Consider the following 70540-nt stretch of genomic DNA (forward strand, 5'->3'; position numbering starts at 1 on the left):
ATATCCACAGGCACTTGAATCACAACTAGGCTTTGCCTCTCCAAATCATACTCGAGAATAATATAGGAACCCACAACAAGACGCTAGTAAAGGGAATTTCCGACCAGCACAGCCGTCATGCCCAACAAAGACATGGTGTAATAGGAATAAAGATTCCTATATTCCTTGGAAGGAATCGATGTAGTGATGATATTACCCCATAAGCCAGTCTCTGAGGAGTAAACGCAGACAATGGCTCGTGTATGTTGATCATCGGCCTCTAACAAGACCACCTGGAAGTGGTGGTCCTCGTCGGCTGCACGAAGCACCGCCCCCTAGATCGGGTTTGCAATCACCTTGAACCAATGGGGAATGGCAATGCGGTGCTGGTTACCGGTGATGGGATCCCACACAATGAATTGCCTCTTCCATCTGTGGGAGATGAGCACGAGGCCATGGCAGTAGCCGATGAGACAACAGTAGTGGCTGCTGTCGAGCTCCAAGGAGAAGCGCACGGCGGGGATACGATCGGGGGCATCCATGGCAGGTGTGTAGGAGATGCCTTTCGGGTCGTGGGTGAAGCAACCGATGAGGGGAGGACTGTGGCGGTGGTGGCGGCGGAAGCGGCGGACGAAGCCGGGGTCGGAGACGAGGAGGAGCCAGCGCTTGCAGACGGCGAATGCGCGGGGGAGTGAGGAAGGCTGCGGGGGGAGGCGGAGGAGGATCTCCGAGAGGAGGTCATCGTCTTCCAACGGCCCAGCCACCGGCAAGGGGGCACAGCGGCGGCCTAGTGAACTGCAGGATATGTTAACACTGGCCCAGTGCAAGCGATGAAGCCAACACGTTTTTCTCTGGACAAAAGCCTGAGATAATTCAATACGGAGCCTGGACATGAGGTGAACAGTAATAAAATAAATAAAGTAAAAATAGCAGAAAATTTTAACTTTTTGGTTATCTAAGATGTTCAAATGCGTGATGTTCATGCAAAATTTCAGGGCGTTTGAACATTCAAGGAGCTCGTGAAAAGTCAAAACTGGTTGCAAACAGTGATATTTTCAAAAGTTTCTCACACACCCAAAGGTTTTATTCATGTAAACAGAACAACAATTATTATTTGACTTAAATGAATAACCGTATTGCAATAAACATGATCCAATCATATTCATGCTTAACGCAAACACCAAATAACATTTATTTTGGTCTAACACTAATCTCGAAGGTAGAGGGTGTGTGCGATGGTGATCTTATCAACCTTGGAATCACTTCCAACACACACCGTCGCCTCGCCCTTAACTAGTCTCTATTCATTTTGCAACTCCTGTTTTGAGTTACTAGTCTTAGCAACTGAACCGGTATCAAATACCCCGGGGTTACTATGAACACTAGTAAAGTACACATCAATAACATGTATATCACATATACCTTTGTTCACTTTGCCATTGAAAAAACTTATCAAGCATCTTGCTTTGATCAACTCATCAAAACGTATATTCCAACTCCGAGCTACTTGCACCAGTCCATAGATGGATCGCTGGAGCTTGCACATTTTGTTAGCACCTTTAGGACTGAAAAAACCTTCTTGTTGCATCATATACAACTCTTCTTTAATAAATCCATTAAAGAATGCAGTTTTTACATCCATTTGCCAGATTTCATAAAATGCGGCAATTGCTAACATGATTCGGACAGACTTTAAGCATCGATACGAGTGAGAAAATCTCATTGTAGTCAACACCTTGAACTTGTGAAAAAACTTTTTGGACAATTCTAGCTTTGTAGATAGTAACACTACTATCAGTGTCCGTCTTCCTCTTGAAGATCCATTTATTATCAATGGCTTGCCGATCATCGGGCAAGTCCACCAAAGTCCATACTTAGTTCTCATACATGGACCCCATCTCAGATTTCATGGCCTCAAGCCATTTTGCGGAATCTGTGCTCATCATCGCTTCCTCATAGTTCGTAGGTTCGTCATAGTCTAGTAACATGACGTCCAGAACAGGATTACCGTACCACTCTGGTGCGGAACGTATTATGTTTGACCTACGAGGTTCGGTAGTAATTTGATCTAAAGTTTCATGATCATCATCATTAGCTTCCTCACTAATTGGTGTAGGCATCACTGGAACAGATTTCTGTGATGAACTACTTTCAAATTCGAGATAAGGTACAACTACCTCATTAAGTTCTATTTTCCTCCCACTCACTTCTTTCGAGAGAAACTCCTTCTCTAGAAAGAATCCATTCTTAGCAATGAATATCTTGCCTTCGGATCCATGATAGAAGGTGTACCCAACAGTTTCCTTTGGGTATCTTATGAAGACACATTTCTCCGATTTGGGTCCGAGCTTATCAGGTTGAAGCTTTTTCACATAAGCATCACAACCCCAAACTTTAAGAAAAACGATAGCTTAGACACTAGTAGAAAAAGGGTCAAACGTGAAGCACATTAGTGCCGGTTTGTATTTGAGCCGGCACTAATGTATACATTAGTGCCGGTTCCAACGGCTAGCCGGGCCGCTTTCATTAGTACTAGTTCATGGCGAACCTTTAGCACCGGTTCGTGCCACGAACCGGTACTAATGAGAGTGGTGGCAGGATGTTGTCAGACTGGGGCCCCTCCAGCCCCTTTAGTACCGGTTCTTGGCACGAACCGGTACTAAAGGTCGTCCTACATAAACCCTTCGTCCACCCGAGCTTGCTCTGTTCTTCCCCTTTCCCCTCTCCTCTCTCTGTTCTTCCCCTCTTCCTCTCGAGCTCATCACACATTTTTCCCAAAATTTGTCAAGATTTGAGGGCCCCCATCCATTCAAATGATCACAAAGGTTAGCAACTTTGTCCTTTCATCTCTCATTGCTAGATTAGCTCTTGCAATGCTTTATATAGTGATTAATTTGTGAGTTTAGTAATTTGGGAGGATATATATATATATATGTGCTAGTATTTGATTTATATGCAATGTGAGGTCAAAAATAATACTTAGTTTGCATATGTAGGTGTGGTTTACTTAGTGCCTTCTAAATCTCCGTCGTAACCACCGTCGATCGCCCGCACCGTCCCGTCGCCGGCACCACCTTGTGGTGAGCCTCTTGTTCATGAAATTTTATATAAAAATTGATGTTTTTGTGATTTGGATATATAGTTACTCGTATAATTATCTTACCCGTACGTTGTTTGTTATACATATAGTGCCATGGTTTTGATATCCGTCCCCATCGGCCCTCGTCCTTGTTATGATTCAGATGTGGTATATATATTCTCTTTTAAAACTAGTTGCATTTGGTGTTTATGACAAATTATGCCCATCAAGTTGACATAGAAATTTTTTCTAGGAGGTATGTGAACCGGAAATTCCAACCGACCCTATTGTCGAGAGGTTAAATTTAGTTGAAAGAGAAAACGAGTACTTGAAAGAAAAATTGAAAAGAATTGAGGGGGAGAAGATGGAATTGGAGTTGCATGTTGCCGATGTCGTCGATGATCACAAGATCAAGATGGAGAAAATGCGCTTGAAGATTAGAAAGATTAGAAAATATGCCATCGATAGTGAGGCTTGGTATCATTATGCTGTTGGATCCATTGTTACCTTAGTTGCGATCTTGATCGCATTTGTTGTTGCATTTAAATGCTTTAGCTAGAGAGTTATTTGTTTGTTGCATTTAAGTGTTGTATGAACTTTATGTATGAACTTGTATTAATCTGGTCTATTCGGTGTTGTGTAATGAAGATGAGCCTGCAATGGATGTACGATGACCGATGCTCTCCCCAGTTCGTTAAGGGCGTGCATACTTTTCTGCTTGCGGCTGAGGCAAACAAGCGGGCGGATGGTTTTATGCCTTGTCCATGTGCTGGCTGTAAGAATGGTCACAATTACTCTACGTCAAGAACCATTCACGTCCACCTGTTTAAGTCCGGTTTCATGCCCCACTATAGTGTTTGGACCAAGCACGGAGATAGAGGGGTTATGATGGAAGACAATGAAGAAGAAGCGGACGATGACAGCTATCCTGGCCATGGGTTCCCTGAATACGATGATACAACAATGGGGGAAGAAGCTGAGCCGGTAATGCGAGAAGAAGCTGAGCCGGCAATGCGGGAAGAAGCTGAAGAAGAGGCATCAGATGAGCCCGTTGATGATCTAGGTCGGGCCATTGCCGATGCAAAGAGAAACTGCGCAAGTGATTTGGAGAAGAAGAAGTTGCAACGCATGTTAGAGGATCACAAAAAAATGTTGTACCCGAATTGCGTAGGTGACAAGAAAAAGCTGGGTACCACACTGGAATTGCTGCAATGGAAGGCAGAGAATGGTGTATCTGACAAGGGTTTTGGAAAGTTGCTGGTAATAATAAAGGATATGCTTCCAAAGGACAATGAATTGCCCGAGAGTATGTACGAAGCAAAGAAGGCTGTCTGCCCTCTAGGGTTAGAGGTGCAGAAGATACATGCATGCCCTAATGATTGCATCCTCTACCGCGGTGAGTATGAGGATTTGAACGCTTGCCCGGTATGTGGTGCATTGCGCTATAAGATCAGCCGCGATGACCCTGGTGATGTCGAGGGCGAGCACCCCAGGAAGAAGATTCCTGCCAAGGTGATGTGGTATGCTCATATAATACCATGGTTGAAACGTTTGTTCCAAAACAAAGAGCATGCCAAGGCGATGCGATGGCACAGAGAAGACCGTAAGAAAGACGGAAAGTTGAGAGTACCCGCTGACGGGTCGCAGTGGAGAAAAATCGAAAGAAAGTACGGGAAGGAGATTGCAGATGACGCAAGGAGCGTATGGTTTGGTCTAAGCGCAGATAGCATTAATCCTTTTGGGGAGCAGAGCAGCAACCATAGCACCTGGCCTGTGACTCTATGTTTGTATAACCTTCCTCCTTGGTTGTGCATGAAGCGGAAGTTCATTATGATGCCAGTGCTCATCCAAGGCCCTAAGCAACCCGGCAACGACATTGATGTGTACCTAAGGCCATTAGTTGAAGAACTCTTACAACTGTGGAATGGAACAGGTGTACGTGTGTGGGATGAGCACATGGGGGAAGAATTTGACCTAAAGGCATTACTGTTCGTGACCATCAATGATTGGCCTGCTCTCAGTAACCTTTCAGGACAGACAAACAAGGGATACCGCGCATGCACGCACTATTTGGACGATACCGACAATATATATTTGTCTAATTGTAAGAAGAATGTGTACCTGGGACATCGTCGATTTCTTCCGAGCAGGCATCCCGTAAGAAAGAAAGGCAAGGATTTCAAAGGTGAGGCGGATCACCGGACGAAGCCTCGCCACCGTACTGGTGCTGATGTACATGATATGGTCAAGGATTTGAAGGTGGTCTTTGGAAAGGGTCCTGGTGGACAACCTGTTCTGAATGACGCTGACGGACGCGCACCCATGTGGAAGAAGAAATCTATATTTTGGGACCTGCCCTATTGGAAAGACCTAGAGGTCCGCTCCGCAATCGACGTGATGCATGTGACAAAGAATCTTTGTGTGACACTGCTTGGCTTCTTGGGCGTGTATGGGAAGACAAAAGATACATCTGAGGCACGAGAGGACCAGCAACGTATGCACGGAAAAGATGGCATACATTAGGGTCATGCAAGCTACGCTCTTACCAAAGAAGAGAAGGAAATCTTCTTTGAATGCCTTCTCAGTATTAAGGTACCGTCTGGCTTCTCGTCGAATATAAAGGGAATAATAAACATGGCAGAGAAAAAGTTCCAGAACCTAAAGTCTCATGACTGCCACGTGATTATGACGCAACTGCTTCCGGTTGCATTGAGGGGGCTTCTACCGGAAAACGTTTGATTAGCCATTGTGAAGCTATGTGCATTTCTCAATGCAATCTCTCAGAAGGTAATCGATCCAGAAATCATACCAAGGTTAGAGAATGATTTGGTGCAATGTCTTGTCAGTTTTGAGTTGGTGTTCCCACCATCCTTCTTCAACATCATGACGCACGTCCTAGTTCACCTATGCGAAGAGATTAACGTTTTGGGTCCTGTATTTCTACACAATATGTTCCCCTTTGAGAGGTTCATGGGAGTCTTAAAGAAATATGTTCATAACCGTGCTAGGCCAGAAGGAAGCATCCCCAAGGGCCGTCAAAATGAGGAGGTCATTGAGTTTTGTATTGACTATATTCCTGACCTTAAGCCGATTGGTGTTCCTGAATCGCGGCATAAGGGCAGACTAGATGGAAAAGGCACGCTAGGAGGGAACAAATAATATGTATGGACGGACATTCTCTCACTGAAACACACTACATAGTTCTACAGAATTCCGCCTTGGTGGCTCCGTATATGGATGAACACAAGAATTTGCTACGCTCCAAACACCCAGAGCGGTCTGATGACTGGATTACACGTGAACAAACCAAGAGTTTCGCCAGATGGTTGCAGACACGTACCATGCATGACACCTCTATTGAAGATGACCTGTACTTGCTGTCCCAGTTACCATCTTCGAATATAATGACTTTCAAAGGGTACGAGATAAATGGCAATACATTTTACACGATCGCCCAAGATAAGAAGAGCACCAACCAAAACAGTGGTGTCCGCTTTGATGCAGAAACCAAGACGGGAAAGGAAACATATTATGGTTATATACAGGACATATGGGAACTTGACTATCGACGTGGTTTGAAGGTCCCTTTGTTTCGATGCAAATGGGTCAATATGACACCAGGCGGGGTAACGGAAGACCCGCAGTACGGAATGACAACAGTGGATCTCAACAATCTTGCATATGCAGACGAACCATTCGTCCTAGCCAATGATGTGGCAGAGGTTTTCTATGTGAAGGACATGTCTACCAAGCCAAGAAAAAGAAAACATAAGGAAGCGAATGCATCGTACGATGAGCCAAAGTGGCACATAGTTCTTTCTAGGAAGAGAAACACCGTGGGAGTGGATGACAAGACAGGCAAGTCAGAAGATTATGAAAAGTTTGATGAAATTGCTCCATTCACAGTGAATATTGACCCGAGCATCCCGTTAAATGATGAAAATTTTCCATGGTTACGGCGCAAAGGGACACACGCGAAGAAAAAGTTTCACACCCAAAGATCTGGGATGTGATCGGCTTCACTATCATCACTTTCTTCTGTGTTTCACACCTAGAAGGGAATCTCTGTAATAGTTAGGGTAGTTAATTATGTGTTTTGGCATTTGAAACGCGAAGAAATTTTATGTGCAAACAAATTCTTTCATGCCTTTACTGATTTTTAAAGTTAAGTTATTCACAAACTAGTGATTCACACTAATTTCAAATAATTCAAAATTTAAACTATTCAAATTTGAAAACTACGGGAACTAACAGAAAGTTTGTAATTTTTTGTACCTAAAGCAAAAATATTCACAAAGAAACTCTAAATACACAAAAAAACAACTCAAAAATAAATAAAGCAAAAAAAATAGAAAAAAGCCCGCCTACTAGGCCAGAGCGGCCTGCATACGACTAGAAAGCCAACCTGTTGTTGGGCCAGGATGCAGGCCCGCAAAGGCCCAGTAGGCCAACAGGGCAGCACAAAACATGTAGGCCCAGTAGGCCTGCTTTGGAGAGGAGCTCGAGAGAGCTACCGCACGGGGGTTTATAAACCATTGCGGTCACCCCTCGGCTAGCGAGGTGGGACTAAACTTGCACACCGCACCTGCGCCAGCGCACCCCCTTTAGTACCGGTTCGTGGCACCAACCGGTACTAAAGGGGGGCCTTTAGTACCGGTTGGAGCCACCAACCGGTACTAAAGGGGGTGCGGTTCCCGCCGCTTGGCCTGGCCAAAACAGGCCTTTAGTACCGGTTGGTGGCTCCAACCGGTACTAAAGGTGCCTGCTATATATACAACACTTACGAAAATTTCATTCTCCCTCTGTTTCTTCCTCTGTTTCCCCATTGAAGCACCGCCCGCGCGCCCCGATCGATCGACGCCGTCGCCGTCGCCGCCCCCGTCCCCGCCCCCGTCGCCGTCGCCGCCCCCGTCCCCGTCGCCGCCCTCGTCTCCGTCGCCGCCCCGGGCCCGTCCCCGTCGCGCCGTCCCTGCGTCGCCGCCCCCGCGTCACGCCCCGGCCCGTCGCCGCCCCCGGCCGTCGCCTCGCCGTCGCCGTCGCCCCACTGTGAGCTCTCCCCCTCTAACCCCTCTCCCTCGCCCCCGGCGGCCACCATGGACGCTGCCCCTCCCCGAGCCCATACACACACACAAGCATGATGAACACACACACACACACACACGTACATATGTATGAATTAATGCATGTATATATTAGTATATACGTATTTTGTATGTTTAATTAGTTTAGATGTTTTAGATTATTATTTTTTCACTAGTATATATGTATGAATGCATGTTAGATGGATATAATTAGTGTTTAATTAGTATGGGAATTTTTTATATAATGTTGTTTTTCAGTTTTTTAATGGATGTATAAAAGTTGTGTTTTCTGTTTTTAGTGTTAGATGCTTAATTAGTATGAAATAGCATATAGAATTTTGACATATGCAATGATAGCATAATTAGTGTTATATAGAAATGTTAGAAATTTTAGTTATCAAAATCCAATCATTAAAAAAATGTTACTTTTTGCGGGTATGGAAACTTGGACCCCTTGCATAGTTCATAGACAAGTGAAAGTGGATACTCTAAAATGCGCAAGATAAGCGTGAGTGCTATGGATGGCCTTCTCGTAGGGAGACGGGAGCGGATCCATAGTGGGGTATTGATATGGTGAATATGTGGACTCGGGTGCGCCACCCCAAAAGAGTTACTCGCAGTCATAGTATAGGATAGCCACTGAGTCAAAGCTGGCTTGCTGCAGTCAAACTCCACCACCCCCTTTATTGATACCGATGCATATGTAGTTAGTTCTGATGTAAGTCTTGCTGGGTACATTGTACTCACGTTTGCTTATTTTATGTTTTGCAGAGAGACGTCAGTCTCGCTAGTAGTTCCACATGGACTTCGACGTTTAGCTTGTTACCTCAGCTACGATCTTGTTCCCTTGGGAGGGTCTTGTAGATAGTCGGGCTTCTGAGCCTTCTTCATTTGTAGTTGTCTGTACTCAGACAAGTTAAGCTTCCGCATGTGCTTGTTGCTTGTATGCTCTGTATGTTGGGTCATGAGACCCATGTTTGTAATATCTCGCTCCTCGGAGCCTAATGAATAAATACTCTGAGTCGTAGAGTCTTGTTGTGATGCCATGTTGTATTGCACATATTGAGCATATTGTGTGTATGATTGAAATGCTTGGTATGTGTGGGATCCGACAACCTAGTGGTTTATCCTTGGTATCCTCTCTTATGGGGAAATGTAGTCTTGTGCTTCCATGAGCCATAGTAGTCCGCTACAGCCCGGTTCACCGGAGTCCTGCTAGCCCAACACTACTGCTGCGAAACACTTGACTGGCCGGCATGTGATTCACTTCGTTCCTGTGTCTGTCCCTTCGGGGAAATGTCACACGATGACATCCGGAGTCCTGCCTAGCCTGCTACAGCCCGGTTCACTGGAGTCCTGTTAGCCCAGTGCTATAGCCCGGATTCGCACGCTGCTGACCGACATGCTCGATGTTGATTCATGTATGCCTGTCCCCGTAAGTTAGTGCCACTTTGGGTTCACGACTAGTCATGTCGGCCCGGGTTCTCTGTCATATGGATGCTAGCGACACTATCATATACGTGAGCCAAAAGGCGCAAACGGTCACGGGCCATGGTAAGGCGACACCCGTGGGAATACCGTGCGTGAGGCCGCAAAGTGATATGAGGTGTTACCGGCTAGATCGATGTGACTTGGAATCGGGGTCCTGACAGCGTTGGTATCAGAGCCTGACTGCCTGTAGGATTACTAAGCCAAGTTGGTCGAAGTTGTGTCTAGAAATGCTTTAGTTATATAAGGGAATTGATTGTGGAAGGGAACCTAGGGCTCTTTTTACTCTTTATCCTCATGACCTTCTGATTTGAGTCATCCTATCTTTTCTACGGGGTTAAGAACTAGGCTTCTCTTCTATCTCTCAGGATGACGTGTTACTAAACCGTAGTTGCCTAGGATTGTTGAGTTCAAGCCTCAGTTCAGTTCCTACTACTTCCATATGTTCATAGCTGGCCTCAGAACCTTGATATTGTGATGTTGAGAGGTTATGCCACCATCTTTGCAGGTTGTCTCAAATCATTTTGAGCATTTACAGTCGTTATGCTGTCCGAGTCATCCCAGGTTTCTAAAATAGTCTGATGCATTTGCAAATCCCTTCTTTTCATTCCTGATGTCCCTTTAGGCCAGTTCAACCACACTAATCGGTGAGTTGAGGTACTTTATTGCCTCGACATATATGTTGGAGCCATTATTATGACCCTAGGCATCTTAGAGAACCACCCATAATCTAGCGATGCTTTATATTCCCAGTGTGATGATTCTGGCTACCATTCTCGAGAGCATCCCGTGATGCTACTTAGTAGTAGGTATTCTACTCCTGGGTTTCTAATCCCGAGATTCACCCTACTTACTTCATGTTGATAGTTTTGCTCGTTCCTTTAGGATATTAGTAACCATTGTGATAGTCCTCGAGGTTCATGGTATATCCTTCTTCCAAATATCATGAACTGCTTATGGCAGAAGTTCTGTTGAATCAAAAGATCACAACTAGAGTGATCTTGATGAGTTATCCATTCTGCATTGTGAATCTGCTAGTCATACCTTTCTGCATGGATTACATGGAAGAAAAATGTTGAACTTGTTTGACATACCAAATCTATGCATCCGCAACTCATAAAACCATATGTTCCTTTGAGTTGTCTCTCTTTAGTTGTATTCTGACCTCTGTCTATCAATTGATAGTCAGGACTAGTTGTGCATTCGTGTTCATCGATGCCTACTATTCTTGTGGTCCGTCAAGCCATCCTATTCAGAATGACTAGGAGAAACAAACTCGAGCACCTTATCCATATCTAGGATTGGGTCAAAGCAGTTGTAATCCGCAAATCAAATGCCAATCCAGCTTTTGATTCTGTTCTACCTTGGAGTATTACCATCTTTATATCAAGATTGTCATGGAAATTGCACACCATCCTATGAACTCTTGATACAGTGATACTTCTTGCCATCATTGTTCATTCCCCGGTTCCCATGTTTTTATAACCGGAATGCCAGCAAGTGAGCCATGATGTGTGAAACCAATACTCCTAGCAACTCCGTTGCTTGGTAGTTAATGGACAATATTCTCATTCTTAGCATGTTGGTTATTAAATCATCATCCTAAGATTGATCGTGCTACCTAGTCCTTATTTCTGGTGCACTCTTCGATCAATGAGTTAGGATTGTGTCAATTCCTCACTCTTTTTGATCATATCATCTTGCCCTGAAAAGCAAGATTGTTCTCGAGCTTAATAACATATCGGTGGTTCGTGATTTTCCGAAGATCTCTCGGAAGTATTACCAGGTTGTCACCTGACCGCTATGTTGAGTTCGTGATCTTGTTGGTTTTCCTCCAAACCACCCATTCTCCAAGAATCTGTGTTGGATACCCTGAGCTAGTTGGTTAAGCTAAACAACAACTTGGAGAGTTGGAAGATGAAAGCTTGTCCGACTTAGTTCATCACTAAGGGATATCCTTGTGTGTGCGTGTGTTGGAGAAAGATGATATCTTCATCGACTGATCCCCGTGATCAGCTGTTGAATCTATTACCTTGTCCAAACCTTGCTTTGAGTGTGGGCTATTGTCAAATCAAATCAGAACCAACGATGTTCGTAATGTTGTCTTACTTGCGGTTGTCCCTCGAGCATACACCATTATATATTTCGGGTCTGACCAATGCTATCACCTTGTTCATATGATTGTGGGATTCCATTTATATGGAAACCTAGATGAATTGTTGTTGAGCCCATCGACAACATCCTTGTATTCTCCATGATTTTGTTGGATATCAAGATAGTGTTGGAAACTGTTGTAAGCTTTATCTTCATGTCCCGTTCATGAAATACATGTTTGGTGTAAGAAGTGACTTTCTCCAAGTTCACGTGCATTAGGTGCAAGTTGCCGCCATGAATTCGAGAAAGATTGTTTTTGTTTCCTCTGGTACCATCCCAAGTCAGTTATGCATGTGCGAATGTATTCTATGGTTTGGTAGATTAATTACCTCCACTCCATATGTATTCCCTAGCACACCAAGCCAATGATTGATTTGTTCAAGGATAACAAGATCAACTGCTATTCCCGAAGGGCCCAGATGGACATGCACAAGACTTCGTTATCTTCAATGATGGTTCCCCACTTGAACTCGGTAGTGTTTTATTGTAAGACTACTATGTGGTCATGCTTGTCTGAGACAACGTGTTCACATATGTGTTAGCAGAACCAGCTCATGTTTTGGAGCTTACTACCATAGTCCATTTCCCGAGAATCTCGCAATGCCATCTCGTCGATTTGTGTTGCAAACTTTCATTTTATTCTAGACTCGATGGGTCTGGAATATCCTGTTACCAACCAGATCTGAATCTCAGGCAGATATGATGGTTGGAACTTTTCTAGGATCTATGATGTAGGTCCCGACAAGGTTGATGTTCTGGCCAACGCACCTAGCCGGAAGATCTGTCATTGTAGTATCTTTGACCATCTTTCCATGAGGATTTCATGTGACTTATTATAGAAGTTGTTCCTTAGAGATCCTTGTGCTCTCAGTTTCTTCGATGATTCTATAACCATTGAAACGTTGGAAACACTCTCGACTGTTGAGTTTTTCCTCAGTCACCAGAATCATTCCCAGCATTTGCATTTTGTTCCCAGCTTGCACCTTAGTAGTTGTTGTCCAGGATCATCTTCAAAAGTGGACTTACCATGGGTCCCATCCATCTCTGATGACAAGCAAATCATCCATTATGTTGTCTTCAACAAGGTAGTCCACATCATCCTTTCTAGTCCAAGTATGTCATTCTTTTGAACTCCTTCAAATGATCGATTGTGATTGCCTTAGGCTGGTATAAAGAGTTTCAATGATCTTTGTATCAAAAGTAATTCTTTTTGCCACTTAAGGGAATAGTTCTATGAGTCACCTTTCCCTAAGGTGTTCCGTTATGGAATCATGGCAATTACCTCCTCGCTACTTTGAAACCATGCACCATCCTACTCCAGCGTGGAATTGTTGCCTACCAATTTGAACCCTCGTCAATTGTTTCTTCCGTCCTTTTAAGGTGTGTTTTGCCTCTCAGCTCCAGAGATGTTTCTACGTCTCATCCCGTGAGTTGATCTTGTGATCATTAAGATGCTCCTAAGTTGCTTGAACCTCAAGAAGATCGATTCTTCTAAAATTCTCCCTTTCTTCTCGTTGTCATGTTGGATATCGATGAAGTTCTCAGAGCAAGACATCGAGACAAAGATGATGATCGAATCAACGTTCTTATGAAGTGCAACCTGGATCGTGAAGATTGTGTTAGCTTTGTGTCCCCTCTGTCTTCTTACCTCACGTCTTGAATCTCGGGACGAGATTCTTATTTTAGTGGGGGTGACTTGTCACATCCCTAGTTCTGTTTTGCTCTGGGCTAGCTAGTCATGTGTTGCATCATGTTTAAATTGCTTTTAAACTTGAAATGGGGATGACAAACCCTAGCACCAAAATTAAGTCAAATAGGTTCAACTTAAAAACATTTTCAAGAACCCAGAATGCTCTTTAGAAAAGTTCATCATTTTTGAATTGGTCTAGAACCTCTGATAAAAATGGTGCACATTTTTCTAGGACACTTTGGATTTTTGAATTAATCCATAAGTATTTGATTTTGGACATTTAGATTCTATAAAATATTTGAAGTGTCCAAATAATCTTGAAAGCATTTGAGGGCTGTTGGAAATATTTTCAAAGTGCCCACAATTATTTTCAGGATTTTACAAAATGAATTAGTATTTTTACTAATTCAAAACAGAGGAATAAAAAATAGAAAACAATAACAGAATTAGCAGAGAGAGAGAGAGACCCACCTGGGCCTCCTTACCTGCGCGGCCCAGTCAGACAGCCCAGCCCACTAGGGGCAAGGGCGTCTTCCACCTCCTGCCAGGAGGACCGGCAGGTGCGTGGCGCCAGCACGCGCGCCAGCCTCCACCTCCTGCTTGCCCCAACACACGTCGATGCCGCGGATGATCACCCCGTTGCCGTCCGGATCCGCCCGACCTCTCACTCGCCCCCACCCCGCTCTCTGCTTCACTTCCCCCTCTCTTCCCCGAGCGCTGCAGTCGCCGCTGCTTGCCATAGCCGTGCCCTCCGAGCTCCCCTCGCTGCGCCGACCCGCCCAGGAGAACCGCAGGGTGGTCTTCATCATCTACGAGGAGCCACGCGATGCCGGACGCGCCGCATCGCCGGCTACCTCGTCTTCTTCCTCCTCTGCCGCTGAAGATCGCCGGCGACCTCCCGTCGTCACCAGCCCCTCCCCGAGCTTGCCGACGCCCCCGTTGCAATCGTTTTGAGCTCCTGCCCCTAACCCCCCTCCTCCCCGCATCGATTGCGCCGTGTAGCCATCGTTTCCACCGGAGCCAAGAGCACCTCACCGCCGACCATGAAGCCGTCGTGGCTACGGCCGTGCAAGCACACGTCTGAGCTCACCACTGCAATCAGTGCAGCCCCACGGTTCGAACGCATCCACCCTTGGCTCCTTCCGTGCCCTACCGCGTCCATTCCGAGTTCACCCGAGCGCTGGCCCCGCCACGAGCTCGCTTCCGGCGAACTCCGGCCACCCCGCTCCCTTCCGTTGGTTCCCCTGGATGCGCGCGGGCACGGGCTACCTCCTGTTGCCCTCGACGCGTCGATCTGTCGCCTCTGGCGGAACTCCGGCGGACGCCGCCGCGGTTTGAGGTCGCCGCCGGCCAAAACTCCGGCGTGCTGACGGTCAACGTCATTAGCCTGAGGCTAATTACCGCGTTAACCTCGCCCTGTGTCACTGACAGGCAGGCCCCAACACTCTAATTAACCGCGGGGTAACCCCTGTTTACCTTTAACCTAACCATTGTGGGCCCACGTGTCAGCTTTGACCAAGCTGACGTGGCTGTTGACTGGGCCCACATGTCTGTGACCCTAACCAGCCCTAAGACACTGACTATTGGGTCCCATGCGTCAGGTTTGACCTGGGTCAACCCAGTTGACCTGCTGACGCAATGCTGTTGTCATGCTGACGCAGTAATGGTTTTCTGGATTTAATATAATTCAAAAAATTCCAAAAAATTAGCAAAACTTCTAAAAATCATAGAAAATCAACCGTAACTCCAAATGAAATAATTTATATATGAAAAATGATCAGAAAAATCCAATCTATCCATCTGTACCATTTTCATGCATGTTTGAGCAACTTAACCTCACTGTTTAGTCCAAAACATGATAATGCACTATTTGAATTCATAGTTTGAATTTGAATTTGAACCTTGAGTTCAAATCAACCCAAACCTTTCTGTTACTAGTTGCATTAGCTCAAATCACAACATATTGTCATGTCATGATCATGCATCATATTGTGCATTGCATTGATTGTGCTCTTCCTTGTTTGCCGGTAATTGTCCCCTTTCGGTAGACGCTGCTCCGACGCTGTGATCGTTGACACAGATGAAGACTCAATGTTATCTTCAGAAGTGCCAGGCAAGCAAAACCCCCTTGTTCATTTCGATACAATCCCACTCTCTCGCTCCTGCTCTCTTTTACTGCATTAGGGCAACACCGATTCAACTGTTACATGATGCGGTAGTTGAACCCTTTCCTCTGCATGACCTGTCATTGCCACAGTAAATAGATGAAACCCACTAGCATGAGTAGGAGTTGTTTGAGCCCTGATGTGCCTACTCATTCATGCTTGTTTGTCATGCCTGCTACTGCTTAGAGTTGAGTCTGGTCTGATTCATCGGGAATGAATTGGAACGTGGTGAACATGTCCTACCGTTGAGAGCTAAGTGTGTGAACACGATTTGGTAAAGGTAGCGGTGAGAGGCCATGTAGGAGTACATGGTGGGTTGTCTCATTGCAGCCGTCCTCAGGAACTGAGTCATGTGTTTGTGATCCATGAATAGTTACTACCACACATTGGGTTCCGGTAACTCGGCCCCTCTCGGTTATTAATCAACTCGATCTCTATCCAGGAGTTGCAACTAGTTTCTGGTGTTTGTAGGTAGTGTTAGTAGTCTACCAAGTGGCACCCGGTAAAGGTGGGCTTGGGACAGACTAGGCACCGTGGCACGGTGTACCAAGTGGCACCCGGATGGTGGGCTTGGGAACCCTGCTCACATCGTTTGGGGCCGTGAGCGACACCCCGGCCGGATCTCCTTGCGGATGGAACCCGAATAGGTGATAAACCTGGACTAGAGACTTGTTGGTTAGTCAGGTCGTGGCCGACTCCCTCGCCCGGCTTCCGCTTGAAGGTTGCCGAGGTACATGACGTGTACAGGGCGATAAGTGGCGAGAGCGTGTGTGAAGAAGTACACCCCTGCAGGGTTATCATTATCTATTCGAATAGCCGGATTCCTCGGATATGGAAACTTGGACCCCTTGCATAGTTCATAGACAAGTGAAAGTGGATACTCTAAAATGCGCAAGATAAGCGTGAGTGCTATGGATGGCCTTCTCGTAGGGAGACGGGAGCAGATCCATAGTGGAGTATTGATATGGTGAATATGTGGACTCGGGTGCGCCACCCCAAAAGAGTTACTCGCAGTCGTAGTATAGGATAGCCACTGAGTCAAAGCTGGCTTGCTGCAGTCAAACTCCACCACCCCCTTAATTGATACCGATGCATATGTAGTTAGTTCTGATGTAAGTCTTGCTGGGTACATTGTACTCACGTTTTCTTATTTTATGTTTTGTTAGAGAACGTCAGTCTCGCTAGTAGTTCCACATGGACTTCGACGTTTAGCTTGTTACCTCAGCTACGATCTTGTTCCCTTGGGAGGGTCTTGTAGATAGTCGGGCTTCTGAGCCTTCTTCATTTGTAGTTGTCTGTACTCAGACAAGTTAAGCTTCCGCATGTGCTTGTTGCTTGTATGCTCTGTATGTTGGGTCATGAGACCCATGTTTGTAATATCTCGCTCCTCGGAGCCTAATGAATAAATACTCTGAGTCGTAGAGTCTTGTTGTGATGCCATGTTGTATTGCACATATTGAGCATATTGTGTGTATGATTGAAATGCTTGGTATGTGTGGGATCCGACAACCTAGTGGTTTATCCTTGGTATCCTCTCTTATGGGGAAATGTAGTCTTGTGCTTCCATGAGCCATAGTAGTCCGCTACAGCCCGGTTCACCGGAGTCCTGCTAGCCCAACACTACTGCTCCGGAACACTTGACTGGCCGGCATGTGATTCACTTCGTTCCTGTGTCTGTCCCTTCAGGGAAATGTCACGCGGTGACATCCAGAGTCCTGCCTAGCCTGCTACAGCCCGGTTCGCCGGAGTCCTGTTAGCCCAGTGCTACAGCCCGGATTCGCACGTTGCTGACCGACATGCTCGATGTTGATTCATGTATGCCTGTCCCCGTAAGTTAGTGCCACTTTGGGTTCACGACTAGTCATGTCGGCCCGGGTTCTCTGTCATATGGATGCTAGCGACACTATCATGTACGTGAGCCAAAAGGCGCAAACGGTCCCGGGCCATGGTAAGGCGACACCCGTGGGAATACCGTGCGTGAGGCCGCAAAGTGATATGAGGTGTTACCGGCTAGATCGATGTGACTTGGAATCGGGGTCCTGACACCCATCCATGCCGAGAAGCGGCGTGGGTTCCACCCTGTTTGACGCAATGCTGGATAGATACCCCGTGGATGACATCACGGAGAACACTAACTGCGAGCTATACTTCAAAATTAAGAACATATCCTTGAAGGTGGCGGACGGCGTTGCTTATACAAATTCCCCCGATGCAACCTTCCATTGCAACCCGATTCCAACAGGCTATGCTCGTGTCGTGGTTGATGAGGTGGTGGACCAATATTCGGCGCTAGAGCTTGACATTCCTGGAGGTGACGAGGAGCACACACTCGGAGATGCCAAACATCGTATCATCCTATGGAGAAAGGATTGCATCATCTTTCGAAGGCCACCGACACCGCGTCAGCAGACTCCCGCTCCTCCAAGTCCACCAACGCGTGAGGCCACTCCTCCTCCTCCAAGTCCGGCAAAGTGTCAGGCCACTCCTCCTCCAAGTCCGACACAGCGTCAGACGTCCACTCCTCCTCCAAGTCCGGCACAACCGCGGGCCACTCCTCCTCCAAGTCCGGCACAGCTTCAGGCCACTCCTCCTCGTCCAACTTAGCCCCGTCAGCCATCTCCACCGCCTCAGCAATCGCAGAAGAGACACCCCACAGCTATGGTGCGTAGCGGTACGAGTCGAGGTCATAGTACAGGAAGTACAGGCGGAGGCAAGCGATATAAATATGGTCCAAACCTCACTACTCCTCTTCCTGAGAGGGCTTACGACAGGACCGAGGAGCAAACCAATGCCATAGTGCGGGCAGAAGTCGACGCCCATTTTGGACCGAAACCGCCACCGCCGCCAAGGGAGAAAGTGCCTGTGGAAGTAGTTGACCACTTCATTCGTATGGCTCGACCACTAGCTTCTAAGCCTGTTGACACAGACTATGAGCGCCACATCAGGAAGTTACACCGACAACGTCTACAGAAGGAGGCGAGCTCGAGCTCGAGCAAACAACAAGCAGCTGTCAAAAAATGCGGGAAAACCGTTGCCCAGCTGGGAGAACAGGCGGCGCAATCGATCCCCCCGTTTGTTGTGCCGCCAACAACACGTGACAGTACGCGCGCCCAATATTATTGTGGGCAAACAGTTTACGTTCCCGAGGTGGACGATGTGGTAATAACCCAGGAGCATATAATGCAGGCTGAAACTCTCAACATCACTGTTGGACAACTCCTCGAGATCGAGGACATGCCTGTGCTTACAGAGGAGGAAATAAAACGGAAATATGCCCGGGGCCAACCTTTGGTCAAGCCAGAAGAGGTCAAGAAGCTCCCAACGAGAATGTATGAATTGCATCAATGGTACATGGACATTACCAAGAGATCCGATCGAGAGTCCCTCATGGTGCAAGTCAAGAAGGATCATTACTACCATGAGAAACCTGTGACCGTTGAGTATTCCGAACTATTTCAGTTATACAATCAAGACGCACTCGACAAATCTATCGTCAGTTGCTATTGTCTGTAAGTGATTTCTTTCTGTAATTTAAGTCTCAAGCTAGTTGTAGTGATCCTTTTGATCAATCATTACCTGTAATTATCCTCACTATATTATTTTCTGTGGTATTATGCAGGATGAAGATGTATGAAATGAGAAAAGGTGGACGCTATGGCATTGGGTTCATTGACCCAAACACCGTTAATGAATACACATGGGAAATAAACAAGCATCATGAAAAGCAGGTAGAAGACAGCATGCTAGAGTTCTTGAAGCGCCTCAAATACAATGAAGATATACTACTTCCTTACAACTTCCAGTGAGTCACACTTTCTTGTACTACAAATTCTCTGTTTTTGCCTACTAGCTAGCTACATGTTTTTGCTTACATATGCCCACTTAATTAAGACATGCAAACGTGTGTGCATGCAGATTTCATTGGATCTTGTGTATCATTAAAGTTGACGCCGGAAGAGTTGAAATACTGGACTCACTACTCAAAGCAAATAGTGATTATAACATCTTGTTTGGGATAGTCAACAGGTAATTTCAATCATTATTAACTATATATCTCGGCCTATTTAGTTCGTCATTTCATGATATGAACTATTTAATAACCCCTTTATTCATTTTCTTTGTCGGCGGGCAGGGCTTGGGCAAGGTTCATCAGCGTCACGGAAGGCGAATGGAAACGACAGCTGAAATGGTTTCGACCCAAGGTAAGTAATTAAGTAGTACTAGCTAGCTAGCTAGCTGCCATCTCTTTAATTATCATGCTTGATTAATTATTATCTGATCAAATTAAATTCCATTCTCATAATAAAGGCCCCGAAGCAGGCGCAGGGGACTAATCTGTGTGCATTCTGCGTTTGCGAGAACATTCGCATGATGGCGTCCGAAAGGAGCAGATCTCAAAGACAGGAATGGGTACGCTTGTCAGAACACTATTCACAATTTTTACACCATTATCGATATCTAGTCACACAACTAATACACATGCATATTGATCTCCTTCTTAACAGTTCACAGAGGTGCGGGACAAGCTCCTAGAAACGGAGCGCGTAGAAGCACTTCAAGAGGAAATAGTGGGATTTTTGCTCGACCAGGTCATAAATCCGAAGGGAGAATACTATTACCCGCTACCGCCCCCATCGACCAGGTCATGAACCACTTCCAATTGTCATCGTGCTCCGAAGGCACCAATTAGGCTAATGCCACTGGCTCCGAAGGCAACATGCATATGTAGGAGAAATTGTATATAGCTATATATACATGTGTGTATGTGTGAATTAATATGGTGGTTTGTGAGACATTGATGATATATATATATGATTGGTTCTACTAGAAATTCTATTTATATATATATATGCATAACGTGTACAATGTGTAGTATCGTAAAATACCAGCAAACGAAAAAGAATTAAAATGGAAAACACAAAATTATATGAAAAAGAAATCATAAAACCAAAAACCCCCCAAACATTTTAGTACCGGTTGGTGTTACCAACCGGTACTAAAGGGCTCCTGGCCCCCGGAGCTGGCTCGTGCCACGTGGTTGCCTTTTAGCACCGGTTCGTGCTGAACCGGTACTAAAGGGGGGGGGCTTTAGTGACCACACTTTAGTGCCGGTTATGGAACCGGCACTAAAGGGCCTTACGAACCGGTGCTATTGCCCGGTTCTGCACTAGTGTAAAGGTCCCCACTTTAGTACCGGTTACGCACGAACCGGCACTAAAGGGCAACCACGTGGCACGAGCCAGCTCCGGGGGCGCGTAGGACATTAGTACCGGTTGGTAACACCAACCGGTACTAAATGTTTGGGTGTGTTTTGGTTTTATTTTTTATTTTTACTTTAATTTTGTGTTTTCAATTTAATTTAGTGATTGTTTTACATTATAATGAGTTGTTAAATCATTAGGTGAAAGTAACGCAGATTAGTTTGACTGGATGCATGTGGATCCTAGCTAAGTCATCAAGTATATGTCATATTCATATTATATATACTTGATCACCTAATTAAGTGATCGAGGTAATATGAATATGGCATATACTTGATCACTTAGCTAGAATCCATCCAGTTGAAACTAATCTAAGGTTTCTTTCATAAATGATATAATAACTCATCATCATCATCATATTAATATAAAAACTCTTGCATCATATATATCATCACCAACAACAGTTTTCATAGCTAGCTAAAAATCATCATATAATAGTTGTCTCATTACCACTATTTAATCATCATATAGTCATTACCGCTATCTAATCACCACCAATACTAGCTTAAAGAAAAAATATTCACTTGTACCAGAAGCAAAGATATCATCGAGTTCAATATGGTAATGATATTATAAGCGTTCATAACACCACAAAAGCAAATCGCTCTTTGAGATTAAGTTCAGGACGAAGAACACGGACATGGGAGGACAAGTACTAAGAGCATGAACTAGCTAATCACTCCTGCTGCTCTCTCAAGTAAAATAGTATAGAACATGTATAGCTTTCCTGATTCATCATATTGGAGCATGCAGATGAACCTGTCTCCTAATCGTGGGTTGCGCTTCTGATTGCTGCCCCCTAGTACTTCTCTGCGATCGTTCACAATTTTACTCCAGTCTTTTACTATTAAGCATTCCTCGCTATTAGAAAACCTGAATGCACTAAAGTGCATTGTAGGATATCTTGGCTGTAAGCTAACAATATTCATGGTACCTTTAGTCTCGATCCAATCAGGCACAAGATTCATCGGGAGTCCCTGTTGAAGAACATCGTATAGTAACATACTTAGCAATGAAGTTTAGCTTAAAAAATAATATATCCAAAAGATGCACTGAGGACAAATAGTAGAAATCTTACCATCTTTCCTAAATATATGTGACCGTAGTTCAGTACGAACACTATTGGTCGCACGTTTTGAATACTAACATTTGTAAGTGCAGGAAAAAAATTTGTCTTGACAGCATCAAGATCCTCAAGCCATGAAACATAATGACTTGTCTCCTCGCAGTTTAGTTCAGCCCCGGGACAGTGGACGGTCATGTCTACCAAGCGCCGAACATGTTTGCTTGATTGGAAATAAGTTGTCAATATAAATTACTTGTCAACTGTTTTTGAATAAAAAATATCGAAGACATAAATATAATTGAGAAACTCACATAATGGTAGAACTGGAGGCGTCTGCACATTGACCCAGATGTCTCTATTACCTTCAATATCAACTTCCGGACGAATATCAAAGTCTTGCATAGTGCTTGCCAAGTTTTGCATTCAAAATAGGTGTATGTGTTTGCATTGTATAATTTGACGTTGAAGGTATAACCATGCTCGGTCTTCAAGTAAACTTTTTTTACCTCCATAGTTTTGTTAGGACTGAAACCTATCTTATTCAAGACAAATAATTCTTGCATGGCAGGGGATACGCTAGTAGAATAGTGAAAAATTAAAATTAAAAGTTGAAGCAAATGAAGCATAAGTCATGCTTAATTATGAAAAAAAAACTTGTCGTTCTGACTTACTGTATCCACTTCGAAGTTCTCATCCAACTTGATGCTGAAGCGCCTATCATCAACTAGAAAATTTCTGCCGCACAGGCCGCGCTGGTCTTCGCAGTATTCTCACATAATGAAATCGTGTTCGACGTCAGACGACATTCCTATGTTCATAGGTGAAACATTAAACACTTATTAGTTCTATTAATTCAACTAATTCAATTAAGCACTTACGAAAAATATATCTAAACAAAGTAGCTTAACTAATTCAACTAACTAGTTCAACTAATTCAACTAAAATAGTTCTATTAATTTTTCTTACTAAAAATAAGGTAGCTAGTTCTATATAGTAAAATGTTAATTAGATGATCAAATCTCTATATAATAAAGTAGGTAGTTCTATATAGTAATATTTTGACTAGATCATCAAATCTCGTATACCTAAATTTTCTTACTAAAAATAAACTACTTCTATTAATTCAACTAATTCAGCTAAGAATTTACTAAAAATATAAGGTAGCTAGTTCTATATAGTAAAATGTTAATTAGATGATCAAATCTCTATATAATAGAGTAGGTAGTTCTATATAGTAATATTTTGATTAGATCATCAAATCTCACATACCTAGATTTTCTTACTAAAAATAAACTAGTTTTATTAATTCAACAAATTCAACTAAGAATTTACTAAAAATAAACTAATTCTATTAATTTTCTTACTAAAATATATAAAGTAGCTATATATAGTAATATTTTAATTAGATCATCAAATCTCATATACCTAAATTTTCTTAATAAAAATAAACTAGTTCTATTAATTGAACTAGTTCAGCTAAGCATTTACTAAAAATAAACTAGTTATATTAATTCAACTAGTTCAAATAATCTCATATAGCTAAATTTTCTTACTAAAAATAAACTAGTTTTATTAATTCTTACTAAAGATAAACTAGTTATATTAATTCAACTAATTCAAATCTCATATATATATACATATATATATACCTAATTAATATCTAGGTAATTCATCTAACAATTGACATGACTATTTAACAACTTTTCTATCTGATTCATCTAACATTAATTAACATTCTAACATTCTTATCTATGTAATTCATCTAACATTAATCTAAACAACAGAAAAAAGAAAATAAGTAAAAAAAATATGTGTGTGTATGTATGTGTGTGTGTATGTGTGTGTACGAGCGTTGGGCGACGGCCTACGGGCGGCGGCGCAAGACGGCGACGCGACGAGGACAGCGACGACGGGCGGCGGGGCGACGGCGCGATCGAGACGGCGACGTAGTACGGGGCGGCGGTGAGGATGACGGGGACGACGGCGTGCGGTGGGGATGATGTACGGTGCGCGGTGGGGACGACGGCGCGCGGCGGTGGCGGCGAGGGCAGCGCGTGATGGGCGACGGCGCGGCGGCGGCGGCGACGACGATATCGGGCGATGAAGCTAGTTGGACAGAAGACGGGCGGCGCGCGGATGAAAACTGGATTTTTCATAAGTGCCATATATATAGGAGGGACCTTTAGTACCGGTTGGAGCCACCAACCGGTACTAAAGGCCAATTTTGGCCAGGTCAAGCAGCGGGAAGCGAACCCCTTTAGTACCGTTTTGTGGCTCCAACCGGTACTGTTAGTACCGGTTGGAGCCACGAACCGGTACTAAAGGTGTTGCGCTGCCACCCGCGGTGTACAATGTTTAGTCCCACCTTGTCGAGCGAAGGGCAGCCGCGGCTGCTCCTTCGAACTCCTCTATATAGCAGGCTTCTGGGCCTAACTATGGCGCGCTACCCTGTGAGTCTGCCGGACCTTCTGGGCCTGAATTTGCACACCTAGGTCTGGCAGGCCCACTGGGCAGCGCCCCAACAATCTTTTTTATAGTTTTTTCTTTTCTGAAAATTGATGACGCCGCTTTGAATGTTGCATACTGAATGCAAAAGAAGTCGGGATTTCAAATAAGTTTAAAAAACATTGAAGTGCCCGTGTGACAGATGAGTTCTCGTCCGTAACCCTGATACTCCGAAAGACATTGTCCAGTTTGTACACGAAGTGCGTCCAGTTTTTGCCGTGACCCTCTCTACTCTTTCGCACATGCTATGCGGGTGAAATGATGACGCGATGACAAGTTTCAACATTTTCAGAGTTCATTTTGTAGTGATTTTCAATTTCACGGTCATTTAGCTCTCTAAACAAATCAGTAAATGACTGAAAACAGCAAATGATGTCAGAACGTGTTGGAAATTGATGACGTCGCTTTGAATGTTGCATACTGAACGCAAAAGAAGTCGGGATTTCAAATAAGTTTAAAAACATTGAAGTGCCCGTGTAACAGAGAGTTCTCGTCTGAAACTCTGATACTCCGAAAGACATTGTCCAGTTTGTACACGAAGTGTGTCCAGTTTTTGTCGTGACCCTCTCTACTCTTTTGCACATGTTATGTGGGTGAAACGATGACCATGGCAAGTTTCCACATTTTCATAGTTTATTTTGTAGTGATTTTCAATTTCACAGTCATTTAGCTCTCTAAACAAATCGGTAAACGACTGAAAAACAATAAATGATGTCAGAACGTGTTGGAAATTGATGACGCCGCTTTGAATGCTGCGTACTGAACGCAAAAGAAGTCGGGATTTCAAATAAGTTTAAAAAACATTGAAGTGCCCGTGCAACAGATGAGTTCTCGTCCGAAAACCTGATACTCCGAAAGACATTGTCCAGTTTGTACACGAAGTGCGTCCAGTTTTTGGCGTGTCCCTCTCTACTCTTTTGCACATGCAATGCGGGTGAAATGATGATACCATGGCAAGTTTCAACATTTAAATAGTTCATTTTGTAGTGATTTTCAATTTCACGGTGATTTAGCTCTCTAAACAAATCGGTAAATGACTGAAAAACAGTAAATGATGTCAGAACGTGTTGGAAATTGATGACGCCGCTTTGAATGTTGCGTACTGAATGCAAAAGAAGCCGGGATTTCAAATAAGTATAAAAAACATTGAAGTGCCCGTGTAACAGATGAGTTCTCGTCCAAAACCCTGATACTCCGAAAGACATTATCCAGTTTGTACACGAAGTGCGTCCAGTTTTTGCCGTGACCCTCTATACTCTTTCGCACATGCTATGCGGGTGAAATGATGATATCATACCAAGTTTCAACATTTTCAGAGTTCATTGTGTAGTGCTTTTCAATTTCACGGTCATTTAGCTCTCTAAACAAATCGGTAAATGACTGAAAAATAGCAAATGATATCAGAACATGTTGGAAATTGATGATGTCGCTTTGAATGTTGCATACTGAACACAAAAAGTCCGGAGTTCAAATAAGTTATTAAAAATAAAAAAGAGGTGCAATGCTGGTTAATTAGCTTCAAGCCTTTCGGAATAGTGTAGACTGCACTGCACATAGCTCCGTGCAATATATGCTATTCCGAAAGGCTTGAAGCTAAGCAACATGCAGGTGAGCATTGCGCCTCTCCTTCATCGTATCTGCATTCACGGCTTATAAACCGCTTATACTGCCTCTCTTTTGGCGAGGTGGGACTAAAAATCAGCTTACTAAGAAACTCTAGTATCGGTTCATGCCATGAACCGGTACTAAAGGTCTTCGTGGGGGCCCCAGCCTGACTACAGCCTGACACGGCCTCATTAGTACCGGTTCGTGGCATGAACCGGTACTAATGGTTGCCCACGAACCGGTACTAATGATGTCCGCCCGCCTAGCCGTTGGAACCGGCACTAATGGACACATCAGTGACGGCTCAAATTCAAACCGGCACTAATGTGCTTCACATTTGACCCTTTTTCTACTAGTGAAAGTACTCCTGTAAAAATCTGGTTGACAATAAATCTGGCGCTAGAATTCTTGGTACAGGCTAAAACTTTCGTTTCCAAGGCATTACTAAGGTGCGTTCCACATGACACTCGTTAGTTAATGCTCTACGTCTGAACCAACAGACCCTGCATGCCTAGGCATGGATCCCCTTTGCTTGGTGCTATCATATTCAAAGAATTTAGACCAGGAATCACAACCATGCATGCGTCTCGCTTGCGTATTGATTTCCTTGGAGGAAAATAAGATAGTGAAAGACACACTTGTATTAATAACATACGATCTTCTTGGATGAGCATATAGCTTTATTTTCATTAGATAGCAATACCTGGGTTTTCTTTTAGAGCATGGTTAATAGTATAGCTAGCTGCTGGCTATAAGGCAGTGTCATGTAATCTACAGCCCATCTTATAACCAACATGTATAATAGTAGATCAAAAAGTATATTATTTTTTTATTATGTGGCCCATCTTTCACTCTCACAAAGTGTCTAGGAGCACGTGCTAGAGCTGGCTCTTCACGAAGAGTCCACTTACCTTTTCTCTCCTCTTCTCTTTCCTCCAACTAAGCAGAAATATACTATTTTATTTCTTATAGCCCGCTGACTCAGCTCTATTATACTTGCTCTTATTAAACGTGGTCTCACAGAACTCATGCCACGATAGTCTTCCTCTTGAACAGTACAACTGGTGTTATTAGTAAGGTGGATATAAAGTATAGGTGGCTCAATAGTCCTTGCACTCCAATAAATGACGAGCTATACTTTGTGCTTTCAGTCCGGCTTTGGCCCTAACTTAATGCGGGCAAACAGGAACGCACTGTGCCAATCTACGATGGAGCGGTGTATTCAACAGCAGCTATTCATTTCATCTAATTATGCACTAATTCCTAGACAACAGAGCAGCGGGTGAGATTCCGGTAAGCATCGTCGCCGAGTGCTCCTAGTTCGTGTCCATGGCCTTATGTGCTAGCTTCTCATGAGAAGCTTTATTATCACTTGTGCAGAAAGCAGAAATATTACATGTTACCAAAAATGCCTTGCAGCAGTTATAACATAATTTATGGTGTTGCTATGCTAATACTTGCTACCTCATAGTCGGAAAAACAAACATAATAGCAACTAATGTCATGACCCTGGTTTGATTATTAATATAGCTGCTCACTCTAGGGAATCGAATGGTATATTGCTTGACTAAGCTGAATACACATTACCACGTGATGTCAACATATTCAGAAAATAACTCTAGGTCATATGCAATACAGACCCTAAATAACATACAGGTACACAATTTTGTCATTCTTTTAGGAGAAGACAGCTCGTCTTCTGTTGGCAGTTTGGCACCACCCAAATAGACATTAATTCTATGCAAAAACAGTAGTGGCATAGTGAAACGAGTTTTGGCTATTTTTTAGAAACGACCAGTTCAGTCGCACCAAAAAATTGCACATACTCATAAATGTATGCCAGTTCTAGATCAGTCTTCACTAAAGACTGCTCCATGACTAATTTATCTGCAAATAGAGAGATTTTGTGAGAAACTAGTGTGACTTCTCTGAAATAAACTACATAAGAATAGACACAATAACCACCTTGCTCGTGTTGACCCCCCTGCGAAGCTGCCTCTCTGTCCTAAAGTCCTTCTGCGCTTGGAATCGATGTAATATTCTACAGAGGTATTTATCTTACAGGTGTATCTTACCAATCGCAATTGATTTCTGTCCGGAAAAGAAACGACGGACTGAGGCGTGCATCTCGTATACCGGCTGGATACAAGTGTAACAGGGAAAACCGGGGTAAACATTACAGATGCTTTTCTGTATGTTGCCCCTTGTCTTCGTCTTGTTTTGGTCGCTTTTTTGTATGTTGCCCCTTGTCTTCGTCTTGTTTTGGTTGCTTTTCTGTATGTTGCTTAGGACTTGGTACTTGTTTCTTTTTCTTTAATGATCACATGCAGTTCTCCTGCATGGCTCGAAAAAAAACCGGTGTAAACATTACGGATGAAAAACGGCGAGCCAAGCACCTGAAACAAATCCACCCGGCTTTATCTTACAAAGCCCATGCTTTACGGAGGTAAACCGACAATACAAGAGGGGTCTTAGAAAAAACAAAATCAGAGACAAGGATAGGATCATCTCAATACGCACCTAATCAAACATGAAGCAAACTGGAAAAGATCCACAGCGCACATACTGCTCGTCCTATATTAGCAGTTTGGCATCGCCGCCGCTGGGAACGAGTAGCTTGGCGCCGGCAGAAAACCTCCGCGCCTGAATCGCTCGAGCATACTCATGGTCATGTTGGTCCTGTCGTTGGTAGGCTTCATGGGTAGCAAGGAAGAAAGGGCTGCATGATGGAGGCTGAAAACCAACACAAAAGGTATCAATCCCATAAACCACATAGCGAAAACGAAATAACTTACTACATAGAACATACTCGGGCATGGTAGCAACTGCTGCTATCTCCGATGGCCCTGCACGGCCTGATCCAAAAGTAGAGATGCGGAGGGACTCTTGCCCAACTCTGGCGGTGGCCGGGGAAGGGAGGGGAGGGGCTGCCGGCGAGGAATCTAGGAGCGGCTGCCGGCGAGGAACTTAGAGGGGTTCGCCGGGGAAGAGAGCAGAGGGGCTGCCTGCGAGGAATCTGGTAGGTGTTCTGGAAGACTCGGTTTCTGTCGAGAGAGAAGGAGAAACGAGAAGGATGTCTGCGCGGGGTGTTTTTTTGCAAAAGTGCAAGCAGATTGAGTATAATCCATCTTAGCCTTACGTTTCAGATCGGACGGTAGAATTGGCATGAAGGCAGACACGTCATCATCATCAACTCGCATTTTTATAGGAGTGGAGATATGTGCGAATTCGTTGTAGATGATGTAGGTCTTACGTTTAAGTGTTGTGCCGGTGAGCTGTGTGATCAGAATGATTTCCCTACGTAGTATGTGATGAAATCGCCAGCTAGCGCATCCACGCTTTGGTTAATTTGCTATGTTTCTTGCTTCTGAATCCTGACTAGGACAACGTCCATGCATTGCTATGGGGCACATATATTATCCCATTTCTCTAATTTGTCTATGAATAAGTTCCCGAATCCATGCTACCTTGAAAAATGAATGCTGGAAATTCTGATTCTGACATAACCCTTCAACAATTGTGTACTACTACTTAGATTCGGGACACATCCACTAACTGTCCTTGAGATGCATCGGACTTTTAGAAAGTAATTTGAAACTTCATACTTTCTCGGTACCAAAATAAGTGTCTCAACTTCAGTATAAAATTGTACTAAAATTGAATACAAAACTTTAGTATAAATTCGCTAAAATTGAGACACTTATTTTGGGTTGGAGAGAATATAATGTATATTTTTGAAACTTTGAAACTTGATGTTTGATACGAGAAATAATAAAAATAACGATGGTTATCGTGTTATTATTTTTCTACGCGCCAGAGGAAATAAATATGCGGATGTGCCAGTGTACTAAGTACACAAAAGAAAGATAGGGAAATTTATACTTTATTAACCCAGCCTAACTCGCCTTTGCTTGCAACATCATGTTTGATTTGCCAGTGGCTTTGGCTCGAGTCTCATCTCACCTCCACATGTCGAGTCTCCGTAGCCGGGCAGGTTCTCAATCCAGCCGGGCGTCTAGCCTGACAAGACGAGTTTACCGCGGGAGTCTGCGGTGTACTCTAGGCCGCCAAAGGTCACGATCTGACCTGGGGTGTAGTTTTCGACGGAGGCCAGATGGCCCGTCGAGTCGACGCAAAAGATCATGTTGTCGTACACAAAAAGCTGGTCGGGGTGTAAACGCTCCCGCGGCATTGCCACAGCTGATCTGTGAATGAGCCATCAATCCTTCTGTTGATCCCACAACGGAACTCTCAATGAAAGCACTAGTTTCGGTATAAGAACCGGCATACCTCGGGGTAGGGGGTCCCGAGGTGTGCATCTCGGGTAGATGGTAACAGGAACGGGGAGACAATGATTTATCCAGGTTTGGGGCCTCTTGATGGAGATAAACCCTATGTCCTGCTCTTGTTTATATTAATATAGATGTATCGAGTACAAAGTTGACCTACTCGAAATCGTAAGATGTTGTCTAACTCTAGGGCTAGGTGAATGATATTGCGTTGATGTCCTCTCTACGGGCTAAACCCCACGGCTTATATATACGCCGTGTAGGGTATCTAAGGTTACAAGGTCGTCATCTTAGCGTAGAGGTGGTAGGAGAAGTCTTGGAGTGTACGGCAAGTCTTCGGCAGATGCGGTCTTGATCCTCCCCCCATCGTGCAGCCTCCGGAGTCCACCTTGACAAGAACAAGAGCTCACCAGCCTAATCCGAGAAACCTGGGCCGACTAGGTTTTCTTTTACTAATAAGTATTTGAATAGTTATATTTGTAAACATTGAATTTGTAATGTTACTGAATTGTGTGAACCTAAATTATTGAGTTCAAACCTAATACGTGTACACATGTCTAGTTGAAATGGAGTATGAAAATCAAATATAAAAGAATTGGCAAATAAATCCTATTAGGGAGTAAAGGTTTAGGAGTTCGGCTAGGAATCTCTTAAAAAACACCTTAAATTTGAAGAGTTAAGGTTTGAGGACTCTCTCGCAAAACAATTATAGAAAATAGCACGATTTATCCATAGTACAACAATAGTTGAGATGTTGTAAATATTACATCTGAGATACTCCCTCCATTCCCATATACAAGGCCACAAACTCAAATTACAGGTAACAAGGTAAAATTTAATGACTGCTTTGCAAGTCCATTTTTGTTTTTGTTAACTGGGATCATTAATACGCCCAGGTGCATGTAAGGAAGGAATTGGAAGGAAATAGCACAGTGTCATTATGACTACATGCATGCAAGTATTAAAACAATTGGTAGTACGAGAAAACATCATTATTTTTTTCCTCGATTACAGTTAGTGGTCTTTATAGATGCAAATTGTATTTTTCATAATGGCCTTGTATAAGGGAATGGAGGGAGTAATTGGATGGTCAACAAGTTTTTGGAATTCAAGAGAGGAGTGACCATTTGCCGTGGTGCACCGGTGATATCTCATCTTTTTGGGGATGATACCTTGTTGTTTTTTGAAGCTTCTGGCCAGCAAGAGAACATTGTTACAGGTTTGTTGGACACTTATTCCTCGGCTATAGGTCAACTTATTAATCCAGAGAAGTGTTCCATCCTTTTCTCTGGAAACTATAATGTGTCAGTGGTGGAGGAAATCAATAATATCTTGGAGGTGCAGCAACAAGTGTTTGAACCAAAATATCTCGGTTTGTCGGTACCTGAAGGTAGAGTGCATAAGGGTCAGTTTGAGACCCTTCGGGACAGGCTAAGGAAAAGGCTAATTGATTAGAGTGAACAATATGTTTCTGTTGGGAACAAGGAGATCCTCATCAAGGCTGTGGCACAATCAATTCCAACATACGTTATGAGTGTGTTCCGACTTCCTGCTTCGGTGTGTGATGATCTTACAAAGATGATGAGGCAGTATTGGTGGGGGGTGGAGAACGGGAAGAGGAAGATGGCATGGCTTGGTTGGGAGAAGATGATGCTTCCGAAGGCTATGGGAGGTATGGGATTTCGTGATATGAGGGCCTTTAATCAAGCTTTGTTGGCCAAGCAGGCGTGGCGTCTCCTTGACAGTCCGGACAGCTTGTGTGCTTGTTTGTTGAAGGCTAAATATTACCCAAGGGGGAATTTATTGGACACGGTATTCTCAGCTAGTTCTTCGGCGGTGTGGAAAGGTATTGTTCACAGACTTGATCTTTTGAAGAAAGGCATTATATGGCGAGTAGGTAATCACTAGTAGAAAAAGGGCCTTTTGTCCCGGTTCATAAGGGCCTTTAGTCCTGGTTCTGGAACCGAGACTAAAGGGTCGGTACTAAAGCCTCCCCCTTTAGTCCCGGTTCTTATACGAACCGGTTCTTATACGAACCGGGACTAAAGACCCTCCACGTGGCCACTGCCTGGAGGTCCACATTTAGTTCCGGTTGGTAACACCAACCGGTACTAAAAGAAATTTTATGATTTTTTTGAATTTTTTTTGAATTTTTTTCTGATTTTTTTTTATTTTCAAATTTCTGATTTTTTTAACCTCTAATCTCTAATCACCCCTCATCACTGCTCAATTTAACATTTAATCTCTAATCACCCCTCATCATTCCAAATCATCTAACTTCCCGAACGGTCACCCATCTTCTCACTACTCCAGCCTGAGCACGCTTAACTTTCGGCTTCTATTCTCCCTCGTTTCCAAGTCTGCACTTGTTGTTTTTCTGACAATAGTAAGATGTCAATCCTATTAACCCTCGGGAATTTAGCTTGAGCATGAAGTCACACATTTCACTGTTTGAGTTTGAAACTATTGTTCTAAAAACAATAATTATTTAGTAACACTAATATTTCTTGAATAAGTAGTTTGACCACAGTTTGACCATAGTTTGACCAGATTTGACCAAAATTCAAAAAAATGAAATAATTATTTGGTAACACTAATATTTCTTGAATAAGTAGTTTGACCATTGTTTGGCCACAGTTTGACCATATTTGACCAAAATTCAAAAAAAACTGAAATAATTATTTAGTAACACTAATACTTCTTGAATAAGTAGTTTGACCATAGTTTGACCAGATTTAACAAAAATTCAAAAAAAACTGAAATTTTGAGCATAACTTTTTTTCCTTTTAGAATTTGAGGATTCTAAAAATTTGCAAACAGGCCATAGGCAATCAAAATCGCCCGCGGATTTTCGTTCTGAACATTTTGATATATTATACGTTTTTTTCCGACATCGTATGCAAAAGTTATAGCCGTTTTATATTTTCCCTACATTTTTTGCAAAACATGTCCAAATTTAAGTTTTTAAATTTTCCTAACTAGTAGATGTAGTAATATAACTACCTCTCGAAGGATTTTATTTTTTGAAGTTTTTATCATTTTCTTTAGATTTTTTCGAAACAAAAAAGGCGATCCACACGGGGGGGGGGGGTAGAGTTTGAAAATGGGACCTTTAGTCCCAGTTTGAGACACAAACCGGAACAAAAGGGCATTGCATCCTTTAGTCCCGGTTTGTGACTCAAGCCGGGACTAAAGGTCTAATCTTTAGTCCCGGTTTGAGACACAAACCGGGACTAAAGGGCATCGCACCCTTTAGTCTCGGTTCGTGCCTCAAACCGGGACTAAAGGGCTCAGGTGAACCGGGACTAATGCCTTAGCCGCACGAACCAGGACCAATGCTCACATTAGTCCCGGTTCGCGACTGAACCGGGACTAATGGGCTGACCCGGCCTGGACCTTTGCCCCCTTTTCTACTAGTGAATGGTACTCTCATTAAAACACGAAGAGATGCTTGGATCCCTAGAGGACATAATTTTCGGCCAGTAACTCCCAAGGGAAATTGTCGATACAATTGGGTGGCTGACTTCTTGGATGAGTATGGTGCATGAAATGAGCAGCGGCTCAGGGAACACTTTTGGGACTTGGATGTGCGGGAGATTCTGAAGATTCGTACATCTCCTAGGAATGCGCAGGATTTCATCGCGTGGTTCCCTAAAAAGAGTGGACACTTTAGTGTTCGAAGTGCTTACCATCTCGCAACGGAAGTTCAACATTCGGTACACTTAAGTTCCTCCAGTGGTAACCCCTCAGGACGGAGGCCTATCTGGCAGCGTATTTGGAGTTCCCAAGTTCCGTTGAAAATGAAGATTATGGCTTGGAAGGCTGTTTCGGGTGCCCTTGCTACAAATGAGTGCAAGAAATATAGACACATCTCAGTTAGGGATGGATGTCCGTTATGTGGGAGAGAGAAGGAGACGAGCTTCCATGCTCTTGTATCATGTGATCATGCAAGCAGAATTTGGACACACATGAGGCTGGTATGGCGTCTTCCTAGCAATGATGTTTTACATGATACAGGACATGACTGGCTGTTAAATGTTCTTGCGAACTGCGATGATCAAATGAGGGATTGCACGATCATGCTGATATGGCGAATTTGGTCTTTGCGCTCAGACCTCACTCATGGAAAGGAGGCTCCCCCGTTGTCGGCGACATCAGACTATCTCCAGAGTTACATGAACTCACTCAACCTATGTGGCAGATTTTCAACGGAAGAAATTATTAAAGGGAAGATGCCAAGGGTACAGGAGGCTCCATACGTAGTTCCCAGGCCGAGCGCCCCTTTGGCTTGGCCGTGGCCGCCGGCTGAATTCGCTGCCCTCTCGGTGGACGGTGCTTTTATGCAGGAGGACGGGTCTGCTGCGGCGGGTATGATCCTACGGCGTTAAGATGGGAGTGTTATCTTTGCAGCATACAGGTGTATATTCAATTGCAACGACGCGTTGGAAGCGGAACTGCATGCGATCATGCAAGGCATGGCACTGGCCGTGCAGCATTGTTCCATGCCAATTGTTGTGCAGTCAGACTCAGCATCGGCGTTGGCAGCATTGACCGGGGAGAGTTTAACCAGGTCAGCTTATGGACACTTGGTGACGGAGATCAAGCATCATATGGAGACTCGGGAGTTTGTTCCTTCAAAAATCAAGCGTGAACAAAATAGGGTAGCACATCAGTTGGCTTTGTATAGTCGTACGGAGTTCACTACTGCTGTATGGCTAGGGAGATGTCCTCCTTGTATTGAGGATTTGGTGCCTCTTGATTGTAATCCTATGCATATGGAATAAAACTCTCTTTCTATCGCAAAAAAAACAAGTCTTTTGGAATTCAACGATACTCGTGTTAGAATCAGCGTAGGTCGTGGCATACATACTCCCCCCCCCCCCCCCGACCCCACATCAATGTATGTGTATGAATGGTTTATCATCGGTCCTGTAGTACTGAGCGGTAACGAGAAGCAAAATTTACTGTCTTCATGCATGGTTAACGAGCCCAATAGCTATATTGTCTCCACTCGGTGATATGCACCGTAAAACTTGATGAGAAAGTTGCAGAGTGCGAGCGACTTCTCATTAAAGAGTATCTCACAAAGGACAGTCCTGCTTCTAAGACAGAACTTATTACTACACGTACCTAGATAGCCCTAGCCTAGCCATTGCTAGCAAAGACAGCTAGTTATTGGGCCCTAGCCTAGCCATTGCTAGCAAAGACAGCTAGTTATTGGGCCCTAGCCTAGCCATCGCGTGTACTAAATGGTAAACCTGCGCTGCTGCACGCCTCTGCACTGCTGCTGCTCGTCGTCAGTCGTAAAACACGCACAATTAACCGCAAGGAGTACGTGTGTCCCAAATTAAACTCACACTGACAGGCATGCAAGGCAGCAGCCATGGATGGGTCGACGATCAATCGCCATGACCATCCAGGCATGTAGCCGGCCTTATCAACCGATTCTTACATTAGTTTGGTGAAAAGATTGCAGCTTGGTAGATAGTAGATCAGTCGGGCATAGCTTTGTTGATCCATACCAACTACTAGTAGCTTGCTACCGTCGGAGCTAGCCTCAAATCACACGATGGCCGGGGCCTCCGACTCGTCCATGCACGGCGCGTCGGTGACGACGAAGCTGGTGTAGTCCGGCGATGACGACGACGACGAGCCACCGACGGCGATGGTGACCGGCCAGCAGTAGTACGTGGCGGGGTACCTGGTCGTGACTTCCCCGCTGGCCATCGTCGTCGTTACGTGGCTGGCGAAGACCCCGCTCAGCATCAGCTCCACGCCTTCGACGCTGCGGCCCTCAAAGAGCGCCCGCACGTACCGCATCGGCACGTCCTCGCCCGGCGTCATCCCCACCATCACGATCGTCTCTTGCGCCATCCTCGGCGACACGGCGATTGGCAGCGGCAGGTCGAACTCGGCGATCTTCGTCGGCGACGCCGACGACGCGCTCGTGATGTCCGTGAGCCGGACGGTGACGTTGTTGTACTCGCCGGAGGGCGCGCCCGCTGGGGTTGTAGGCCACGAAGACGAAGGTGAGCGTCACGACGTTGTCAGGCGGCGGCATCGACGGGATCCTGTCGACTGCCACATGGCCCCCGGAGAGCCTGAACTGGAGCTTCTGGGGGCGGAGCATCAGCACCGCGGCCCGAATGATCACTGCCACGGCCAGCACTGTCACCACGGACGCCGCCGCCCACCGCGCCACGTACAGCCATCCGAACCTCTTGGTCGCCGTCTTGCTCTGGTCGGTGGCTACCATATGCATCAGTCCGGAACTCTGGAAGTCTGGATGTGGCTACCACTGCGTACGTCTTCGTCGTGAATGACATCCACTTCGGGTATCTATTTATAGATAATTTGCTCCTCCCCCCTCTCTCTCCTGCATGGAGATAATTTATCAGTTTTGCTAGAACTCATCTAGATGAGATTTAATTTGGTCTCATTCACCTTTTATAGCCATTGAATGTGGTGCTATAAGATGCGTGTATGCTGACGTGGGTTATATCCGTTCTTGTTTTTCAGGTGAATGAGACCAAATTACGTCTCATCTAGATGAGTTCTAAATACTCCCATAATTTACTCTCGATGACCAGCCTCCGATTATGTCACATCTAAATATCACATAATACCTCACATCCAACTATGACAACATCATACATCATTATTAGATAACTAAAGCCTCACCATTGTATTGTTTGTTTGTTTTGTTTCAATTTCTTGCTGTATTTCTTTTGTCGCCCACGACACCCAGCCCAGAACGATGGGAGCTTCTCCGACTAGGCCGGCCCAATGTCAAACTGACAACAAGCAGTCGCGTGCAAAAATATCAAAAAGGAACGCCTCGTGAGTGGCATGGTTCAAACCGCGAACCTTCTGTTGGTGCACTCATCTTGCAAGCCACAGAAACCGACTAGTTGTACTGATAAAATAGTAGCTCATAGTTTCAAGAACTAACGGTATTGCATAACCTAATAGTACTAGAAAATTGGGTTGATCCTCAAAAGAAAAAGTACTATAAAATTGCAAACAGTTTTTCAAGTATTGAACGCCTTTTCAAATAAACACGACTGTTCTTAAAATTTTCTAAATATTTGGTACAACTATTAAGAAATATTATAAAATCCCGACATTTTTTAAATTTGTAAAAACAAAACTTGAAAATGTGAACCTCTTTTGAAATTCAGAGCATGTTTGGAAACATGAAAAGGATTAAATATTTCAGAACATTTTTTTTGAATTGGTGAACACATTTTTTGAAAACTCGAGGTGGTCGACTGCAAGCTTTAGGCTACCACATGTGTGTTCAAACCCTCGAATCCATTGGAGGGTTTGTTCAAACCCTTGAAATTGCCACCACGTGTGGGTGAAAACACTCAAATCGATCCGAGGGTTTGTTCAAACCATCGATGGTTTGTTCAAGCACTTGAAATCCCTACCCCGAAGAGGGATGTGAAACCCATGCACGTATGTTCAAGCCCTCGAATCGATTCAATTCGGGGGAAAATCACAACCAATTCAATCAGTCCGAAATCAAAGCCTAACTGTCAATTGAATAGGTGCAATTTACATTCCACAGCAAATCGAAAGCGACGTGTTAAAATGGATGCTACATAGGGGATGGAGGACGTATCACCATTGACGCGGAGGAGGGAGGGGGAGGAGTGATCGCCGTGTAGATCTCGTCATCACCGCCAGTGAGATGCAGAGGGGAGAGTGGGCGATGGGAGGATGGGAGCGTGAGGTGGTGGGAGAAGGAGAGAGTGGGTGATGGGAGGGGTTGGGGTGAGGGGAGTTATGGCACCCCTTCGGGAGCCAACACGGTTTCTATCGTGTGTCCCCACGCGTGCAACTACTCCTTCCCATGTGCACCCCTCGCATCTCTCGGGTCTGACTCACTGGAAACGACCTATTTGACTGTTTTCATCGATGAGTGACGTGCAGTGCAGACCCAATAATATTTGCTATGAAACAAACAGTCTGAAAACAAAAAATACTACCTCCACATCACGTAAGACTAGCCAAAATCGAGTCCAACTCGGCAATTTTTCCTAGTATATGGCAATGAATTAATGAGAAGAGTGATAGTTTTAGTACTACCTCCGTCCGGTGAAAAAAATTATGGAATAGAGTGAAAATGCATTGGAAAGGTGCAAGCCGCCATCTCTCCATTTTAACTATCCTACCCCCAATGACCTACTAAGTGCATGAAAAAAATTAAAAAAACCATGTGTAGAATGTTATTGGTCTTGATTACCATGTGATGAGAGAAGCAATATTTTTCTACTTTAATGTGCATTGGGAAAATAAATGTACACTCTTTTATGGATAAATTTTAAAGCCAAAGGTCTGTAGGCATTGGCCCCTCCCTCTCCTTTGTCCAATCACAAATTGTCAGCTCAATCTCACCCTGTAAAACTCTGTAGATCTCCGTGGATGTAGCATTGTTGTTAGCCTAACACTGTATGGTTGATCCACTTGGCGAGAGGCAGGTCGATCAGGTGCCTGTGCAGCATGCAGTGCCTCCAAAAGTCCAAATTAGACCTCTCCCGATACATTGATGCTAAAATGGTGTGCTAAGTGCATTAAAATGCTTAGCAACTAATGTCCCTAATGTATCGGTGCTTAGATTTTGTAGCTAAACCTCCTCTATTTAATTGTTTAGTAATAAATCTCTTTCATGTATTGGTTGGTAGTTTTTTATTTAGGTCCACGTGTTTAGCATTGGTTCTTTAAATGCTCTCTCTCCTTTTTAAATGCTTTGCCACATCATATTTTTATCTATGTGACATCCTTAACACTTGTACACGATGAAGCACTGGGAAGGGCCTTAAAGACATGATAAAAGTGGGGTTCCTCTCGGTCATCTTTAAGGGGCTGTTTGGTTTATTGCCCTAAGGCGCTGGACCAAAAAATTGATCGTTGACCAGCTGTAGGGTGCGTGTTTGGATGGGATCCAAATAATTGACACGCTAGCCCGACTCACCTTTCCTCTGCTTCTTTTACGCCAATCTGTTGGTAAGGACGAGGGTGGTGGAATCGTTGGCCAATTTTTTGGCTCACCAACAGCGCCAACGATTTGGCGGGGCTAACCTGAGCTGAAACCAGACAGCCTCTAAGAGCATCTTTAGCCGCGCCCCCAACAGGCCCTCCTCAGACGTTTTTGCCTCGCCGGTGCTAAAAAAACGGTCCAGTCGCGCCCCCAGAATCCCGTTTTTCGCCGGCTCGGGCCAAAACTGGTGCCGGCGGACCCAGGCCGAACCCGGCGCCCTGGGGCGCTTGGGGAGCCAGCACAAGCGAAAAAGGCGCGTGGGTCCGCCCTGGCGGCGACCCGAGGGCCTTTTCCCGCCGTTTCTTGACGCTTTTCCCTCGCATCCCTCCCGCTCGCTCGTCTTCCTCCCGCCATTCCCTCCTTTCTCCCGCCAAACCCCCTCCCGCTCGCCTTTTATTCGCCGCCATGCCGCCGAAGAAGTACGACATGCCGCGCGCGGCGGCAACCACGACTGGCACCGTGGCCCAGCCGAAGCAGAGGAAGCCGAGGGCGCCGCCATTGAAGCCACCGGGCATGTCGAACGCCGAGTGGAGGGTGGAAGTTCAGCGACGCGACGCAGTCACCGTCGACCGGCAGAACAGGGCCATCGCCAAGAAGGCCCGCGAAAACGCGGCGCGCGCGGCGGCGTCCTCCTCATCGGTCGACCACGCGGGGATGATGAATCCACCCGTCGTCAGCCACGCCCAGTACGCGCCCTGGGGACAGCAAGGCGTCGGATCTCCATGGGGATCGTCGTCGCCTGGCTACACCGATGGCGACGCGCACGGTGGGTTCAACCCAAACGTGACCTTCCCCATGGCCACCCCACGACACGCACACCCTCGCCCGCCTTTGTCGGCGTGCAGTACCCTCCATACAACTACTCGCCGCCCGCCTACGCGTCCACACCGACGCCCCATCTCCGCCGTGGACCGCTGCCCTTCTCGCACCTCGGCGACACCGACGACACAGGAGCCGACATGGACGACATCATCGCGACAGGATCGACCGCGGCCGCCGCGTCTCCCGGGTTCGCCACCCAGGACGAGGTAGTGGATCTCAGCGGCGACATGGAGGCCGAGCTTGGCTACGTCTACGGCGAGGACGCGCACGAAGCGCAGGAACCCGAGAAGGAGGAGGAGGAGGAGGAGGAGGAGGAGCCGGCTCCTGATCCGATGAAGGGACGCCAGAAGAAGAAGCGGGCGGCTAGGCCAGGCGAACCGCGCATCAAGTGGACGTCCAAGGAGGAGGAATGCCTCGCCGAGGCATGAAGAGTCGTCTTCCTCGACCTGACCACCGACACGAACCAGAGCTTCGAGACGTACTGGGACCGCATCAAGGCCGAGTTCGACGAGCGGAAGCTCGTCGACCCCTACTTCAAAGGCGTCTACATGCAGCGCGGCTCCAAGGCGATGGCGAATCATTGGGGGCGTATCCAGGGGCGTGCAACAAATGGCATGGAATCATCGAGGAGGTCGCGGCTCGCCCGGAGAGCGGCACCAGCGTTGAGGATCAGGTACGCACGCCGTTCGCCCGCATCTCTTCGTCGTCTACGCCCGCCGCCCGTCAACTGTTTGTTCCTCCGCGCAGTTGCTGCGCATGTTCACCATGTATCGGCGCGACAACCTCGACGCCGACTTCAAGTACCTCCACGTCTACCAGCGCATTGACAAGTGCGAGAAGTGGGCGGAAGTCCCACGTACCCTCGACAAGGCCAAGGAGACATACAAGCCGGACGCGACGACTCCGGGCGCGTCAAAGGAGCGGCCGGACGGCCACAAATTGGCAAAGAAGGGGAAAAACGCCGACGCGGCAACCGCGCGAGTGCAGGAGTCCATCAAGCATAGCCTCGCCGACGCCCAGGCCCGGGCCGTCCTACGTGAAGAGAAGACCGAGGCGCGGTGGTCGTCGCTGATGACGAACAGCGCCATCAAGCTCGACCTGCTCCGGACCAACGTCGACGCGAAGAAGAGGAACACCGACATGGCTTTTCTGATGGGCGGGGCGGACATGCTCCAGAGCAACGACGAGCAGCTCAGGGCGTGGTACATGGTGGAGCGCGGCCTCATCCTGAACCAGATGCAGACGGCAATGCCGACGACGCCAGCTCCCGCGCCCACGGCCACACGGACGCCAAGTCCGAACGACGCCTCTACATCGCCGCCCAGCAGTACCGAAGCCGCGCCGACACAGCCCAGCACCGAAGCAGCTCCGACACCGCCGAGCCCGCGCACGCCGACTCCGCCAACGCCTGGAGCCGACCCCGCCGAGTGATTCGTTGCGCACGCGAACTTGCGGCGTGCGGCGCTCTGTTTTTTGTAACGCCAAACTACGTCTGATCGCCGGATTTGTGGCGTCTTTTGTGAGAGGGAACGACCTAGTTCAAATTTCCCGCATCCTGGGGCCGCCGATTGGGGGCGTGACTGGGAGCTAGGTCGCCCCCAGGGGCCGAACTAGTGCCGGCACGCCCCCAGGCCGCTCTATTTAGACGCCCTGGGGAACCGAACGGCTGGAGATGCCCTAACTACTTCAATACTGTTGCTCTCGTGCCCAATATCCCTGCACCGAACACATGCATGCTCCAGCACGTAGTTACTCCTTGTCCACCACCTGTGCCGGCTGCCAGTGCATGCATCTTGGCTCCGACCTGACCTGCCACCTTCCATTAACTTTCTCAAAGGACATGTCCTGCTTCTAGATAGCCCTAACCTAGGCATACGTACCAAGACAGCTAGCGTCGCGTGTAGGGAATGGTAAACCTGCCACGGCGAAAGACTCGGTAGGTCGCGCTGCTGCACGCCTCTGCACTGCTGCTGCTCGCCGTCAGTCGTGAAACATGCACAATTAACTGCAAGGAGTACGTTCTGTCTCAAATTAAACCCACGCTGACAGGCATACAAGCAGCAACCATCGATCGACGATCGATCGCCATCATCCATGCGTTATCAATCGATTTTACTACATACACTAATTTAGTAAACACTCAGTGGATTGCAGATAGCTAGACGGATCGGTAGGCATATCTTGGTTTATCCATGCGGGAGGCAATGCATGGCATCACCTAGCTGGCTACCGTTGGAGCGGAGCTGGCCTCAGTTCACACGATGGCCGGGGCCTCCGACTTGTCCAGGCACGGCGCGTCGGTGACGACGACGCTGGTGTAGTCTGGCGACGAGGACGACGACGACGACGGGCCACCGACGGCGATGGTCACCGGCCAGCAGTAGTACGTGGCGAGGTCGCTGGTGGTGACGTAGTCCCCGCTGGCCATGGCCACGTGGCTGTGGAACACCCCGCGCAGCATCATCTCCACGCCGTCGACGCTGCGCCCCTCGAAGAGCGCCCGCACGTACCGCATCGGCACGTCCTCGCCCGGCGTCATCCCCACCCTCACCATCGCCTCGTGCGCCGTCCGCTGCAGCACCGGGATGGACTCCGGCAGGTCGAACTCGGCGATCTTCGTCGGCGACGGCGACGACGCGCTCGTGACGTCCGTCAGCCGGACGGTGACGTTGGTGTACTCGACGGAGGCGCGCCCGCTGGGGTTGTTGGCCACTAGGACGAAGTTGAGCGCCACCTCGTTGCCCGGCGGCGGCATCGACGGGATCCAGTCGACTGCCACGCGGCCGCCGGAGAGCTTGAGCTGCAGCTTCTCAGGGCGGAGCATCACCACCACGGCCCGAACGATCACTGCCACGGCCAGCACGGTCACCACGGACGCCACCGCCCACCGCGCCACGTACAGCCATCCGAACCTCCTGGTCGCCGTCTTACTCTGGTCGGTGGCTGCCATTTGCATCGGTATGGAACTCTGGATGTGCGAGTACAAGTGGCACTACTGGCTAAGCTACAGTCGTTAGAGTTGCACACGTAACATGCATCAATTAGCTAGCTACCGCTGCGTACGTCTTCGTGAATGGGAACCACTTCCGGTATCTATTTATAGACAATTTGCTCTCGGCGGCCGATTTAATTATTATCACTTTTGATATTTCTTAGATGTCTGATTTTACGCATCTGTCATCATCTTCCTTCCTTCTGCCACGCCGGACCTCGCCGGAGAGCAACAAACTTCATCGGAGAAGACAACCCCACTATTCATTTTTGAAAGAAGGCATTGCCCCACTATCTATCTTAGGTGAAAGCCATTACCCCACTATTTATCTTAGGGAAAGCCATTGCCCTAGTATCTACTTTATGGGCGTGTGTGTGGAGGGGGGGAGGGGCAATGCTACACCTACGTAAAGTAACGTAGGTGTTTTATGTAATGTATAACGTGGACAATCGGGATTGGATTAAGGGGGATTGAGGGGCCCACCCCACTGAAAATCAGAGGGGGGGGGGGTCATTGTTAGGAAGGTTACGTTGCCTTACGTATATCTCTTCGTAGATAGAGCATTATAGGGGGGGGGGAGGGGGTGTGCGCTGGAGTTCTTCCGTGGTGTGCCGAGGCTTAGAGGGAAGGCCGACGCAACAACTAGCACGGCAGTGGGGGAGATCGATGGGAGGGCTGGGCAACGAAAGCCCCCGGCTTTGGGGGGTGGGGCGGTGGGAGGTAGGCAGTTAGTCCTGTGTTGGCCAGTGACTACGTGAGGAATAAGATGGTGGAGGTTGGACATAAGCAATGTTGATCTATTTTCAGCCATTGGATGAAGATCTAATGGCCATCGATGAAAGTGACTATTGTAAGATGTTTTTTGAAGTACCTAAGAAAAAAAAAAGGTCCCTTTGATTATACGCGCACACGTACGTGTAATGTCCATTACGGGACAGGCTATTCAATGGACAGGCTATTCGTAATTCAGTTGGGTGAAAATTGAAATTGAAGTCGGTCCCTCATAGTAAATCCAACATCTAGCAACCATTTTTTCTTCATCCAACCATATTTCCTTATCTCGACTCCCACGGGCCGAACCGCCGCTCCTCGGCACCCGCGGCCGACGGTACAGGGCCACACATACCTCACCATCCTGCCCTGCGCGAGCCACAACCCTCCTTCATCACTCTAAATCTTCCCACGTCGAGTTTGTCGACGATGACCCCACACCCTCGATCCGAGTGGCAGCGCGCAAGCCACCAACTAGCCGCCACGGGCTGACCGCCCCGTGGGCAAAGAAGCAGGGCCGACTGCCGGCGGCTTCCTCTAGGCTTTGCCCAGAGAGGGACACCAGTGACGACGAGGGAGAGGGCGGTGGGATCGGGACGAAGGCGGGGGAGGGCCGGTGCCGCCCAAGTCGGACATGGAAGGAGCGATGCGCGCGTGTGGGAAGATTGGTATCTATAATATAGAAGGCATTCATGTTGCATGCTTGCATGGTGAAAGAAATACGGTAGTGAGGGCAGCTATTTTTCCATTTAGATACGGAAATGGAAAGGTGCACACTAGTGCGGGAGTAGTCATCTGCCAAGTCCTGTCGCCCGCTCGTTTTGCCTCGTGATTCTCCTAGTAGTTCAATTTCGCACAAGGGCACAATAAAAAAGAAAATAAATCCCTCAAAAAGTTTAACTTTCAATGATGAAACTTACGGTTTTTGTCAGGTTTCAACCAATTTCACATATATAATTTCAAGCAATTTTTTCTATCGATTGTAAACACAGAATAATTATTTTTTATCGGTCGCTCGTACTAAGTTTCAACATTTAATTTTAACATATTTTTTAAAAAGTCGCTAAAATTCAAAATGGATTTTATTTGAAAGCGCTGGTCACAAGAAATACGAATATGAAAACATAACTTAGCTTTGAAAATCGGAAGCCAAAATAAAAAGCAGGCATCAGGAACATGCATGCCCCCGCACTTGCGTACCACAAATCCTCTCCCATTTAGATATGGAAGATTTATGTCTGATTTTTAAGGCGCAATATACTGTGATGTACTCCTATGCTTATCAACAAGTTATAGAAAAACAAGTTATGATGTTGTCTGAATGTTTGAGACTTGATGTGCTCCTATTGCTCATTTTCTACCACCGGCGAATACATTGTTGTATTGAGCTCTTGCCGCTCGCTGGCTGGACGGCGAGACGGTGATCACAGCGGGGAAAATTACTCTGCTCTTCCCGCAAAATTACTCTAGCAAAACCCCGCCCAGACAATGGATCGGGATAACATGGCGATACCCGGCCTGGTTTCACTTTCACCCCGTTACCATGTTGCCTTCTGCGCATGCACCATACGAAGTCCATACACATATCGACAGCCTCTACCTAGGAGGGGAGAGCAAGTTTTTGTTTTCCATGGCGACCAGCACTGGGAAGTTCACTGATGGCGTGTGGGGCCCGAAGCACTACATCCTGGCGGCCATCGCCGTGACCCTCGCCGTGAGCGCCGTGGCCGTCGTGACCTCCTTCATCCTCAGCCCCGCGCGCATCGTCTTCTCCGTGACCGCCACCTCCACCAACCAGGTCCAGGGAGCGCCGGTGTTGATCCTAAACTTCACCGTGGACGCTGCCAACCCGAGCCGCCGCGCGGGGGTGGAGTACAGCTCCCTCACGGCCCGGCTGCGGGTGTACAGCGCGAGCCACGGGGCGGACGCGTCGGTGCAGACGGTGGTCCACCAGGCCATGCCGCTCCTCCAGCCGCCGGCGAGCTCGAGCAGCTTCCGTGCGTCGGCCTTCTTCGACCTGCGCTTCTTGGTCAGTAACTCCGGCGGCAACAAGGGCGTCCGTGCACAGCGGGCGCCTCCCATGAGCGTGCTGGTGAGGGCCCAAGTCCGGTTCAAGGTCGGGCTGGCCTACTCCCGCCCGTACGACGTCGAGGTGTCCTGCCAGCCCGTCGACTTCTTCACGGCCGCCGCCGCCGGTACGAGGATCGGCTGCGTTGCCTGACAGATCCATCGATCTATGCTCTAGCTGTTTGTGTCGATATGTGAATCTCTGTAGGCCTGCAGATCCATTTGTTTCGACAGTCCAAATCATATGCCATTTTAGATCTCCAAGTGAAGGCCCCAAGTGAATGGTTCTGCTTCTGCTGTGTTCTTCTGGTTTCCCTCCATCTCCAGAATAGGATTATTAAAGAAAATTGTTCATGAAAGGGTTATTAATTGTTTGTTTCTATGGTATGCTTACTCCACCAAGAAATGCAGAGAGTTTCTTGATTACCTGAACTTATGCATTTAGACGTACAATACGATTATCAAGAGACGCCTTACATAGGATGCATCAACTGGTCTTCCTGTTCCTTTTTTTATGTACATATCAACAGAGTTGTTCCGATAAAACACATTACAGGAAACAAACCCCAAGTTATATAGCTTAACATACTGATATAATAAAGATACTGACAATGGCAATCTGAAAACACTTCAGAAGATCAAGGAATTGGCCCAAAAGAATTTTCATTAATATTTTTTTCTGAGATACATTTTGTTGAGGGTTCGTTTTGAGATAAAAAAAATTGAGAGAATGTTTTGAGGATTTTTTTTTGAGGAAGATGTTTTGAGATAAATGAGAAGGGAGAAAAGTAGTAGTCTTTTTTTTGAGAATCAGAAAAGTAGTAGCCAGGTTTCGTCACGGCCCAAAATCAGTGAAAGCCCATCCACCTGACTCCTTTGTTGGCCCTTCTACATTTATTCCATTGATTTCTTCAATTTGTTTGCATATATGACATACCGGAGTTTCTCCACACAAAAAAAATATGACATACCGGAGGAATTCCCTATTTACCGCTCTCTACGTCGTACTGTCGTCGTCGATTCACACAGGCAAGTCGACCTATCGAGCAATAGGGCCGACCCATGCATAGCAGTACGCGCAGCATTCTAGTAAACCGTTTTCAGAACCTTCTAGATCGTCCCCAGTTGGTATTTACCGGTTTTGGGAACCTTCTAGAAGGTTCCTGAACCGGGTTTTCCTTTTTCCAATTTATTTTTCTACTTTGGTTTCCTTTTCTTTTTCATTTTTCAGTTTCAGTTTCAATATTTTTCATGTTATTTTTCTTTTTCGAAATTTGTTCAGAAATTTCAAGAAATTCATGTTTTCAAAAAAATCATGAAATTCAAAATAATGTTCCTTTTTAAAAATTTGTTCGTTTTCAAAATTTTGGTCATGTTTTTTATTTTGTTTGGGAGTTTCAGAAAATATTCTCATTTTCAAGAAATGCTCCCGTTTTAAAAAATTGTTTGCATTTTTGAATTTTGTTTGTGAGCTTCAGAAATGTTTCTGTTTTCAAATTAGTTCATGTTTTTAAATTTTGTTCATAGATTAAAAAATGTTTGCATTTCCTAAAAAATGTTCGTATTTTCAAACATTGTTTGTGTTTTTGAATTTTGTTTGGGAGTTTCAGAAAATGTACCCATTTTCAAAACAAAGTATGTGTTTTCAAAAATGTTTGGTTTTTTTAATTTTGTTTGTGACTTTCAGAAATGCTCAGGTTTACAAAATTTGTCGGTTTAAACAATTGTTCGTGTTTTTAAAAAATATTCATGTTTTCCAAAATTCTTCGCGTTTTGATTTTTTCTGGGAGTTTAATATTTTTTTCCGTCCTTAAGAAATTATTCGCATTTACAATTTTTGTTCTTAGATCCTAATTGTTTGTGATGTTGAATTTATTTTGAGTTTCAAACAATATTCCTGTTTACAAACTTCGTTCATTTTTTTTAAAACATGTTACCGTTTTCCCAAAAATTGATCAATGATTAAAAAATAATGTCGTTAAAAATTATTAAGAAGATTAGTGTTCAAAAAAATTCACTTTTTTTTAAAAAGTTATGTTTCTGAAATACTCATCACAATTTTTAAAATGTTTGTGTTTCAAAAAAATATGCACGTTTGCAGAGAAAAGCACGCGTTTGATCTTTTAAAGAATTTCGGATGTGGCACTGACGTTCCTTCTTAAAGTTTTGCGCCACTGTCTTAGTCAGTAACTTTCTACCACCACATGAGGTCTCCCGCTCGACCCCCTGCCAGCGCGCTAATCTTTTTGCAGATTATTCACCCGCCATGCGCTATAGTACCCACACGCCCTGCTGGGCCGGCCCAGTCGCGGGGCGGGGGGGGGGGGGGGGGGGGGGGGGGGGGCTGTGTGAAGCCCCAACAGTGTGCCGCAATAAGCGGCGCACAGGAAACCCTAAAAAAATAAGCGGCACATAGGAGCTCCCCATACCGGGGGAGCCACAACAATATCATTTTCAAACAACTCACAAATAAATCATTTATTTCTTTATTCTACCACTCATCTCACGGACTGTAAAGTAGTCTTGCTACATGGTACAACCACCAGGTCCTCCATAGTACTCCCTCCATTCCACAATGTAGTGCTTTCTCTATCCCCGTGCTTCAACTTTGACCGTAAATTTAACTACCAAGACCGATTGCGGCGAGAGTAAAAATTATATCAATGAATTCGTATTCGAAAGAAGTTTTCAATTATATTTTTTTTTCTCCCGCCGCAGTTGGTCTCGTTGGTTAAATTTATGGTCAAAGTTGGACCTCGGGAAGTGCGGACGCACTATATTTTGGAATGGAGGGAGTAAAACATTTCATCTACAGATATAACGGCTCCATAGCATTTCTTGTGGATAAAGAAGCAACTAGACCCTTGGGCCATGGATCAATTATGTAGCCTCTACCAGTGTCATCAACAAATCTGACGTCTCGAACGGTTGCTGAATAAATTCCAGGCCAATGCACATTGCCCATTGCGGGACTAGCACTCCCAGGATCAGACATGGTGTAACCACCCCATTGTATATTATTTGCATGGTCTGCCATATTAATGAAAATACTTTTTGGCCAAAATCCAACAACACGAAGGTTCTGATTATCATAACCAAAGTACAACCACCAGTCACCATCATCTTTCTTCTGCAAGAGAATTAAAAGTAACTAGAAATTATTCCAATAACTAGCAAATGACTTGGTGCGAAATGAGAGTCAGTTAGTGATGTCATCATCTAGGCATAAAAATCTAGACCACAAATAGCTCTTTAGGTTACAAATGTTTCATCGCACAGTAAATGATATTCAGTGTGTTCATGTGTTTTAACTATGTACCTTGAATATCTTGATTGTCATCTTAAGTTTCCCATTTTTAGGATCTAAAGTGTCTCCTGGAGTGATAGGGGCATTTTGTACAGGCACAAAACCATCACACTTCAAGTTATAGCATCCAATCGATCTATACCCATCAGCCTATTACACAAGACAGTATCATAAAGTGTACGTCAATATGGTATATAGATATTGTCCACCACAAAATATGGTATATGGATAAGAAAATGTAAACCATAATCTTTTCAAAATATTAAACCCGCAAAAACCCTGAGAAATGCAAAAATTAATCATGTACCATCCATTGTGTAAAGAAATGTGTATTGCTATCACCATAATTAGACAGGCTAACTTGCATTGAAGATTTTTTTTTTGATTAAAATACAACCATAAATTTATGGGGTGACATAATAGATGGATTTAAAAAAAGCTACAATCATCACCGAAAAGGAAAATCATGCATTCCATGTAGGTTATGCTTGAGTAACCATCGAGGAAACTTACAATCCATCCGGCCATTACAACGTTTAGACTACCATAGTCATCCCCTTTCTGATTTATCACGCATATTTGTGATGAGCTTGTTTGAGTATTGAAATTTCACAAACCACATACATCAAATGTTCCCATAGCACCGAAAAGAACGGTTTGAGAGTTTGTGGTTGACTCAAAAAGAGCATACTGCGGAAAAATGAGACAACGGTTAATAACACACTTCACAACGTATACTTACAATACAAGGTGTATATAGGCAACTCCATAAGTGGTTTCTAAATTAACCAAGGAACATAAAATCAACCGGGTAATGTATTTTATTATTTTCATGAGGCAAAAAAACATGATTGAAGGAGGGAAAATTCAATATTCTTTTTATGCCAATTCTCTATTTTACCTTTGTAACAAAAAGCCTTCTACCGTAATTAATTTAGTGTGTTTGTGCAGAGAAGATCCTTGGCTTTGTGAAAGGAAGATAAGAAGAGTCGCAAAAATGGAAGAGAATGCACAAATAAACTCAGGTATACAATCAAAACAGAGAAATTTAGCAACAAGCTTCTCCCTTGTTAGTAAATCAAAATAAAGTGTGGTCTATTAAAGTCAATACAAATCCAGAAATATGCATCCCTTTTATTACAAATAACCAAATCTATTTTATATGTTATATAATGCATCAAATCTAACAATTGTGTAGACAACCTTCAACTTACATGGCTAATTCCACTCTCGCCAGCTTTTGTGGGTAGTAAGCTACCATTCCAGAATGATTATTGCCTCATTTTATTCATATTCTCAGAATATGTACCATTAGGCGATGATATCACAACTTTAGATGAATAAATAATCAACAAAATGAGAAGTTGTTGAAGGCGCACAGCCGGTTGCATTTTGCAACCAGAACTGCAATCCTTCTCTTCAGTGAAGATATTGTGGGGGAAAAGCTAAGTAAAAATTCTAAGGGAAAGGTTTTGCATATTTTGGGTTTTAGTGACACACGCGCGCGCGCGCAGACACACACACAGATATAGTTATTCTTCACCCCTCTCTATTTTGACGTCAATGCATCATATTTTTAGGTTTCATAAATTTTTTCTTATTTCATATGTAAAAAGGGAACGTAAGAAAATATATACTCGCTGTAAAAAAATTTGGGTTTTCCCTTTTCCAATTTTTTTCTTCTTTGGTTTCCTTTTCTTTTTCAAATTTTTAGTTTTATTTTCTATTTTTTCTTGTTATTTTTATTTTCCGAAATTTGTTCAGAAATTTCAAGAAATTCATGTTTTCCACAAAATTCATGAAATTCAAAATAATGTTCCTTTTTAAAAATTTGTTCATTTTCAAAATTTTGGTCATGTTTTTTATTTTGTTCGGGAGTTTCAGAAAACATTCTCATTTTCAAGAAATGCTCCGTTTTAAAAAATTGTTTGCATTTTTTAATTATGTTCGTGAGCTTCAGAAATGTTCCCATTTTCAAATTAGTTCGTTTTTTATAATTTTGTTCATAGATTCAGAAAATGTTCGCGCTTCAAAAAAATGTTCGTGTTTTCAAACACTGTTTGTGCTTTTGAATTTTATTCGGGGGTTTCAGAAAATGTACCCATTTTCAAAACATAGTCCGTGTTTTCAAAAATTTTATTTGGGTTTTTGAATTTTGTTCGGGAGTTTCAGAAAATGTACCCATTTTCAAAACAAAGTCTGTGTTTTCAAAAATTATTTGGGTTTTTGATTTTTGTTTGGGAGTTTCAGATATGTTGGTTTACAAAATTTCATGCTTTAAAATTTTGTTCGCCGGTTTCAAAAATTGTTCATGTTTTCAAAAAAAATATTCATATTTTCCAAAATTCTTCACGTCAGTGTGGTTGTACTCGGGGTTAGACTTCATTGTAAACTTGGTTGTGGCTGAGAGGCCCCCATGTGGGCCGACGCCTGAGGGTGCGGGCGAGGGGAGGGGGGCATCCCCCCCCCCCCCCCCCTCCTCGCTGTACGGATCAGTATTGACCTAGATCATATGTGTTATATATATCCTTTGTAAGCCGCCGCACGGGGTAAGTTGATCTGTTATAAATCCTTGGCGTTTTCAACCTCCCCCAATATAGTAAAGATTTGTTGGCTAGCGTCCGTGGTTGGTTCCGGTCTCCTAGTTTAATTGCATGCGTGTTGCAATGGTGTATACTACATATTCTAGCGACCCAACACTAATTATGTCTGACATAACTAAAATTAGATTCGTAACAAACTGAGCTGGCAGCGTGTGTTTTGATTGGGATACTGTTGTTTAGATTTTATAAACAACAGTTGTAATATTAAGTTAGACCCGTGTAATTCCAGTAAATTTTACAAGATAATAAAATGGTCATCAAGTTCAGTAGTAGTTTTCTTACAGTATCTCTGTAGCCTATGGAAAAAGAATTTAACCCCTTTTATGGAAATGGCCTTTGTTTTGCATAAAAGAACAGAGCTTTCAAAATGAAAAAAGAATTTTGCATCGAACACCCTAAAGCTTTTGTTTTCTTACAAACAAGGCCAATTATTTTGCATCGAGCACCTTGAAGCTTTTGTTTTCTTACAAACAAGGCCAAGATTTTGACAAGTCGGGGTAATTTTTGCGGGAAATTTCGGTAGCATAACAGGTGGGGAGGTTTTTTATTCACACGCGAGGGAAATCGCATGCCATGACAATCACTCCTTCATTTTAATTAGCCCACCATCGTCACTCCTTTACACCCCAGTAGTGACATGATAAAAATTGCAGTATCGCATCGGCTCATGTTATGAATTTTGGATCGACATCCTACAACGCCTTTGCAGTGGGCAGCTCCATGCCTCATGCCCCTTGCCCTAGACAGACAACTTTATTGCTCCTCATTGTAATGCAACCGAAGACCTTTCTCTTCCCACGCTGACATAGCGCAGGACCCTCTTGTCTTGCCTTACAACCAAACTAGCATAGCAGGCTCTCCCTCTCAACAAAACAAAAAACTTCCAGCCCACATTAAGAGGTTCATTTACACATAAGTAGCCAAAATAACTATGGATTGTTAATGATACAAAGTCAAATTATAGATATTGTTCTTTTGTTATTCGACACAACATCTCAGTGGGGGTTAAAAACCACATTATTATCGGGAACCATTGAGATTGAAGTTATAATTCCAAATTCTTTCAAGAGAAAAAGAAAACTACATAGAGACATGATGATTGTACTCTACATAGCGAAGTTTTCAGATAACTGGCAAATAAATGGAAGACATGACATTCCAGATTAATACAAACCCTCGGCATCCTAATAAATCATCAAAAGAAATCATGACAATTGTACTCTACACAGGGACATTTTCCATGCCTACAGTTATACAAAGGCCTATGCAATTGCAGAAACTTGATGGAAATTTTTGTCATGGCAACTTGTACTACTTACTCATGTATGTATAGAACATGCTACTAGTAGCTGATTTTGTAGTTTACACTTCACACATTAAATTACATCCAAGGAGATGATGATGATGATGATGATGATACTGGTCATTTAACTAATTAACTTTATAACATGTAGACCAACAGAATAACACATTTGCGTAGTCCTACTCATCAAATGCCTCATCCCCTTGTCGTTTCAGGACAGACTTTCTTTTTCTTGTGTTAATAACATCATCGTTATGAGAAAATTCAAAATTCCGATGTGTGAAACAATAATATAGTAACTTATTGAGCATTTAAGGTGAGTCAAAGGGCATGCCAAACATTTTTATTAAGCAGCTAGCTATCTTGGCATTATACCACACTGTCAAAGCAACAGAAGAAAGCTTATTAAGCAATACAGAAGATTAAAAATAGAAAACGCAGGAGAATGTCCTAGTGTTCGCCAAAGGGGTAACACAAAATGTTGTAAGAATCCCACCGAACAAATACATAATAATGCTGGTTGTCTAGAGTGCAGTTTGGTGCCGTCAAGATAGGCCAAGGTAGTATCCTATTAATTTTGGTGTGTATCTGACCGCACAAAGAAACAAATGAAACAGGAAAGATTAACCAGTTTGTCTGGAAAGCAACAGAAAGTAGTCAAATAGATCATGCTACATCGACTACTCGCTAAACCGATTATGTGGAGTGATAAATCCTATCATTTCCCACCTATCCTCAGGTCATTGTAAAGCCCAACTAGCACTATTGTGGCTCTGTTGTTCACCCAACAATTCAACATTAAATTGTACTTAAGAGTGCAGTTTGGTACCATCAAAATAGGCCAAGGTAGTATCCTATTAATTTTGCATGAAACTGTACTTCACTTTCACCTTCGGTTCTACTTAACTTGTAAGACAAAAAATATACATATTACTGAAGAACTCACCTATAGTCGATCGATTTTATTAAGGGCATAGACAGGACACGGCCAATCGGTGTTGCTGCGCACCGGGCCGACCGATCTGACCGGCGGCGGACCATCTCGATGGGCCGTGCTAGCCGGGCACTGCATCATCAGAACCGCCTTTGGTTGATGGCTGCTTGCTATGCTTGCTGTTGTAGATGATGCGAGGTGTTGGCGGCTTGAGGAGGAGAAAGGAGGAGCAAGAGCAATGCGTGGGGCGCGGCCATACATAAATAGAGAGAGAGGCGGTAGGGAACGAGCGGGGAGGCGTTGGATGGCAGAGGGATCCGCGTGAGGTGTGTGAGAGGAGGGGGCAGCCAATCGATCGAAGCGTGTTGGATCGCCGGTAGATGAGATGAAGAGGGAGGCGGTACGTGCGATTTGATGGGGCGAGAATTAAGACCCTGTTTGTTTCAAGGGACTTATTGCTTTTATTTAAGTCTCTATAAATTTCATCTAAACCAAACAGGAGGGACTTATAGAGACTTAAAGTGATGATTTGGGACTTATCAAAAAAGACTCTCAGGGAGGAGCTTATTAGGACTTATCCATCGATTCCCCTGCCCCGCACCGCTTCGCTCCTGCTCCGCCCCGCATCGCTCCTGCCCCCCTTCGCTCCTTCCGCCGCCGCCCCCAGCACCCAAAATCGCCGCCGCCCCCAGTACCCAGAAGTGCCGCCGCCATGGCCGACGATGAGGAGGACCGGATCCCCTTCTCGTCTCAGTTCCACGCGCATCATCAGGCATCGCAGGGCTCATCCGCTGGGGGAAATCTCGGGAGGGGAATGGGATTCTTGGATCTCAACCACAACGTCGACGACTTCCCGGAGTTGGGCTCGTACCAGCAACTCCTCTTCGACCAGTCCGCCGGCCATGGTCTTCCTCCTACTGGACCTGGTCGTGGGAGGCCCGTGTCTCAGGGCGGAGGAGGCCGAGCACGGTCTCTGAACTTCGGAGGCCGAGCCGGCTCTCACCTGCGTCCGTTCGTCGCCCCGGGCGCAGCTGCCGTTGAGGGACGCGTGATAGGGCGTGGGAGGACCGTGTCGCAGGTCACCGGACACGGTGTAATTCGTTTGTATAAACAAGGGTTATGTGAACAAGTGTTTTATCAACTTATAAGTCCCTGCAAACAAACAGGTAGGGACTCGGGACTTATAAGTCCCTGTAAACAAACAGGTATGGACTTATGACTTATAAGTTGGGACTTAAAAAAGTTCTATGACTTATGAAACAAACAGGGCCTAAGGAGTGCGTTGGTTTTGGGAGTGTCTACTTTCGAGGAACAAATGAGAGATTTGCATTGGTTTCGAGGAGCAGCCCAGAGAATTAAGGAGGAAGCGTGCGTACCTGTATCTGTTTGGAAGGAGGATTTGATTAGAGTTTGTTTGCTGGACAATTGGAGAGGCGTATTTTAAGGTTGGAAGGAGACTAGTCTGTTGGAGATATATCAGCTAGACTCAGCGTCCACCCAGTTTAGTGGAAGTTTTTGACAGTTGGCTGGTTGGGTAAGAGATATGTCACAGTAGCATACAAACTTTCTTTCTTTCTTTGTTTCAGTACAGTGGAGTAGACTTTCTTTGTTTCAAAGTTTCATATTCATAAGCTCGTCGTTACATATAATGATGGACGCACGGACTTGACCCATGCTTGAACTATACCAGGTTTTACTTGTGTCATATGCCAGAGAAGAGGGAGAAACCTGACGGATGAATGACTAGATGAATATGTTTCATTGGATTACAACGTACTGTCTCAAATTTGTTTCTTTCATACGATCAAAACAAACAAACTTTGATACATACATATCTGGCTAGACAGATTTTACAGTAGATTCTGCCAACAGCTTTTCACTATATTTTGTGCTACTCAACAGCATCAGCTTGGCGCCCTCTAGTTACTACATATGCACTGGTTGAACATATATATTACCACCCATCAGCATTTTGTGCAAACTACATGAAAAGATTGGCTTCATCATGCAAGAGGAGCAAACCCCTCCCTCGCCAAGGGACCTTCAACATCACCAGCATCAACCAGATCCACCCACCGCCACGCCATGCATTATTATAGAGAATAGTAGCATACATTTCTCAATTATATAAACAAGGGGACTAACAAACCTGGGCAAGCCAGTACATAACTCATCATCAATTCTGTTTCAATCTATATCAAGTTCACACATGTCCTCCAAAAAAATGTTGATAATAAATAGGTTGATATACACGATAAATCCAATGAGGCACTGCAAATTGCACATAAGCAAGTCCCAGCCATTTTCTTGTTTAACGAGCGAGAAATATGTTATGTAGCTGAGAAGAGATGTGTACAAATGTCATGGGTTCTTTAAACACTACACAGTCTAGAGTATTGGACTCGAGCAACAACATGATCTTTAAACAACTACCAACCAAAAACTTTATCCTAATCCACTGCACACAATGCAGATTTAGTTTCGGGGGCATCAAACTCCGATGGGCCTTCATCTTGCCAAGCACCCACGCGTATTTGAATGATTATCTTATTCATCTTAGGAGCTTCCTCTCCAACCTCTTGTCAATACCTCCAAGCTTGTACATCCGATGGCCCAGTGGTGGCCGACTTGCCAGAGTCAAGATGCCAAATGACCACAATGTTGATGTGAGTCTTCTTGCCAATGGCTGAAACAAACTGCAAGATCAAATATAAAATGTGTTAGAACACAGGATCGACATAACATAATGAACTGTTTGTCAAGATTAATATGTCAAATGACCCTATGGATAGGAACTCCATGGGTTTAATCAGATAGGGTACACTTAGTTATATCCAATGAACCATGAACCAAAATCCTAGTTTACAAACATTATGTGGGCAAATGCATATAGGAGCAATGCATAAGAAATATCATGTGGAAAACACCAAAATGGCAAGCGCCCGGCAAATCTATGGCCATTAATTAATAGCAGGTAACTAACAAATCCAGATAGATTAATTTTAGTTGTAAAAAGGATTCCAAAGTTACCTGATTTCCCCATTATCAACATATAAATGAATACCACTGCATGACCTTAGAAAAAGCTTGCCAACATGGCTAACCATTTTATTGTGTATCTCAGCAACCGAAGTTCAAGTCAGGAATTCGATGCAGTAAAGAAACTACTACAATGGTTTTCTTAATAGAAAGCTTCGCAAAGGAGAGGAACCAACAACTTACCTATGTCGGAACCAACGAGGAAGAGGATACCGGAAAGGCAGGGCGTTAGGCGTCAGAGTGAGCACCCGAGCATGCAGAGCTTTGCTGTCCAAACTTGTACCAGACAGCTCTGTGGTCCCGGAAGGTACGCCCAGCAACAGTGCTACAAATGTGAGCAAAAACCAAAGTCACTAGTACTCAAGGCAGGCAAACTAAAATGATGGTTTGTCAAGCATTAAGATAGACATAATAATCTAAAAATATTGAGATAGACAGGAGCGGAGCAGTCAAAGCTTATCAAGAAATCCAAAGCAAGCGAAGTTTGGGTACAGGATATTTATATTAATCTAAATGCACAATGATGCCATCAATTCCGTTATTCAGTTTGGTTTTTAGCTTTTGTAGCACTGTGCAATCAAAACTTCATAATATTGTCATTAAAATTACAGCTGCAAGCCAGCAAGGTTATCATAGATTTTCGTTCTGCACTGTGGTCATGGAGTGATCAGATAAAACATGCCAGACATACCAATTGTTTGTTGGTGTTATCATGCACAGTGGTTCTTTTTTTTAGGGATCATGCATAGTGGTTCTACAGAGTAAATTCTGAGCAGAACAGGCTAACAACATGATAATTGCTACCAACGATTTACTTGAAAGCAGCTGCTACAGTAGTAATAACAAATTCAGTAGTTGTTATACATGTGATTTCAGTGATGTTCCTCCAACTTATACGGATCAGAGGTTCAGAAGCAGTAATAATTGGGTAGTTTCACATGGTAGTAGCAGCCACCTACCTATCCAACCTGCCTACCTAACGAACACAATTTGGGGGAAGCCATGGCCGTGAACACAAACGCACAAGCCACACGAGCAGATGGTGGATGCCCGCAACAGCAAGGGGTGGGCAGAAGGGGTTGCGCAACGTACGTACCGAAAACATAACGGCCAGGTGGGTGAGGTCGGCAAGACCGTTGAGATCACCGTCGCTGCTGCCGAGCGAGTCCTCTCCGTTTCCGCTCTCTAGGAAGACTCTCCTGCTGCTGTGGTGGCTCCTGGACCCCTCCCATCGGCGCGTCCATAGCAAGAGCTCGCCCGTCGGTGGCTCCCCCGCCACCCCTAGGTGGCATCCTTGTTGTTGGCGCCCTCCGTCGTGTCGCCACCGTGATGGGGACGCGGGGCTGACGAACCAATGAGGGGATCGAACCCCGTGACGGATTTCGGGCGAGATCCGGCGAGCGGACTCGCACCGTGCGCGGTGGGTGTTACCGATCCACCTCCCAAGTTTCAGAAGGTGCAGCGGCGGCGAGGGGAAGAATTTTTTTGGCTCTGAATACCAATGTAACACCCCCGATCTGAGAGGGGATCGGTGATCTAAGTGGGTGAGATGGAGCAGGTGAGGAAGGGGATGAGCTTGGAGAAGGGGTTTGGATTTCAAAGGAAAGTTTAGATACAAGAAAAGTGATTCACACGCATGACTCACTCGACCAATAGGCTGGTCCTTTTAAACCCCACACACTCACACCCAGGCTAGGGCCCCGCTTGCCAGCCTTGCCAGGTCACGCCGTCCAGAGGTGGACCGGTGTGACACGAACCAATGAGCGGGCGGAGCGGGAGAAGGCTCCGAGGAAGAGTCCTCGGTATGGCTTCGTTAGGTTGAGGAGGCGTCGGCGGGAGCGCATGTCCAGGAGGCGCTGCTGTCGACCGGCCGCCGCCGCCGCATCTGGGTGGTGGGGGCTGGGTTGGGGTTGAGATGTAGGTGGGGGCTTGTATAGGAGGAGGTGGTGGCGGAGGCAGGAGGGGTTCCTCTCGACGTCTGAAAGGGCTCCCTCGTCGCCAGCCTTGTCGGGGGTGAGCACGGGCAATGACGGCGGCTCCAAGAAAGAGAGAGGAAGTGGGGAGGAGGCGAGCCGGGGTGGGGGGAACCGGATCCTCTAACATTGTGAAGGAAAGTCACAGTGCTACAGTATTTGCCTAGTGTAAAATGAAAAAGGAAAGTTAGGGACTGTTAGTAGGTAGTTAGTAGGTTGTTTATTGTTGGTATTTACTGTAGATATAAATAATTTAAAATTAATTTTATTTCACCATCAATTTATTTGTATGTAATTACTATAAATGTACACGGTAGATCATCAATTTGCAAATTAATTTAAATTATTTTAGCAATAATCATATGGATAGAAAGAAGGAAAGTTAGAGACCTTAACTTTCTTTCTCAATGTTAGAGGATCCGGTTCCGGGGTGGGGGAAAGTGTCAGGTGCTCCCAGCCTTAGCATACTCCCGGTACTTCAATGCCAAAAAACATTTTTTTAACGTTTCAAAAATTCCGAAAAAATTGTGAATGTTCACAATGAATGTGACTATAAGTCCTAAAAATTTCAGGTCCAAACTCGAAACACATATTGAGAAACAAAAATGTGAAATCTAGCATGAATAGTGTAAAGAAGAGACAAAAGGAACATTGACACTATTTAGATCTGGATTTCTCTTTTTTTGTTTCTCAATGTACATTTTGATTTTAGATCTAAAATTTTTAGGGGATGTAGTAACATTTCTTGTGAACATTCTCATTTTTTCAGAATTTTTTGAAATATTTAAAAATCATTTTTTGATATTGGAGCACTGCGAGTACCGCAAGGCTGGGAGCACTGAATACTTTCCCGCTGGGGTGGATCGGTGATGTGTTTTCGGCAAACGATGATGGGCAGGATTGCGCCTGAAAAATAAGATTTTGTGCGAGGGACAGATGAAGGCGAGGCAAGGCCAGGCAGACAAAAAGTGGGAGGCGTAAGACGGGATATGGAACATTATCATTGCAGTGTCATTTTTGCGAAAACCCCCTCAGTGAATTCCCGACACAACCCACACTCCCTGGTCGTCTCCCCCACTCGTCTCCCTTGCACGTCGGAGCCCTTGCTCGGCTCCCCCGCCCTACGCCTCCACCGCGTTGCTTCCCTCTCCTTGTTCCCTTGCTCATTCCCCATGGTGAACCACGGGAAGGAGAAGGCTTGATTTTTGTTTTGGATCTGCTCTCCGATGGCGGCGGCCTTCCCCGAGCTTGGTGAGCCGAAGCTGGCCCTTCCCGTCGTGGAACACCTCCTCGCCGGCTGGCCGCCATCAACCACGAAGCCGGTCCCTGCCAGTTCCTTCACCTCGCCGCCAACCTCGCTCCCACGCGCACCTCCCTGAAGTCGGTAGAAGCTCTCCACTTTCCCCCGCCGGCAGCAGCAACCATCCCCGCCTTCGCCGCCCAGCAACCAGCACTGCCTGCGAGACAGAGCAAAGGTGAGGATCCAAACTGTCCCCAAACTGTAATGCTTGACGGAAATTTGAGTAAAACTGAAAATTTGAGTACAGTACGTCTCTATGCACTTGCAAATGGGGATTTGGTGACTGTCTTGCTGCCCGATGATGCAGTAGAACAGTGTCAGATTTGTATTGTCTCAAAATTCACTCATGAACTCTGAACTCTGAAATTAGTATTGTCTCAAAATTCAATAAGATTTTCTCATTGTTGTGCAGTACTGAATCATGAAGTACATTGTGGCTTTGTAGGTCTGGCCAATCGACGACGACGACTCGTGCTCATTGGCCTCGTGCCCAGGTGCTCTGCAAGTCTGCATTGGGTAAAAGTCTAAAATTTTGATCTTTACTACTGTCAAAATCCTATATACTTAAGAAGTTCATCCCCACTATAGTATTTATCTTAACATGCAAGCTATCCACATCAGCAACCCTGCCATATCAGCATTCCATCATTGGCTTACAGGAGGGACCAGCAGCATACAGAACGGACACGTCACCATTCGGTTACCATTACAGGAGAGACCCACCACAGGAGGTCAGGAGGCCTAGGGCACAAAAATAACAGAACGACCGAGATAGATAAGGCGGTCTGTCAGGACCGCTCTGGCTCAATTAATCTAGACTTCCTGTTCCAGTTACACTTGATGGTGCATAACATTTCTACACCCGAGTTCATCTTGGTGGCCATGTGGTTCATTTGGTGGCGAAGGAGACTTTATACGGAAGGGGAAACTGTCATGTCGACATAACAAGCAGCAATGTCAATCCGGGTTCTAGCTACAAATTTCGTACAAGCAAACACTCCAAACCAAGCTATCCGGAAGTGGAATCGCGTATGGAAGAAACCAGAAGCGGGAGTGGTAAAAATAAATGTTGATGCATCCTTTCTTGCGGACAATTTCTCGGGCTCATGCGGTGTCATAGCCCGTAATGATCAAGGACAATTCTAAGGCGCAACAACTCAGTTGATACCCCATGTGTCCACCATAGAAGAAGTAGAAATGATAGCTATCCGGTGTGGACTGAATTTAGCTGCAAACTTGGGCTGCACAAATTTGGAAATTGAATCTGACAGCACAAGCGCATTGGAGGCAATATCCGACCCTTATGCTTATATGGGAACAGCAGTCCCTATCATAATGGAGTGCTCCCTAATGACAATGGAATTTGCTCATATATCCTTTGATCATTATAGCAAAGAGGCATTGTATTAGCATGAGAAAGTCTGAAGTGTGGGAAACAAATATCCCTGCCTTTATTCTTCACCTTTTTGTAAACGACCTGGCTATCATTTGATGAATAAAGTGTTAGAATCTTAGGGTTTTCGGTCTACCCCCTAATTCCTCTGCGCTTATCCGTGGTGCCGCTCACAATTCACATATCTGAGGCTAGGGGGTAGGGACCTTCTTATACTATCTTTTCAAAGAGTCCACCTCTTATACAGATATAAGATTCCTAGTCTTTTCCACTAGTGTAATGCCCCGAGACCGATGTGCCACGTGTCCTCCAGTTATTCGCTGTTGTTACCTTGTCATTGCTTGCGTGTCATGCATTGCATATCATGTCATCATGTGCATTACATTTGCATACGTGTTCGTCTCATGCATCTGAGCATTTTCCCCGTTGTCCGTTTTGCATTCCGGTGTTCCGTTCTCCTCCGGTGGTCTTTTCTACCTTTTTCTCGTGTGTGGGGATTAAACATTTCCGGATTGGACCGAGACTTGCCAAGCGGCCTTGGTTTACTACCGGTAGACCGCCTGTCAAGTTTCGTACCATTTGGACTTCGTTTGATACTCCAACGGTTAACCGAGGGACCGAAAATGCCTCGTGTGTGTTGCAGCCCAACACCCTTCCAATTTGGCCTAAAACCCACCTAAGACCTCTCCATCATCTCGATCGTTCGATCACGATCGCGGGGCCGCAAACCGCACCTCATTTGGACTCTCCTAGCTCCCTCTACCTATAAATATGTACTCCCCTCCGAAATTTTCGCGCAGTCTAACCCTAGTCTTCTTCATCCTCGCGCCGCCGGACACGTCCGAGCCGAGCCGGACAATGTCTGCCGCCGCCGCCACCTCACTCCGGCCTATCGGAGACCTGTTTACCAAATGCACTTTTGCCATGCTTGTTTGAACCTGTTAGTGGATGAATTGGCCGTAGCTCAGTGTTCATCTTTTGTTAAGCATCATGAATGGATCCCTGCCATGTATTTTGTTGCCATGTTTGGGTGTTGTAGCATGTTCATATTGTTGCATTTAGATGGCTACTTGCTGTATATCGCAGACCGGTGCCATATTTGAATTGCTTGCCATTTCCAAACCGTAACTCCGATTCCGGCGTTCTTTATATCGTTTTCAAGCAATTTCATCTCACCTTTCCAGTGGCACACTTGGATTTCCAATTTGAGGCCAGGTTCATTCATTTCCTTGCAAATCATGCATATGCATCGCATACCCGCATCCCGCATATCATACCATGTTCATGTGTTGGTTGTTTACTATGTTGTGTGCTTCTTTCCGGTGTTTGCTTCTTCGGGTTGGTTCCGGTAACGTTGCGTTTGTGAGGACCCATTCGTCTATGTCCGTTTGTCTTCTTCATGGACTCGTTCTTCTTCCTTGCAGGATTTCAGGCAAGATGACCATACCCTCGAAATCACTTCTATCTTTGCTTGCTAGTTGCTCGCTCTTTTGCTATGCCTATGCTGCGATACCTACCACTTGCTTATCATGCCTCCCATATTGTTGAACCAAGCCTCTAACCCACCTTGTCCTAGCAAACCGTTGTTTGGCTATGTTACCGCTTTGCTCAGCCCCTCTTATAGCGTTGTTAGTTGCAGGTGAGGATTGAAGTATGTTCCTTGTTGGAACATGGAGTTGTTGTTCCTTGTTGGAACATGTTTACTTGTTGGGATATCACTATATATCTTATTTAATTAATGCATCTATATACTTGGTAAAGGGTGGAAGGCTCGGCCTTATGCCTGGTGTTTTGTTCCACTCTTGCCGCCCTAGTTTCCGTCATATCGGTGTTATGTTCCCGGATTTTGCGTTCCTTACGCGGTTGGGTAATAATGGGAACCCCTTGACAGTTCGCCTTGAGTAAAACTCTTCCAGCAATGCCCAACATTGGTTTTACCATTCGCCTCCTAGCATTTTCTTTTCCCTTGAGGGTTGCGCGCCCAAGGGTCATCATTATTTTAAACCCCCGGGCCAGTGCTCCTCTGAGTGCTGGTCCAACTTGTCAGCCGCCGATGGCCACCAGGGGCAACTCTGGGCTGGCCTACCGGAAGTTAAGACAATCCGGTGTTCCCTGAGAAAGAGATATGTGCAGCTCCTATCGGGATTTGTCGGCACATTCGGGCGGTGTTGCTGATTTAGTTTTACCTTGCCGAAATGTCTTGTAACCGGGATTCCGAGTCTGATCGGGTCTTCCCGCTAGAAGGAATATCCTTCGTTGACCGTGAGAGCTTGTGATGGGCTAAGTTGGGACACCCCTGCAGGGATTTGAACTTTCGAAAGCCGTGCCCGCGGTTATGGGCAGATGGGAATTTGTTAACGTCCGGTTGTAGAAAACCTGAAGTTGACCTTAATTAAAAATGCATCAACCGCGTGTGTAACCGTGATGGTCTCTTTCCGGCGGAGTCCGGGAAGTGAACACGGTGTTGGAGTTATGCTTGACGTAGGTTGTTTTAGGATCACTTCTTGATCATACTTTCTCGAACGTGCTTTGCCTTCTCTTCTCGCTCTCATTTGCGTATGCTAGCCACCATATATGCTAGTCGCTTGCTGCAGCTCCACCTCTTACCTTTTACCTTACCCATAAGCTTAAATAGTCTTGATCGCGAGGGTGTGAGATTGCTGAGTCCCCGTGACTCACAGATCCTTCCAAAACCAGCTTGCAGGTGCCGATGAGTCCGTGCCGATGACGCAACCAAGCTCAGGAGGAGCTCGATGAAGATCTTGTCCTTTGTGTTGTTTCGTTCTAGTTGATCAGTAGTGGAGCCCAGTTGGGGTCGATCGGGGACCATGTCGCATTTGGGATTCTTCTTTTATTTTGGTTCCGTAGTCGGACCTTGTTTGTATCTGGATGATGTAATGCTTTATTCATGTATTGTGTGAAGTGGCGATTGTAAGCCAACTATGTTTCACTTTTCCCTTATGTATTACATGGGTTGTGTGAAGATTACCTCACTTGCGACATTTCTTTCAATGCGGTTATGCCTCTAAGTCATGCTTCGACACGTGGGAGATATAGCCGCATCGAGGGTGTTACAAGTTGGTATCAGAGCCTTCCCCGACCTTAGGAGCCCCCACTGCTTGATCGTTTTTAGCAGCCGTTGTTGAGTCTAGAAAAAAATGTTTTGAGTCATTAGGAATTATATATCGGAGAGTTTAGAAATTCTTTTTACTCCTCAGTCCCTTTGTTGCTCTGGTGAGGCATCCTGACGTAGAGTTTTGACTCTTCTCTTCTGAAATTTTCACAAAAAAATTTTTAGGATCATGCGGGTATCTTGGAATCGTTCCGATCGATTTGTGACGAGAACATTGTTCTTGGTGCCTCCTGTCATTTAGGGGTTGTGGCAGTGTCTCGGGGAGTTGAGCTCCGAGGTGTTGTCGTCACAATTTTATCATTACAGTTCTGGAATACCTGAGTTTAGTTCGCCGACATCGAAAATCTCTTTTATGCAGTTGTTGGTGAGATAACCTCGACGCCCCCCAGTACTGGGGCGGGAGTTAGGGAGTATTGCCATAACTCGTGTAATGGATGCTTTTCGAAGGTTGAGGTAGACGATTTCTGAAGGTTTCTTGGTTATGTGTTGAAGGATGGATACAGCTGGATGTAGGATTTGCTAGATTTGGGTGAGATATTATGCTTCCCCTGTATCCCCAACACCTGATTGCATAACCGGAAAATTTCGGGAGTTTATAAGTGGGAATTCAAGTAGCTCTTAGGATATCTTTCCAATAGATGTATGATATGAAATTGGGGTTCGACGTCTAGTGGTCCGCCTATTCACGGTCGGTTTTACAGTGGTCTCGTTGTGTCTTAAAGAGTCCTTGGCTATGCCGACTCGGGGACGCTTCGTATGTCATGTGCACTGCCTTGTACATGATGGTGCTGTACGATCGAGCCCGTGTAGGCCCCACCACGAAAACTTCGGACGAAATCTCTATCATATGTTTGTTTCGGCTTATTCTGCAAGCCAATCCTTTGTTTTGTTTTGAGTTGTGGTATTCGAGTTGCTTCGAAGTCAAGTGTTGATTCCATACCTTTCCTAAATGGTGTTCTCATACTCCTATGAGAATACTAATCCTCCTTGATAATCGAGATTGTTATGCCAATCTTGTTCAACCGGTGTGCTTCTCTTCAAGTGGATCCGATCACTTCAACATTCGCAAGATTCAATCTCAGCTTTCCCAACGGTGTTTGTTTCATCCGTCTCCAAGTTGCCTTTGTTTTTCCCGCCCTCCCACCCTTTTTCTTCAAGGAATCCGATGTGTTTATCAAGTATCCTTTATTCATATGAAGTCTCTCCATTCTTTTCTGTCAATGTTCTTATCCGGTGATTCTCAGGAAGATGCTAACGGAGCTTCTAGTTCATCATTCTTCGTTCTCTTTTATCCGATGAATTCAATTAAAGCTTTGCCAATTATATCCTTTCCTCGTTGCAAATACCTTCTCATGCCGGTGCACCTCATAATCTTCCACTTCTCACTATTCAATTGTTCCAGAGTGCTCAAGATATCTCGAAGATTTGTGTTGTCCACTCTACATTCCTTCAAGATCCTTCGAGGTTGTTATCTCATTCAAGTCATTTAATTCAATCGGTGCAATCTCTCTTTTCAAGTAATCGTTCAACGGTGTTTTCTTTTGAGTGGGCCCTAACCCACAGGTCATTTTCCCAGGATCTTACCTGACTCTTCTTATTTTTCCGGAGCTATCCAAATTTCTTTTCGAAGTGTGACGTAAGAATGAATTTTCATCAGTCAGAGGGTTTCTCCAAGATCTTTCAAATTCTTTTCGTCGTTGGCTCAACCTCTTCGTTTTGATTCTTCCGGAGTGCCTAAATAAGTCATGATGGTATTTCTCGTCGTCATTCTCAGTTAGAAGACCGAAGAAGATTCTTCTTTCAACCTTGCTCCATTCTCTTCAAGATTCATCACTCGAGATTGTTGCCATCCTCTCATAATTGTTTTTGATTGTCAGAATTCTTTTCACTCTTCCGAAGCAATTCAAGAGTCTTCTCAGTTTGTTATCCGGAGTCCATCAATTCAGGTTTATTCATTCTCAGCTGTCAGTTATCATTCTCCTATTTTACCAGTGCTTCGTTCTAGTGATCTTTAATCGGCTCGTGATCTCTTCGTTCTCATGTTTCTAAATCCTCTCAATCTCTGTTCATTTTATAATTCTTCCTGGTGTTTTCTTTATCTTTACTTCAATCGTTTTCAATTCTTACGGTGGTTCGTTCAAGATCTCTCTTCCGTATCAATTCATTCGTTCTTTTCAATCCCGATCGGTGATTTGTTGAAGACCTTCTCAAGTTGGCGCTATATCTATCTTAATGCTCTCTACGAGAATAAGTAGTATGTCAAATCCGCTGCTTGTCATCAATTTAAATTGGTGAAGGATATGCACAATGTAATTCTTATTCTTGTTCCATCCAAGTGATTAATTCCTTATTCCGGAGGTGCATCATATCACATTCTGGGTTCGAGATGCTTTATCTTTTCTTTTCCCGGAGTTCCTAGCTCTCGCAATTACATCACCACGGAGATTCATTTAAATCATTGCAAGTCTTCACCTTGTGTTTCCATCTTCTCTTGCCTTCTGTTTGATCATTCCTTTGTTTACCGGAGTTCTCATGAAGGTTCTACATGATGGTTCATCAAGGATTTATATTCCTTCTCGAAGTGTTCATCGAGATTCTTTTCTAAGAAGCTCAAGCATTCTTCATCTTGCATCCGGAGTGCAATTCTTTCTTCCATATCATGGGAGGTGGTATTATGTCATTCTTGATAATTTGAATTCATGTTTCATGATTCACATGTTGTCATGAATGAGATATTTTAAATCCATCAATCTCGTCATTGGAGTTATCTTGGGTTATATTCCACCTAAAGCCTTCCCTAAGGTTTGTTGCTATCCATGGCCCTTATAAAGGACCCAAGATCTTCTTTATCCTCCCGGTGGAAATATTTTTCTCGTCTCCTTGTTCTTATCAATCCAATTCTTTTCCCATGAGTGGCAGGTTGTCACCTCATATTTTGAGTTGTATTCCATAAGACCATATCAAGCTTATCTTTTCGTTGTTGTGTTTCCAACAACTCCGTTCGACCCTACTCCTAAGGATACCTTTTCAAGTTCTTTTGTGGCAGAAGTTGGCATTTTCTTCTCCATTCTTTTATTTCAATTATCTATATTCTATTCTTTCGTTCCGGAGGCATTGTGTTGTTGCTCTTTTCAACCAATCATCTCTTTTTGTCAAAGATCATGCTTTTTTCATGCCTATCCATTTAACCGGAGTGTCGTGTCCTCTGCTCAAGTTCTTTTCACCTCTTGCATAACTTCTTAACCGGAGTGCTTTCAATATATATCTTGCCCTTCAACCTCAAGGTTTTTCGCAATGTTCTTTGTCCCTCCTTGCTAAGGAGTGTTTTTGACTTTGTTCACCTTCGTTGTATTCTTTTCTTGAATTTTTTCAACCTCTCAAGGTTATTTGGTTTCACTCGTTTGTCAAAGGAGCAACTTAGTTTTACCTCTTCTCTTTCTCTTCCGTTGTCCCTCCGGTGCCATTCTAGATCTCGGGACGAGATCCTCTCGTAGTGGTGGACTGTTGTAACGCCCCGAGACTGATGTGCCACGTGTCCTCCAGTTATTCGCTGTTGTTGCCTTGTCATTGCTTGCGTGTCATGCATTGCATATCATGTCATCATGTGCATTTCATTTGCATACGTGTTCGTCTCATGCATCCGAGCATTTTCCCCGTTGTCCGTTTTGCATTCCGGCGTTCCGTTCTCCTCCGGTGGTCTTTTCTACCTTCTTCTCGTTTGTGGGGATTAAACATTTCCGGATTGGACCGAGACTTGCCAAGCGGCCTTGGTTTACTACCGGTAGACCGCCTGTCAAGTTTCGTACCATTTGGACTTCGTTTGATACTCCAACGGTTAACCGAGGGACCGAAAAGGCCTCGTGTGTGTTGCAGCCCAACACCCTTCCAATTTGGCCCAAAACCCACCTAAGACCTCTCCATCATCTCGGTCGTTCGATCACGATCGCGTGGCCGCAAACCGCACCTCATTTGGACTCTCCTAGCTCCCTCTACCTATAAATATGTACTCCCCTCCGAAATTTTCGCGCAGTCTAACCCTAGTCTTCTTCATCCTCACGCCGCAGGACACGTCCAAGCCGGACAATGTCCGCCACCGCCGCCACCTCACTCCGGCCTAACGGAGCTCGCCACGTCGCCCCGTCGCCGCTCCAGGCCAACCCCCGCGCGCCACCTGGCCTCCTCCTCTCTCCTCCGCCGCCACGGGCCCGCAGGGCCCGAATCGCCGCCGCCCCGTGAAGGAAATATGCCCTAGAGGCAATAATAAAGTTATTATTTATTTCCTTATATCATGATAAATGTTTATTATTCATGCTAGAATTGTATTAACCGGAAACATAATACATGTGTGAATACATAGACAAACAAAGTGTCACTAGTATGCCTCTACTTGACTAGCTCGTTAATCAAAGATGGTTATGTTTCCTAACCATGAACAAGTAGTTGTTATTTCATTAACGGGATCACATCATTAAGTGAATGATCTGATTGACATGACCCATTCCACTAGCTTAGCACCTGATCGTTTAGTATGTTACTATTGCTTTCTTCATGACTTATACATGTTCCTATGACTATGAGATTATGCAACTCCCGTTTACCAGAGGAACACTTTGTGTGCTACCAAACATCACAACGTAACTGGGTGATTATAAAGGAGCTCTACAGGTGTCTCCAAAGGTACATGTTGGGTTGACGTATTTCGAGATTAGGATTTGTCACTCCGATTGTCGGAGAGGTACCTCTGGGCCCTCTCGGTAATGCACATCACTTAAGCCTTGCAAGCATTGCAACTAATGAGTTAGTTGCGGGATGATGTATTACAGAACGAGTAAAGAGACTTGCCAGTAACGAGATTGAACTAGGTATTTGGAATACAGACGATCGAATTGTTGGAAATATGCCCTAGAGGCAATAATAAAAGCATTATTATTATATTTCCTTGTTCATGATAATTGTCTTTATTCATGCTATAATTGTGTTATCCGGAAATCATAATACATGTGTGAATAACAGACACCAACATGTCCCTAGTAAGCCTCTAGTTGACTAGCTCGTTGATCAACAGATAGTCATGGTTTCCTGACTATGGACATTGGATGTCATTGATAACGAGATCACATCATTAGGAGAATGATGTGATGGACAAGACCCAATCCTAAACATAGCACAAGATCGTATAGTTCGTTTGCTAGAGTTTTGCAATGTCAAGTATCTTTTCCTTAGACCATGAGATCGTGTAACTCCCGGATACCGTAGGAGTGCTTTGGGTATACCAAACGTCACAACGTAACTGGGTGACTATAAAGGTAGACTACGGGTATCTCCGAAAGTGTCTGTTGGGTGACATGGATCAAGACTGGGATTTGTCACTCCGTATGACGGAGAGGTATCACTGGGCCCACTCGGTAATGCATCATCATAATGAGCTCAAAGTGACCAAGTGTCTGGTCACGGGATCATGCATTACGGTACGAGTAAAGTGACTTGCCGGTAAC

At 45.0% G+C, this 70540-nt stretch overlaps 2 protein-coding genes, 2 long non-coding RNA genes and 1 pseudogene across 4 annotated transcripts; all 5 read right to left on the reverse strand.

The window, feature by feature from the left end:
* Window positions 1-27583: 27583 nt before the first annotated feature.
* Window positions 27584-29136, reverse strand: LOC125523636. Its single transcript, XR_007290325.1, has 4 exons — window positions 28883-29136; window positions 28594-28806; window positions 28039-28408; window positions 27584-27960 (listed from the first exon to the last, which is right to left on the reverse strand). It is a non-coding gene; the product is annotated as an uncharacterized LOC125523636 (long non-coding RNA).
* Window positions 29137-35371: 6235 nt separating this feature from the next.
* LOC125518538 lies at window positions 35372-37021 on the reverse strand (annotated as a pseudogene).
* Window positions 37022-42243: 5222 nt separating this feature from the next.
* On the reverse strand, window positions 42244-43282 carry LOC125522823. Its single transcript, XM_048687856.1, has one exon. The coding sequence runs from the start codon at window positions 43184-43186 to the stop codon at window positions 42485-42487; it is 702 nt and encodes a 233-aa protein (XP_048543813.1). The 5' UTR covers window positions 43187-43282; the 3' UTR covers window positions 42244-42484.
* Window positions 43283-48869: 5587 nt separating this feature from the next.
* On the reverse strand, window positions 48870-49734 carry LOC125518539. Its single transcript, XM_048683353.1, has 3 exons — window positions 49675-49734; window positions 49380-49517; window positions 48870-49190 (listed from the first exon to the last, which is right to left on the reverse strand). The coding sequence occupies exons 1-3, from the start codon at window positions 49732-49734 to the stop codon at window positions 48870-48872; spliced, it is 519 nt and encodes a 172-aa protein (XP_048539310.1).
* A 6698-nt stretch (window positions 49735-56432) lies between these two features.
* On the reverse strand, window positions 56433-58822 carry LOC125524642. Its single transcript, XR_007290904.1, has 3 exons — window positions 58343-58822; window positions 57430-57571; window positions 56433-56903 (listed from the first exon to the last, which is right to left on the reverse strand). It is a non-coding gene; the product is annotated as an uncharacterized LOC125524642 (long non-coding RNA).
* Between the last annotated feature and the right edge of the window lie 11718 nt (window positions 58823-70540).

This window comes from Triticum urartu, chromosome 7 (assembly GCF_003073215.2).
Source record: "Triticum urartu cultivar G1812 chromosome 7, Tu2.1, whole genome shotgun sequence".
Lineage (NCBI taxonomy): Eukaryota > Viridiplantae > Streptophyta > Magnoliopsida > Poales > Poaceae > Triticum > Triticum urartu.

What these genes read in the sequence shown, in the direction of transcription:
- LOC125518539 (XM_048683353.1), bottom strand. Translation starts at nt 49,734, where the DNA reads ATGCAAGTTAGCCTGTCTAATTATGGTGATAGCAATACACATTTCTTT. An exon ending in ATTTCTTTACACAATGGATG is followed by an intron (nt 49,518 to 49,674) that starts GTACATGATTAA and finishes CTTGTGTAATAG; the next exon opens with GCTGATGGGTATAGATCGAT. An exon ending in TGACAATCAAGATATTCAAG is followed by an intron (nt 49,191 to 49,379) that starts GTACATAGTTAA and finishes ATTCTCTTGCAG; the next exon opens with AAGAAAGATGATGGTGACTG.
- LOC125522823 (XM_048687856.1), bottom strand. Translation starts at nt 43,186, where the DNA reads ATGCAAATGGCAGCCACCGACCAGAGTAAGACGGCGACCAGGAGGTTC.